Here is a 70877-nt window from a genome sequence, read left to right as displayed (position 1 = left end):
ACCCCTTTTTGACCCCGTCATGACAAGTTAGTGTTAGGGTTATAACAGTGTCATGTCACTCTTATGTAGATACCTTCAAGTAAAGTGTTACCCTTTTTTTTCTCTCTCTCTCATGTCATACTGTGTTGATAGTGGTATTATGAGAGAGGTTTAAAACAGAAGTGGCAGAGTGTGTAACAGCTCTGCTGAGTTACCGGGTTTGAAGTGCCTTTCAAACAAACATCAGCAAAATAAAGCTTTGAGAATGAAATGTTATCCCATTACTCCCCAATACACGATTTCAGTTGCTCAATAGTATGGGGTATTCTTAGTCATGCTTTTTATTCCATTGCACCTAATTTGACAAATCTGGACTGCTGACAGGCCATTTTAGCACATGGCAGTAGACTCTTCCTCTATGGATACTATTTAAATATGTGCAGAATTCATTTTGCCATTGTTTTCCTGAAATATGCAAGGTCTTCCCTGGAATAGATATTGCCTGGATGGCAGTATATGTTGCTCAAAACCTGTATACCGGTACATCTTTCAGAATTGATGCCCATGTTGTAGGCACTATGCTCCTCCACACCATCATAGATGTTGGGTTTGGAACTGAGCACTAAAACAAGTTGGATAGGTTGGATAGGCCCTCTCCTCTTTAGCCCAGATGAGTCCATGATTTCCAAAGAGAATGGCAAATTTTGATTGGTCTACCCACAGGACCTTTTTCCATGTTACTTCAGTCCATTTTAAACAAGCTCAGGCCCAGATAAGACGGTGGTATTTTCTGTATCGTGTTTCAATACAATTTTGGCTGAATTGAGTATCAAACTGTGCACATAGACAATGGTTATCAGAGGTTGTCCTGACCCCATACAATGACAGGTGTGGAAACAGGTCTGGTGTTGATGCAGTGCCATCTGAGGTCCAAAAGACCAAGACCATCCAATTTGTTTTTCAGCTCCTTCCCTTGTTTGCAAAGATTTCTTAACCTGGCAATAGCCAGATGAATTTCGCTCCGCCTAGCTCCACTCATCCATCTGGAACCGATCCATTGAAGTGCTGCTTCAGAAGGCTGGGCCTAATCAAAAAATGCTTGCATATGATTGAATAAGCCACTTGTCCGTCATCTATTGACGTGCTACTTCAACCACTCACATCGAAGCCAACCCGTGACGCTAATAACAGACTCACAGTCGCTTCTACGCTATGTCACATCTATGAAACTCCCGCCCTGCGTACTGATTGTCTAAACAATAAAGTTGGTTGGAGAAATCACTCTCAATGGAAGAGGTCCCAGATGGATGTGAGTGAAGCTAGGCGGAGCTAAGCGGAACGACATTCATCTGGCTAGGGTCAGGTTAAAGATTTCTCTGGATTCTCTGAATGTTTTAATAATATTATGTCCTGTAGACGATGAACCCCTCAAATACTTCACCATTTCATTTTAATAAGAAGTATTAAAATGACATTGTTTTATCATTTGTGCACACAGGTTTACACAGAGTGATGAAAACCCTACATCTTTACTTCTAAGAGACCCTGACTCTTTGGGATGCTCTTTTTCATACCCAATCATGTTGCCAGTTACCCTAATTAGTTGAGAAACATTCCTCCTTTTGTTTTCTTTATCATTACACACCTTTTCCAGCATTTTGTTATCCCTGCCCCAACTTTTTTTAAAACATGTTCCTGGTATCAAATTCATGAAATACTCAAATTTGTCATTTTCAACATTTGATATGTTGTCTGTGTCCTTTTTGCAAGTTTAAGAGATTTGCAGATTATTACATTCTGCTCAACATGTACTTAGTTGTTTAAGCGCTTCTGTGTTGTGGTTTGTATAATATTGTTTTATTTTCATTAGGGTGTTGATTCATTTGACATTATTGTTTATTATTGATATTCTCCATAGCCTTATGTCATTGTTTTTATATTATTGATTGAATGGACATTATTGTTTTATTGTTGCTTTTCCCCTCATTTTCATTGCTTATTTTATTAGGCTATTGATTGAATTGATATTGTTGTTTATTATTACTATTCTCCTTATTATATTTGACCAACATTCTAATCTGTTCCCTGTTCAATTTTAAATATTATGTTGTTTTGTATTTGTGTGTCGCTTTGGACAAAGGCGTCTGCCAAATCCATAACCATAACATATTTTTGTAATATTTCTGGCCATTTACATCCCTAAGTATTACAACTTTTGGACCTACATACCATCTTGACAAAATGTAAATAAAGTCATTCTCAGATTTGAAATTGTTTTATTATTATTATTATTATTATTATTATTATTATTATTAATAATAATAATAATAATAATAATAATAATAATAATAATAATAATAATATATTTTATTTGTAATGCATTTACATTTTCAAGAAACCTCCAAGTGCTAAAAGTTTGCACAGAAGCCTGAGAGAGAGAGAGAGCAGAGTGATCACAGAAAAAGCCCAGTGCTTTTGAGATCAGTGTTATGTAGAAACACTATTTTGGTGATATTTGTATGTTTCCTTCCATTCCATGTAAATTGTTGTTTCAATACCCATATGCCCATGAAAGTGTATGGAACATTTATGTATTTTACATATCAGAATAACATTGTATTTTTTATTTTTTTTATTTTACAAAGCAAACAAAGTCACACATGTTCAAATTTAACTACAAACCGTCACTTTCATACTGGCAAAAGCAGTTCAATGAGTAAACATCTAATCCTATCCCTAGGCCACTGGTTGCTGAGCTCAAATGAATGTGTACAGTATTGCTAATAACTAGTAATAATGTATTTGCAAAGCACACATGTAAACTGCTGCAAAATCATTGGAGCTATGCATATGTCTTAAGCATGGATTTAGGACATCCTTTGATTTCAGTCTGATGATTTGTACTGTGCAAAATCACTTTAAATTTAGTCCAACTCGTCACACAGAAATATTTCTACTGTAATAGTACTGTAAATGAATAGTTACTTTGTACTGCAGTACTGAAACGCTCTGTAAGAGCCCCAGTCCAGTCAACCAACACTTTGACATCTCAACAGAACTTTCTTTTAACAAACAAAAAGCCTTAAAAGCATGCAGATTGTCTCTATGTTTTGTGTGATGATGTCATCATGATGTCATGACCATGGCTAGAAAAGTTTTGGATAAGTGGACTCTACAGACTGTTCACATGTCTTTATTTTCCAGGGCTCTCCAAATGAATATCCTGTCACCTTGCGGTCGAAGTTGGGCACTTCTGATGGCCCGACTGTCAGGCCGTTATATCTGCAGGTCTGTTGGGGCGGCTCGTCTGCTGCTGGTGCTGCTGCTGGCCACTGATGTGCGGCGGGCCGGAGACAACATTCTAGGGCTCCCCCTCGATTCCGAGCTCGTCTCCTCGATGGAGTCAGGTGTGCAGGGCCGGCTGGGTCTCTTGGACTTGGAGCCCGAGCGGGACCGAACGACGGTGTAGGGTGCGCTGCCGTTGGCACCGGCACGACCCTTGGCACTCCCGTACGAGTCCGCCTCCGAGGTGTTGCCCTCGACCACCGTGGAGCAGTGCCAGGGTGCGGTGACCTTCCAGGGCTTCTTGACCGCACTCACCGGCAGCGTGGGGCACGAGGAGTGCGTGGAGTCCCTGGGCAGGACGGGCGAGTCAGGGCTGCTCTCCGACTCCCGCTCCTCGTCATGCGGTGGGAGGTGTGCCTGCTCCTCCGCCTCGTCCGGCTTGGGTGGAGTGACCGAGTTGCTCGGCCCTGAGCTGCTGGTGTTGTTGGAGTTGCTGTTGTATTCCGTGGGGCTGTGCGCCGACTCTTTGAGGGCGTCCACCCCACCTTTAGGCGGCCCGTCCCCCTGAACCGGTACGAAGGCAGAGGAGGGGTTGATGAGAGGGGGGTAGGCTGGACCGTCAGGCGGCTTCTCCATGAGCAGATTGTAGCCGCTCGGTGCAGAGGGCAACGTGGCCTTTCGCCCGGTGGTCATGCCCATTTGGGGGACCACCGAATCCTTCTTGCACTTGCTGGGGTAGTAGCTGTCTTCCAGGTCGTCCCTCAGGTGTGGGTAGATGTCCAGGATGCCCTTCTTGAGTGTCTTGTAGCCCAGGTGCATGATCTCCAGGATGTTGAGGAAGAGTGAGATGAAGGCGATGCACTGCATGAACACCATGAAGACGCTCTTCTCGGTGGGCCGCGACACGAAGCAGTCCACGGCATTAGGGCACGGCTCGCGCTCGCACTTGAAGAGCGGGTCCAGCTGGAAGCCGTAGAGCATGTACTGGCCCGTGATGAAGCCCACCTCCACAGCGGAGCGCGTGATGATGTGCGCCACGTAGGTGCGCAGCAGCGAGCCGCGCAGCGGCGCCTTGTTCAGCTTGCCCTGGTCCAGCTGCCGCATCTCGCGCTCGATCTTCCGCCGCACCTCCGCCTGCTCCGCGTCCACCTCCTCCAGCTCGCGGCGGAGCGCAATCTTCTTGCGCTGGCGCTCCTTCTCCAGCGCCCGCAGCCGGTAGAGCGCGTGGCCCATGTAGACGAGGGAGGGCGACGAGACGAAGATGACCTGCAGCACCCAGTAGCGGATGAGCGAGATGGGGAAGGCCAGGTCATAGCAGACGTTGCGGCAACCGGGTTGCTCCGTGTTGCAGATGAAGTCGGACTGCTCGTCGTTCCACACGTCCTCGGCCGCCACGCCCAGCACCAGCATGCGGAAGATGAAGAGGATGGTCAGCCAGATCTTCCCCACCATGGTGGAGTGGATGTGGACCTCCTCCAAGATCCCACCAAGGAAGTTCCAGTCCCCCATCTTCACACGCGCATCTTTGTGACTGTCCAGGAAAGAGATACATGGGTTAGAAGGAGTTTAGTTTTACATTTACATTGATATGTATTCACAGCAGGCTTGTGCAAAATTCCAGAATTGAATTGAAACTGGCACTTAAATTCCAATTCAATTCTTGAATTTCACTGAGGTAGCAAACAGGAAGCAGAATTGCAATTCGAATTGTGCACAACCCTGATTCACAGCACTCAAGCTACAGTGCTTTAGAGGAGACCTACAGTAACAGTTAACAGAATACTACCTTACATACAATACAAAATAACCACAGGATCATAGGATAGTGCAGACATTTAAGTAGAACCAGATAATGTATTGGAGAGAGGTACAAACAAGAAGTGCATAAGTGCAATCTAGACATGTTGATAGAACTCTTAGGAGAGGAGGTATTCTCGGAAGAGTTGGCTTTTTTTTTTAAGATATTAGATTAAAGACATTTGGTGACAGAGTAAGTGAGTTGGTTACAATAATGGCCGACTGGGCTAGTCGACCTCTTATTTAGCCTCATTAGCCTTGCCAACAACAGAGACTGTACCTTTAAATAGACTAATGATGCTGATGCATGTTGTTATATAAACCCTTGAAAGAGAGAACAATGAGCAGTACCTAATGCCTGCAGAAAACAATGATTAATTACATTTTATTTCAAACAAATTGTACCTCTATGACACGCATCAGCCATCTTGTTCATTTCATTTATCTAACTTTAAATGGCACATAGGACTGTCAAGCTAACTATTACATTATGCATATTACAATTATTTAGTATTGCCTATGACTGAAAGTAATAAGTAAAATTGATATTAGATTTTAAAAAACAGTTGCTGTATATTTGGAGATAGTGAAATGGCATTCAATTCAAATGGCAATCTATTAGACTTCAAATAGCCTACAGTAAACTAAGCATGTTGAAATTCTTTTTCATTTGATTTCAACTTAACTTTAATCAAATAGGCTATAGCCTACACATTGTTTGTGCTACTACTCATTATTCACTAGGTTACATTTTAATATTGCAACAAACATTTGAATTAGGCTACTAATTAAGAAACAAAAAGTAGGAAGCTATATAATCTTACCTTCAGCCAGAAAAAACGTATGTAAAACGCAACATAGTGCGGATTAAATCCCAGAATTTCACATTGTTAAACACTTGGCTTGTTAGCTCATGAGTAGAGCATCCACACACATAACAAGTTACATCCCCTTGTATCAGCAACTCCCTTTTATTGCACCCATTAGCCTCTCTTGTCATCCAAAAAAAAGTTGTTAGCCTCACTGACGATACACCATGTCAGGGATTGATCAATGCACCAGTAGTTGCCAGTTACCTTGCAGCAGTATGGACAGACTGCCGGTGATTTAAATCCCCTCGGGTCATGCAGGCGCGACGAGGCCGCCAAAATGCTTAAAAATCGTTGGTGCTCTGCACATCTGTCCCGGCGCATTACCTGAACTTTTTTGACCCCCCCTCGTTCGGTACTGCTGGCAGCAGGATGGTTTTCCACAACTGGGCAGCTCAGTGTGCGTGGGGGTGGGGACATCGGTGTTGGCATGTAGTCCGCAATCAATAAGGACAGCCACTACGGCTGAAATGAGCGCATGAGTTAACATGCACCATCTAATTGATCCAGCGTCCTCTTTGTAGCCGTGCTGTTCAGTTTTAGCCACTGATACCATATGTGCTCTTTCCCATGTTCGTGCATTTGTTACAGTTAGTAGTATATGTTCAAGATTAATTGTATGCAGTTGAATTCACGTTTGGCTATTTCCCCTGAAGGGCATGGGATGGCGTGCACAGAGTTTGATTATCAATTATCACCTCAAATGTGAGATGTATGTGCCTCCATCTTCTATAACAACTGACAACCAAAACAATGATTATCCAAACTCAGAGTAAAAATGTAACTGCATTGTCTCCCACCAATGATTTAAGCTTCAAGTTGCAGTCTCTTTAAGTTATAGGCCTCTAATAATTTATACATTTTACATGTGCAGAGTATGGAGCTTGGCTGATCACATAACAAGGTTTTTGGTAGAGATGAACATACTCGACCATGGTGCTTTTACTAATCAATGTTTTTTGTGATGTAATCAATTGGTCATGTCCGATTTCATACTCTGCTAGTTCCCAACTGAATGTAATTAAAATGGTGTCCAAGTTGTGGCAAAATTTTATTCCATTTACAAGAAATCAATGGCGCCCACTTGTTTCACTTGCTAAATGTGTGGGTAGATCCCAATCAGCTTGGTACTATTTGAGGGCATTTTAGGATAGTCCAAAATTGTCTTTTGTTGTGTGGTTTCCTACAATACTGTTCTTCACTGTCAAACTTTTAGCAGTTTCAGATTCATCAGTACAAAAAACGTTTGTTTTTAATAATTATCCTGAGTAGATGAACATAAAACAATGTAATTAAATATTTATGACTCAGCACACTAATTAAAGAGAACTGGACCACAATGCATTTGAATGTCCATCAGAGTATTTCTGTTTTGCAAGAGGTGAATTAATCAGTCCTGTGGAGCAAAGAGTATAGCTCTGTTATGTTTCATACACATGGTCAGACCAGTCTCTGTGCTGAACAAAAAAAACTGTTCAGAGCCATCCTTTTTAATAAAACATCTGAGGGGTATATGAGGGGTTCAGAGCTTGATCCTCACGAAAGGTTGTTGATACCTGAGCTCAGGAGCCTATAGACACTGCATTCCTGAAGCAGTGATGTTGCTATCATCATGCTGTGATGATTGGCTATGTGAGGAGTGTGTGCAGCAAAGTCAGGGCTGTGTAGGGGGTCTCACACACATAATGGACATACAGCCAGGGTAATGTGGGGACAAGATTACTAAATTCAGCAGAAAAGCTGAATGGGTTACAATCAAGGACAGCAACTTTACAAAAATGACTACCAGGCAGCAGCATACTTCCATCAACTTAAATCACGGGATCACAGATTCAGGTTTGATGACATGCAATAAAAGCAATATTCCTCTCTTATTATACAAGCATACTGCTGGACCATGTGGACAATAAAAATAATAATAATAATAATAAACAATCTGCTTATGTCCATTGTTTGTTGGTTGGCTATCAAAATTATGCAAAAAATGACTTTCTCATGAAACTTTGGAGTGAGGTGTAGCACAGGCCAAGGAAACCCCTGTTACATTTTGGAGCAGTTCTGACTCTCCGAGTACCTGCACAATTAGTTTAGATTTTCCAACAACAACTTTTTGTATTTAATGTTGCAAGATGCATCATTAGCCTTGAATCTTAACTCTCCAAGTGTTCTAATGTAATGTAACCTACTGATTTCCCTCATCACTGATTCCCCCGGGGACACAAATCCACACATACCGAACATCTCACACTTTCCATTCAGTGCTTCCAGTAGCTACCTACATACTGGGTATGTAAACATAGAGGTCATGGTTTATGACCAGACAGCATTCATAAACGGAAAGCAATGCGCTGTGTATGCCCTACCTGTACCGTAAGTCCTTCTAAATAAAAGCTATTACCAAAAATTAAATGAGATACCAACAGCGGTTCACAATGTTGTCCAAAAAATCCAGCCATTCAAGCTAGACCCTGGCAACTCCCTTGTGGACGAGGTATAGACCCTTTCAAGAGAGTTCCATTATCAGCATCATAGTTGGCCCCACAAGGCTTCCATTTTAACATTACATATGTTATCTTAATGCAGAGGAAGTAGATTGGGAACCAAATAGAATGTTCAAGCATTGTTTTTGTTTTTATTGTTGAAAGGGTCTATAAAGCTGAAACAAGGGGGTGCAGCTGGAGTTCACTGAAGCAAAATGCCCCTGCATCAGACCACTCTTCACCACCTCACGCCAATGGCTCCTCAGGGCTGTATGCGTGACGTCCCCAGACTGCAGGCCACGGTCAGCGTCCCCCAGGAGGCAGCAACTTCTGCAGCAGACCTGGCTGTTGTCGAGATTATGTTTACACCCAGTCACAAATACATTATATCATCATCATCATCATTATTATTATTGACTGGCATGCCGTTTTCAGGTTGTCCATCCATGCATTATGGCACAGGGTTTTTGCAATATCTCCCAGGTGAAAGGTCAGGGTCTCGTGGTCCGAGATGGTTCCTCATCTACAGTAATTTCTCAACTATTAGTCGTGGCTTACATTGATTTTGCAAAATTTCTTCAGCTATGAGGTTAATACACAGGGCAGTAAATATAGTATTAATATGGTATTAATATGGTTTAACTCGCATAAAACACTGTCCTCCTGCAGCTTACACAATGTGGCTAATACACAGGAAATTACGTTGATAAGCTGCTAATAAGTTTACAGATACAGCATGTAGTAGCCTGCTAGTGTATCTTAAGGAAGTTATGTCAATAATATCAAAATATTCACACAGTTTTTCCACAATATTTTAACAGTGTATGCTTATTGTCTATTTTGGACCTGTTCAGAACCACCTTGTAATGGTACCCTGAATTAAATAATGCTTAAAATCAATCAGTTAAAAAATTATTAAACCCTTCAGAACCAATATATGCTCAACTCCATGCTAAAGTGCAGTGACTCATGATTGGGTCACCAGAGAGAGCCAACATCTCACTATCACCATATTTTGAAATAGTTGCCTGCAGCTCAGTAGTATAATGACACACTGAAAAGCCATAGCATTTAAATCCTCTTTTTTTAGCTGTGCAGTAAGACACGGGTAGTAGTCGGACCCCTGCTGTGCGCTGGGATGTCCCCATCGATGACCCCCTGGTGGAGGTAGGTCGAACAAATCAGAGCCTTTTGATACGGATTTGGTCATGCACATTGACCCATCATTTCAATTGCAGGTTATAAATAGCTCCATGTTGGGCGTGAGGGGGAGCTTTTTTGGGATCCATTGACCAGCCCTCACACATCACACAAATGGACCAAAGCTGAATTTTTTTTTTGCCCTTTGGTTGTTCCAGTTGCTTATTGGTTTAAAAATGCTGTTATTGATCCTGTCTGGTGTGGATGGCATGAAATGATGGTCTCATGGTGAACGGTACGAGTCCCCACATGCCCTGCCCAGACCATTGTATGCTGATGTAATCAGATCAGGTGTTTTGAAATGCCCCGCAGTTTCAGCAGTTCAACTTTTTGCATATTTAGAGTGCAACATACTCTGAAGTTAAGTTTTTATGGATATTATTTGATAATGGACTAAATTAGATGCTATCTCTTATAGACCCACAGCCAGACAAACAGTGTATGTATGAGATTGTGAGTTTTATGATGTTGGCTATGGACTACATTAACTGTGAGCAATAGGTGAAATAAGTTGATGCATTCAATGTATAAAAGAATTTTGTATTTCAAAGGAATTTCCAAGCATCATTCCGGAACTCTGTTAGACATCGAACACATAGCGACAACTCACTGTTTCTTCATTCAAATCTCACGCACAGCCACTCTGCCTGTTACAGAGTTTGTCTTTAATTATAACATCATGATGAAAATTAATTAATGTTGTGCAGCCACTCGAAATGAAGGTCAAGTCCTTACATTTGTTTATTAGTCCTATTTAGTGTGTTTAAGCTCATGCATTTTAGTGCATTCCAAATTATTGCTGTCTTTGACCCGTATGCCTGGAACCAAGGTTTCTGCTTCTTTAAAATTGGCCCAAAGCGGTGACCTTTTAGGGTACTATGAAGCTCATTTGTGAGCTGATTTGGATAGAAGTGCTTGGCAAATGAATGAATGTAAATGCCAGATTATTTAGCATTGGGCTGAGGAACTACTTTCCACATGAGTAGGTCATATTTGAGCAACCAAAGGGAAGCAACTGTAAAATTCAGTGAATATTGATGATTCAGACTGGACCTGTTCCCTTAGTTGCTCTAATCATAAAACTCATATATCAAACCCCTTTAAATGAATGCAATTATAATCAATTTGATATTTTGTTTATTTGCTATGATTTCATTTGTTTCCTTAGAAAATGCATTGGCATTTAAAAACAAACACTACTTTACATGTGCTTTTGTTTTCAGATAATTATTGTGAAATGGCTGAAACCACTCACATTTGCTTTGACAAAAATGAAATCTTACCAAATATAAATATACTTACAAAGCCCCACTAGATGGCACTGCAATGCATGTACACACAGAGACAGACAGACATGCAGACAGAGTGAGTGAGTGCATAATCAAATAGTTAAGTTATAGTCCTGTAGGAAGTTCCTACTGGAAATTTGTTCTCTGCATTTAAGCATCCGGGGGTAGCACACATACACACCCGGAGCTGTGGTCAGCCCTTAATCCAGCGCTCGGGGAGCAGTTGGGGGTTAGGTGCCTTGCACCTCATCTGTGGATGTGGGAGAGCGCTGTTCAATCACTCCCCCCTCCTACATTTTTCCTATCAGTCAGGGATCGAACCAGCCACTCTTCGGTCACTCGGATTCCCTATCAATAGGCCTTGGCCGGAATGTTCCACAAAAACTGGAAAGCTGGTAGCTCCAAGAGTATGATCAATAGATTTTCTGAAAGCTCGCGTTTATTAATTAGAAACAGAAACAAACAGTAGCTAGCGCTATGACACACAGCCCTGCCAGGACACGGACACACACACACACACACACACACAAACACAAAATTACCCAACCATAACCCATTAATGGATTACACTTCATTAACCCTGCAGGAACACAAGTTACATAATAAAAACAAACTGGCTCAGATAGGTAGAAATAATGTATTTAAATGTTATTCAGTGAATGAAAAGGTCACATGCATTGGAATGTAAACAAAGGAAAACAACCTGAAACAAACAATACGAAAATGCACTACAAATTTCAAACTAAACCTGGATTGATGTCCATTTAACAAAACATGTTTTCCTGCTGATTACAGGGAAATCTTACATGATGAAGAGCAGCATGACACAGATGAGTGATACCCTGAGTGACTGCCATGGCCTGCCCTCTAGTGCCCAAAAGCTTACAACACAAAGCAGATGGACCTGGGGTGGTCATACAACATTATACATATTTTTGTTTACCAATAGATAATAAAAAAATTACTGCATTAAAGCTTTTCTGTGATTAACAAAGAATAACCCTTCTGGACCACCTGCAGTGCCATCATTAGGACTGGAAGCTTTACGCAAATTAAATGTGAAGCCTTTGCGGCCGTCACGGCGCCATCAACTGGGCTGGCATATGCACTACAGCACATTTAGCCGCTTTCACCTCTTGTGTGTTTTTTCTTTACCGCTATCATTAAAGGTGTGAAAGCGGTAAGAAAAAATACACCCATTTGTTTCGTACAGACGTTCTCTTACTTCAACATTTCCAAATATGCCACTAAACTACTTGGCAAAAGTTCACTGGTGTGTGGGAACCAAGATACCAACTAAGGCTTGCATGGGACCTGAATCACTGCCAGAGCATCAGACAATGTAGATAAAGGATACAGCAACAATAACACAAGTATGATGCACTTCACCGGTGATTACAGCTGACTGATACCACTTCCTGTTTGGGAGGAAGTGACTACAATGTGCTAGGCCTACGAATCATCACCACGTGAAGTATGTTTTTCAGAACCTGACCTATATCAGGACAAACAGACCAACAGATAAAAAGAGCTATGGAAAAAAAACAATCTTACAAAAGCTTGACAAATGCTCCCATTCTTTTAAGAAAGGAGTCAATATATGTTGCCGTTTTAAAAAGAACAACCATATAGTATAGTAGTATGTAAATAATATAGCGTATAAGTATTGCATCTTATCAAACTTAATATGAAATAGCCATATCGTACAAATTGTTTTACATACAGAGTATTTTTTGTATTGAATCATTATGCAATCTGTGTGAATCTGAATTGCTTGAAAAGCTTTTCAGCAGACTTGCTGTTTTTAAAAAAAAAAAAAACATAGAATACTTGGCCTACAACAACGCTCAAATCTTTGAAATATCACAAGCACCATCTAGCTCCTTAGACAGTTTAACCATTTTTAAATATAAGGCCAAATACAAACAAACAAACACTACAATTCAAATAATCATGTTGTCCTCATGCCGGAAACAGAAAGATATTGAAAAGTACAGCAAACACGAGACAAACTATGTATCCCACAATGCACAGCCAGAAACGTGGGTCCTTCAGGAGCTTCTGGTTATAGCTGCTGAAGAAGACGTAACCGATGGTCATTCCGGCCACTCCTCCAGCGATGTGAGCCACAAAGGAAACCTACGAGCAGGCACAGAGACAAGTCACCCTCAGAAACTGTGTAACGTATAGATAATTGAACTATAATACATTGCATTATGGCATTGAGGCATTAAGGTCGAAATTGGCATTCAGATGCCAGTGCTTTGGGTTTTCAAAGATTTGTTCAGCTTGATCTATTAGCTAGCAAGCACCCAACTTCACCTTCAAGGGGACAGCAGCATGTCTACATTGTTAAAACAAAACAAAACAAAAAATACAGACTCTTGTACTGTAGTGTCACACAACCCATTGTAACTGGCCAGCTTTGAAAAGCAGGGCTTTCCAGTATTCGTTTTCATGGACGGACACCTGCTCCATGAATAGTATGGTCTTGCTCCAGCTAATAGAAACTATCTAGAAGTGTGGTAATGTAGAGACTGTGGAAAGGGGGAGTATTAGGGGGTAGTATTGTCTCAGGATTGTCTCATAGTATTGGGGGGCAGCCGTGGCCTACTGGTTAGGGCTTCGGGTTTGTAACCGAAGGGTTGCCGGTTCGATCCCCAACCAGTAGGAAAAATGTTGGTGGGGACAGTGGTTGAGCACTGCTCTCCTATGCCCACATCCACAGCTGAAGTGCCCTCAAGGCTCAAGCAAGGCACTTAACCCCTCACTGCTCCCCGAGCACCGCTGTAGCAGGCAGCTCACTGCTCCGGGTTAGTGTGTGCTTCACCTCACTGTGTTCACTGTGTGCTGTGTGTGTTTCCCTAATTCACGGACTGGGATAAATGCAGAGAACAAATTTCCCTCACAGGATCAAAAGAGTATACTATACTGGATTGTCTGAAAAAATAGTGTAACTAAAGTGTATGTGGACCCCTTCCCCCACCCCCGTCTCTTTCCAGCCATAGCTAGGCATATGGCATGATTAAACTGGCCCATAGCCCCTCCCACGGTCTCCACATTACCATACTTTTAGATGCTTTCTGTTAGCTGGAACAAGACCAGACCGGTTCAGAAGTGTGACCTGATCAAGTTTCAGTTTATACAACTTAGGGGAATTCTGGAAAGGCCTGCTTTTCAAAGCTTGCCAGTTTCAATGGGTCTGTGACAGTCCAGTGCAACAAAACAACCCTCTCACACGAGGACACAAGGGAATATACAGTAGTTTGTGGTTATTACCTTCATACCAACTTCATCACTCAGAAATCTTCTGTAGAGTGCAAACCCAACATCTGTTCCCACTGGAAAAGAAGAGGAAATGCTACATGAGCAAACAATGGTCAAGTGTACACTGCCATGGATAGATATCAAGGACATCTAGCCTTGGATGTGTTTGGAAGGAAGAGTACAGGAAAGAGATTTCAATCAAACAGACCGATGGCTGACCGTGCTTTGATTATACATACCAATGAGCAAGATGAGCACTATACGAAATATTCCTAAAAGAGGCATCATCTCTTTATAATTCTGCAAGGGAATAGAGAGAAAATTTTTATGGGAAGGAAGAATAACAGTGTTATAGTTACAGATGGGATTTGCATTCTGAAACGTCATGCATTTCAATTTTTTTACAGGAACATAATGTATAATGTTATAGGTGAACCAAAAGCAAACCACTACCTAGTGAAAATAGTGAGTGAAATGACTTGCTACAATAAATCTACTTGCTGTGGATAATCACTAACATACATACTTTTGGATTTCTACAGACATGAGAAAGAAGAACAAGATTGTTCTATCCTGAAACCATGTGTTTCACTAAACCACAAAGGACTTGGTGTTTTCTCTTGGAGCTTCTGTCAAGAATAAATGAATGAATGAAGAATGAATACTATCTCGCTAAATATGTCATTGCCTTGAAGGAAGCTGGCCTGAAAATGTCTGTGACCTTTTGTTACTAATTGTTTACTCAGCAGCTAACTACTACACCATTGGGACATGACTATGGGGCATGTTTCAACTGATACTGGGGGAAAATGCCTCTGCACACAATTGGATAAACCTTACCAATCAGAGCAACAAAATATGTGAATCCCATAGGGAGAACAGCCAACACATTCTTCTTTCTTGACTAATGCTTTAATCACTGTTTAAAAATCTAGCGTCTAGCTTCTCCAGTGACAACATTTTACTTGTAAACAAAATCAAGTGAAGCACACTCAGGTGATGTGAATGGTAAGGCACATCATCTGTCCATCATCATATAAAGCCCGCCCAGACGATTTGATTGGTGTGCACAGCTCTCAGACAGGGCTTCTCAATGGAGCAAGTCTGACTGGATTTTGTAGGCAGGGTTAAATACAGGGTTGGCTTCCAGGCTAGCCATTCTACACATCAAAACAATGTGGTTCAGTGAACAAATTTCAGCAAAGTCAGGAGGAGCTAGGCTCAAACTCGCAAACTTTGTTGTAGAACAACTCCTATACATCCTGAGCCACCATTACCCCAACAAGACATACAGGACAAGGCACTCACCACCACTGCATTCATAAAGTAGCCACCCATGAGGGCGTAGACACCTCCAGATGCCCCGACCAGTGCACTCGAAGGGTCAAAGATAGAGCTGGCCAGAGATCCTGAGAAAAACACAGTTCAGTCTGAGAAGCAATCTACAACTCGACACACAGAGGGCTTCACAGTGACCCGCCACGTTAAACAGACTTTACACAAAACAGACTTATCTCTTGTTTTCTCTTTTTGGCACTGCCGTCATCTGGCCTTAAAATCAAACTTAAGTTCAACATTTCACCCTATATCCTCCTGTGATAGCAGAGTGAATATTCCTTGAACCCTGCCTTTGATTATCAGACTACAGGGACAAGTGTGACGGTTCTCAGCCTACCAGCAAGTACTCCGGCCAGGTAGACCATGCCAACTTCGAAGCCTTTGTGTACCAGCTCCAGAGGGATGCCCAGTAAAAGCTGCATGATCAGGTTACCCATGATGTGCTGCACCCTGTTGGGGTGGATAGGGGATGTGGAGAGACAGGATAGGTTAGGTCAGATGGTGGGAAAAGAATCGAAATCCTCTCAGCTGAAATTCACATCAGCTGTTTCAACATCCCATGCTAGCCTATTTATTTAACTAAAGCACAGATGTGGACATGGGCAAACATGACTAACGCCCAAGCTCCTCTGAAGTTATTTCCATTCACTGTATGGAGACAGTAGAAGTAGAAAAATGGTCAACCGCACTGCGCTCCACCCCAGTGGATGAGGGCCAAGCACAGAAGACACACAGGTTTGGGGTGGGTGGCAGGCAGAGACAAGTACCAAGTCCAAGTACCAGTAACTCACAGTTACTCCCTTACCTTATTTAGTAGTAACTTTTACTGCAATAGTCACTAGGCTATGTAATGTTCTGGTAATATGACACTACCACAATTTGGGTGACAGTCTGAGAGACGTGGAGAGATTACTACAAAACTCACAAAAATAAGAGAATTAACTTTGATTCATGTTGTATGTCATTATTTATGTCAAAGTAGGCATCGATCGAGTGCATTGGGCTGTGTGGGTGATACACAGGGCAACATATTGAGCAATTTTGCCGGTAATGTTATTGACCAATGTTGTTTGAGCAGCACTGTGTGTGCCTATTACCATGCACTTTAGCATGCTCCACCGCCACTGAACTTCCTACATAAGCATTACAATTCATTCTAAAACTGATAGTTCCGGTCCTTGATTGTGATTGGCTGTATCACATTCGATGCCGTTGTAAAATGCAGCATAACATACACCTTGACCGCATTTTGTTCTATATTACTGCGCTACCATAACTTGATACAAAAGTTAAAGTAGCTGCGTCTCGACGTTGCTTGGCAACCATTTAGATAGAGGAAATATATTTCTTGGCGGAAGATTGATTATCTACGGCCTCTCGGGGCTTATTGCTTAATTATAACACAATGCCAACAACTTTGGATATGTAAAATGGTATATACCTTCTCGTTCAAGCTAGTTCATAACACCCACACAGTTTACACAACAAGGCAGATAGTGCCGCTAAAGGGTGCATACAGATCACCATGGAGTTCAAGCACACCCAAATGCAGTTCAAAAAATACATGCTGCATGCGGTTAGGTTAATTATCACAACATCTATTCAAACTGTGGCTTAACTGCATTATTTCATCTGAATCTAGTTAAACAGCTAGCATTATTTTTACAGAAATACAGTACAATGGTCAAACACACACTTTGGTTAAATAGTTAGACATTATTTTACCAACATCTGGTCAAACAGAACATGTGTAACATTTTGTGTGAATCAGTTATATTATAAGGATCCTCCTACAGTAGCTTCTGCTATTCTAACCCCAGACAAACATACTATAAGCTGTTGAATATCTGTAGCACATAGGAGACTTACTCACCCTGCATGGACAAACATATAGGAGATAAACCGCCAGGCCTGTTCCCGCAGATCCGGCCTGTACGACAGCGGACTGTTCCAGATGCCTTCGCCCAGGGTCACCCACTGCTTCTGCGGCTTCCACACTGCATAGTAGATAAACACCGCCAGCTGACCAGGGGGGTCAGAAACAGGGGATTCATCAAGAGTCTGTATGTAACTGAAACACCTTAGTCGTCCATCATACAGGAAAACCCTGTGAGTTTTGATCAAGTAGGGCTTTATCTGAATATGTGGTGCTGAGGCCATAAGGGCCATGTTCAAATATTGACACAGAAAACTACTCAAGTAAAAAAGTGACAAAAAGTCAGTAAATATTACATGTAAGGTCAGCGTTAGTAGTGCTTTCCTTCCTGGCTCCCCAGTCAGAGGGAGGAAGGGATGGTGGGAATACAAACGAGACATTCATGGCACATGCTTGGCCAGTTTCATGCTTTCTTTGACTGGTGGACTGGTTCTGTTGAGCTGAATCTGGGCATTCAGACTGGCACACTGTACCACCACAAACGGACCCACAGCAAGGTGGCGAAGTGAAATCATGGACAAGTGTTCCTCAGTTATGCTACTCTCTTTGCTAGTCCTACATCACACTGGCAAAACTATCTTGGTTTTGGATGAGTAACAGGGACCATAAGACCAAGATGTCTCTGGCAACATGGGACGCAAACTGGCATTTATCTGTACTGATGCAAATAAACAAGAACAAAAACATCCCTGAAATGAAAGTCATATCAAGTTGCAGGTGTCATATAGTTGTCTGTGAGAAGCTGCATTATAAATACCCACTCTTTCCCTTTAAAATTAGCACCTATAAACTATGCCACAAATCCTGATGAGGGTTGTTTGTCATAGAAATTGCTGTATATTTGTAAGGTAAGAATCTATCAATCCTCCTACATGGTGTAGCTCAAAAGCAGGTCTGATTCATAAAGTAAGGTGTGATCCAACTGATACTCCCTACCTCTACAAGGCTGATAGAAATTATAAAGATGGGTGGGGGGCAACAGTTGGCTCGTTCCATGTATGTGCTGCGCAGGTCTTCTGGAAGCATCCATCTAGACACAGAGGTCTGAAACTTTCCACAGCAGCCGATACCATCAACCTCATCAGCACTTTCACCTCTCTTTCGGACCCTTTGCCCTTGCTGGTAAGATAGAGGGTCCTTCTCTTCAATCTCAATAGTCTCCATGATTCTGTGGACACAGTAAAATTATGTTGAAAAGGTCAACATTGCCGTTGAATTGTGGTAAGCTGCTATTCTATCGACATTCAACTGTAAGGAAAGTAGAGGTGGCAGCCAAAGCCATATAGTATTTTGCCCTCGTAAAATCATTCGTTAAGCATCAAAGAGATGCTAAATATAGCTTTCCTTAGAGATTAAGGGACTGACTCGCGCCCAAAATCTCTTCACTGGAATGCGCATGATGATGGGCTACCCCAACAATTTTAAAACCTATGACGTCTTCTTGTTTTACACTAATGGAGGTGCGCCCCTTTCTTCTTTCACTATTTTTTTTTTCAAGTAGGCTAACTTTAGTTACTGCCCCCAATGCACAAGTTTGCTTGTTCTGTATATATGCGCTTTTTTCAATAACCGGCAACCCTCATTAGACAGTAGAATAGGCTAATGAAAAAAAAAAAAAAAAAGTTACTTACCAAATAGATTTCCTTTTTGTCTTGTAGGCTACAGCCAAATAGGCTACGGGCAGCAGCTTATAGGCTACGTTCACTTGCACCTTAGGCTCAACTCAGAAATACCACATCAAACTTCAGCCAAAGTTCCTGACGCGCGTGGCTATGTGGAGTATGAACCAGGAACTGTCTGTAGCTTTCATAAATATTTACAATAAAACGACACCAAGGGACAATTTCATTCCAAAACCTGTGAATAGGCTACCGTGATATTAACATGACCTACGATAGCCTAACTCTGGCCAAAAGCTGCCTTTCCTGCTTGGGGAATTTCCTTTGCAGTGAGAAAATGCTCTGAGCATCCCACACACAAACAGACGCCACACGTCCCCTTAATTTCAATAAACACACCACAAGTAACGTCTTCACTCGACGTCAAATTCTGGCAGCCATTAAGCCTAAACCTGCATTTCCGCACCTTTCTCACCTGAGATCGCTGACGTCACTAAAGGTAAAACGTAGGAGAGTAGGCTATGGACCCTTTCAAGAGAGTTACATTATCAGCATCATAGTTGGCCCCACAAGACTTCCTTTTTAACATTCCATATGTTATCTTAATGCAGAGGAAGTAGATTGGGGCCCAAATAGAACGTTCAAGCATTGTTTTTGTTTACCTTGTTGAAAGGGTCTATAGCCTACGACAGCTCATCTGATTTACTCAGTCTATGGCAGCTGGATTTAAAAGTCAATGTGGTGGGTCTACCAGACACAGGAACATTGAAGTAACAAAAATATGAACACCTTACAAGGGTTAATTTGTAAACTTAAATGAAGATCTAAGTAGAAAAAATAAGCCATAAGCTTTTTTTTTTAAAGCAGAATTTAGAGTTTTATTTTAGGTATACAATCAACACGTGAACTGCTTTGTTTATTGATTAGCAAAGACTGTGAGGCACCCTTAACAGTTTTTTTTTACCTTAACATAACGTTTCCAAAATCATGATTGACATAACCTCATAACATTACCGACCTAGCAACTTTATAGTTTCGGGTAGGAAACTACTTTTTTCTAACAGCAGAGGGCATCACTTCATAACTAAAGCGATCATATTAACACTGTTCCGATTTACACATTCCCTGTAGGCCTACCATCAATATGGCATTTTTTAGCAGATTGCCTCAAGATCTTATAATATCCTTCACAAAAGGCTTTTGAACACATATACTTTATTGTGACTACTTTCTTTGAATTTTGAGTGATTTATTCAACTTTTTTTGTTTACGCTCAAAAAATGACCGCCATAGGAAATGAATGGGAAAGAGTATAATTTTCATCCAGGAAATGAAAGACATCTCCTTACACACTCCTACAACTTACCACCAATGTTTCCACACACATGCATGCATGCACACACAGAAGCACACACACGCACACACAAACAGGAACACATACACCCACTCAGTTCATGTTGTCATGTTGCCACTTGTGCGTGTGAACCATCAATGTTCGCACACATATGCATTCACGCACATACAGAAACACACCCACCACACTTTTAAGAGGGGTCTAAAGACATATCTGTTCAACATGCACTTAGTTCATTAAGCACTTTTTATGCGTTATGGTTTGTATAGTATTGTTTTATTTTCATTAGGCTGTTGATTAATTTGACATGGTTGTTTATTATTTCTAGTCTCATTATTGAATTTCTTACTTTATTGATCCCCAAGGGGAAATTCAAGCAAGTATCTATCTTATAGTCTGACCAACATCTTAATTTGTTCCGTTAAATTTGAATTATTATATTGTTTTGTATTTGTATGTCGCTTTGGACAAAAGCGTATCCATAACCATAACCTGACACACCCACCGAATAAGCGAAAACTACCTCAAAAGCCTGTTGCATATTGTTGTGACCAAACAGGCCATTTAATTAAGAAACCACGGTAAAACGGTTTGACTTCTAAATTGCCCTTGTAGACATAACCAATGGGAACGGCAGACCTATTTGGAGCAGTCTAAAAAAAATAAAGTGGCATGTTATGTGAACTCTAGGCTTCTTTAGCATTCCATCATGATGGCATAATGCTTATTAATACATGTAGGCTACAGAAGCCTACCTGGCTGCGATGGCACCACTCAGACTAATAGACAGATGTCACGTGTTCCAGTGCACTCATTTCAACGGATGTTTATCATATCACATTCCACCAGTATTCTATAGCAGTAACTACCGTTTCAGTTCTTTAGCTCCTGTAGCCTTGAACTGTGTGTGACTAACTGATTTACTGCCAAGGAAATGACTGCCTAGCAGCAAAATAATAGAGCGACTGCAGAGTGACCGATAAAGGCAGAGAAAAATATATGCCATGGGGTCTCCTGTTTTATGGCCTGATACTAAATTTCTACAATGTACCTAATTCCTTCAGTGACCAAATCAGTTTGCACATAAATGTGCAACATCAATAAACTGAAGAACCTTAAACCAAATTTTTCATGAAAAACTGCTAAGCGATCACACAAAGTAACAGCTAAAAAGCAGCAGTAGTAATTTTAGTAATCGTTCAGGTGTTTTCTAGCATTGAAATGGTCCTGCTTTACCAAAAGTTTAAATTTCTACATTGTATTTAACTTTATTCAAAAACATAACAGTCAACACAAAATACACAGCACAACCAAAATTAAACTGCAGAAACTTTATTTGTCAAAAAGGAAAAAAAAAGAAGAGAAATCCACATCCTCAGGTAAAGACTTGAAAGAAAGAAAAATGGATGGATAGAGAGGGGTGGTGAGGTGGAGAGAAAGGCAGGGTTTGGTTAAAGCAGCTGCAGCAAGTCAGTGGTTGGTATACAGAACCACCACATCGGCCAAGCATTTCTACAGCGCGACAGACACAGACCTGATTCACTTTGGGGGGGGGCTGGAAGAGAAGGATTATCAAAATTTGAAAATTTACATTTCTTTAAACTTTCAAAGGGGTTTGTTGTCGGGCCAAAAGTTCTGACAAAAGTCCTCTAGGGATTTAAAATAATAATAAAAAAAAAAAAAAGTGGATTAACAATGGCACCCAAGAATTTTAAAATGAAAATGAAAATAAAAAATAAAAGAGGAAAGGAAAAGCAGCTGGTATTACAGCCACTGTGTTATCGAAGGACAGACTGGTACCAAGTGAGGAGATTCTTCAAGAGACATCTACAAGATATAAGAGACAAGACATAAAAATATTAACCATAGTGAACTTGGGAATTACTAGATGAAAATGTATAACATGAATGAAGACCTGACCTGCACTGAAATTCTACAAAAAAAACCCCATAAACAATACTATATGAACTTATTTGAATTCCCAGGACATTCACGGCATCTCTTCACAGCTACGCTAATTGTTCTGTATTGCTCAGGGCTCTGATGGCCATCCTAGTGTGTTCTTATTTGTACTCACAGCTGGCGGGCCGGGCGCCGTATTTTCGCATGATCTGGTCTTGCGTGAATTTCACAAAGGATTCATATTGTTCTGTAACGGTGAGGGTAAAAAGCGTTCAAATGATCAAAAGGTGGGAACAAGCATTTCAATTATATCTACAGTGAAGACAAACACAATGTTCATTTTGACTCCATATTAGTCGTGAGGGCAAGCTTTATATACTGTATAACAAATTTGTGACATCCTACAGAGGGAGGGAGGGCCCTCTACTGGTTGTAACACAATATTGCACAGGCCTATTTCCTGTGGCTGCAAAAGCCATTTAGCAGGGGGAGGAAATGTCTGCCATTCTACCTGCATTTACATGACGAAGGCCCCATAAAGTCTCCACTACACAGCACTCACAATCACCACAAACACACAGTTGAGTTCTCAATAGAGTGAAGGTGAAGGAGAGAAAATGGCTTCCCTATTGGCCACCATTTCAGCTTGTTTTAGGAGTGAGATTCTGTTCTCCCAGTCCTAAAGGATGCCTGATATGTCTGTGAAAGCCATCTACATACTTGACAGAGGAACTTACTGACAGAGGATATTGTGATTAGATTTAATTTGATTGTGATTCAAAATTTCATTTTATTCAGATTTAATAATCCATTTGGCAAGATTATTACGGAATACAAACTGTGAAGACCACTAAAGAGGCACACAAAGGCCAGTGTGTAGTCTATATTAAATGCTCTCCAATTGATACACACATGGGTATAGTTGCTTTAACAGCGGGAGAAAAACGTTCCTGAACATTTCCTCCATGCGTTTGTAGTTAAACGAGAGCAACAGCTGATGGAGGGCACTGGTAGACTGCCTTTAAACATTGAAACGAGTTTTAAGGGAGCCTGGGAGAACAACTTCAAATGTTAACCTTCAGGACTTTCACCTTAAAAGATGCAGAAAGTGGTTTCAGAAACATCAAGTAATGGTGGTGTATTTTCCATTACAACCTGTGCATGTGGGTGTTCCTGTTCCTGGCCTGGAGGCTACTCACCTGCGAGTTTTGTGTTGAGAACCTTTTCGTACTCTTCACGGATCTTCTCCTCGTGGTCCTTTAGCAGGCGCTCACACAGGAAGCCCACCTGTCGCAGCGTGAATGACGGCTGATCTTTCTTCACAGACGAGGCACCTAGACAACACACAAACAACAGTAAATGAACCAAATCCACTTCATGAGCCCCTTACACAGACATTCATTAGTCATCGCTAAGGTGTTTGGTAGAAGCTTTTGTCCAAAGCGACTTTTAAAACAAGCAACCCTGTGTCCCAACGTCACCTGCTTATATACACACATACAGAAACAGAGTGCAGGGCCGTTGGGTCCACAGAGTCCTTGCCATAAATAGATGTACACAGAGAGGCGATTTATTGCCTGCTTTTTGTCATCTCGTGCTGCAGCAACAGCAGAAGCAGCAGCCGCTCAACTCGTCTGCTGCAATGAGGCAGGTCAGATTCCAGCCATGAATCTGCCCCTCCAAGATCCCCCCAGCAGCTGCCGCCGCCCAGTGCTACAGGCCAGGGAGCCAAGGGCTGTGTGTGTGTGTGTGTGTGTGTGTGTGTGGTGGTGGGGGCACACGAAGCCTGCTCAGGACAGGAATGTGTGTGTGCCTGCATGTGTGAGGGTGAGAGTGTGTGCCTGTGTGTATAGTAAGAGAACTGGTTGTCTCTTAAGAGGGATTTCTTTCGTGGGGTGGAGTCATACATGTAGATGATTAAGGCCCACAATTGCACATAATCCGAGCTGAAATCTCCAGAGTTTATTTATCCTCAGTGAACATGACACTTGACCACCCTAAGCTCAAGTTGCTAGTTCTAAGCAGCCAGGCAGCTACAGCGCTACACTAAAAACCACAAAAGAGCACGGTCATATTAACCAGAATATATGGGCACACACACAAACACGCTAGTTTGAAAATGCCCTTTGATGGAATATTAATTTAAGTCTACCCATGTTCATGCAAATAATTTTGGTATCTTGGTTGGTTGCTCTAACAACTTGGAAATGTGGCAAAAAGCATGGTTTGCACTTCAGGAGCGAAGATGCGATTAATTTATGTATTCAAATCATAGAGTAGAATGTCAGGGAATTAATCAATGGGCAAAAGCATTGTAATAGTGACATCCTTAAATGGATGTGAAGAACCCAAAGAAGCAGGTTTTGCGTGCATTGCTGACAAATCAGCAATCGGTGGAATCCCCTAAAAGCAAAACAGCGACTCTGATCCAGTCAGTTTCACCTATTTTACTATCATGGATGAAATTCTAGGACAGAGATTGTTGACGCCATAATGCCGCAGCTACTACTACTGCAAGTCACTGGTTCATATGGAATATGTTGATTAACATTTTGCTGCGCATGTTACATTATATTGCTTTAACCAGAATGGACCTTAAAAGGTGCTCTAAGCGATGTTACACAGTTTCTAAGCCAAAACATGTTTTGTCACATACAGCAAACATCTCCTTATGATACGCTAGCTGCCTGTCCCCTGAGAACACTGAAAAAAAAAAAAATGCCTCTAGACGGCCCAGGCTCTAAAAACGGTCCCGGCAGTTTTTGTTGCCGTTTTTGGAGCATGGGCCGTCTAGAGACTGCATTTTTTACAGTGTATACAGTGTATTCAGGTGACAGGCAGCTAGCAGATTGTGAGATGTTGGTTTAAAACGGTAACCAAATAACTAAGACTCGTGAAGTTTCCAAAGTGGCGCGGTACCTGCCATAATTCAGCCGCCAATGCAAAAATCTACTCGTCACTGGCGCTAAAAATCTGTAGTTGAGCCAGTCCAGCTGGCTGGCCGACTCACCTGGGGGAGAGCTGGGAGGCAAGAGCGCAGGGTTGGGGCTCTGGCCTTCACTGGAGCTGCAGGCTTCGCTTTGGTTGAAGGCCCCCTCCAGCTGCCGTCGCCTCTGGTAGCGGCTATACTCCTGCCGAATGTTCTGGAAGATCTGCTCTGTTTGGGGAAATGGAGACAAAGGAGGACATCGGATGGGTGAGAAAACAACAAGAAATTAGAATAAGTACTTTAACAGATTGACTGCACAGATTAAATGCAGATCATAGTTTCTCTTATCTGTCAGTGCTCATGACAGGAGGTCAAAGTGCGAGGCCTACTTCATTTGGAGAACTATGCCACTGTTGAGTTCCGTTTTATTGCAGTTGCTGAGCCTTGGCATAAAGCAAGCGATGGACTCAAACACACTGTATCAGCCTACAGGGCACTTCCTGTCTTCAGCTGAGACTGTGTGACTGAGGCGAGCGAAGCAAAGACGACGCTCTGCTTTCCATTTCCTCTACAAGACATGCCTGCCACCATGACGCAATTCAGTCTTTTGGCCTACAAACACTAGGCTCAACACTGCACACTTAAGACTAAACACCTTGTGGTCCTGTGGATCAACTGTACAGAGCAACCGGTAGAGCGAGCCAAACCGTCACCCAACTTCTCATTCAAGACATTTCAGCCATTTTCTGTGACTTTAAGGGCCTAATATAATTTCCACAACCCTTCACATCACATACAAAGTTACACACCTGGGTCTTAATTAAAAATAACATGCATTTGTATACGGCTTGATAAACAACCATAGTTTTTGGGGGGGATTTTTAAGCCTTTAATGTGATAGGACAGTGGAGAGTGACAGGAAGCAAATGGGAGAGATGGGATGGGATCGGGAAATGACCTGGGTCGGACTCGGACCCGGGTGTCCGTGGTCACGTGGATATAAAGAGCCGAAGTCACGCCCCTTCCCTTAGCCACCATGGGACCCATCTTTCAAAAAATGATGAACGGCAGTCAATGGCAAAAGAGAAATTATTTTCTGGTCCTGATCGACTTGTGCCTTGAATTACCCATATGATGTTTGTCAATTTTAAAGACAATTTTTCATGTAAAGACATTTGCAGTTTGTTTCGTAACTATTGAATTACAACATTGTGAAAGATCGTAATTCCAACGACTACAAACCCATCATTCGCGCTAGTGACGTTAGCCCATTCACAGCCACACCGGATTGTACAAGCATACCAGCAACAGGTCTTACTTGAGCTTCCCTTGCCAATGAAAATACCATGAGTCAGAGGATTAAACACATTTCAGGTAAGTTGTATTAGTCCATAGACTGTACATAAACTACTGTTAAGTGACATAGCTGGCAGCAAGATGAAACCGTCAACTAGCATAACAGCTAGTCGTATCGTTCCATTACGTTGGTGACTTACATCGTTCGAGACGAGTCTGTATACGAGTTCTGAATACACCTACTCAGAGCGCCCCTTTGTGTGCCTGCTTCTTTACCAACATAAGCATATTGCATTATTTTTACTGATGATTACTTTGAATCATCATTTTGGTAACAAGTCCCGACTCCTGAGCTTGCGAGATTAAACCAAACATTCGCACTTTCGTTCTTCAGTGGCGAGTGCGGACTTGGTCCAGATGAGTAAACAGGAGTTGGTTTTATTCAACAAGCTGCACCGTTCGACATCACATTGGGAGTTTTGAATGGCTCACTGAATCACATGTTTCCAGACCTGGGCAGCCCATAAGAACATGCGAGATAAAATAAAATAAAATGTTCATGACATGGGATCTTTAAGATGGATACAAGCCAGAACCACATTAAGCAAGGCAACCCAATCAGGCCTTCACACATTATTCTTTAGGCTATGACATGTGGCATGTAGTATCAGCCTCAATATTTCAATTAATTCTTATGCATTTATTGTTTAGGCACAAAAAGGGATTGTGCGTGTGTGTGTGTTTGTGGGGAGGGTCAAAGAGGTGTAGAGAGACAGAAAGAAACTAACGAGACCGAGATGCAGCGAAACAGCTGTGCACGCACACAGCTGTGACCATAGCCAGTCTTCAACTCCACCCCCTCTTTCGATTCGACCCCTTTTTTTCCCCCCCTCAACCTTTTCAAAATAAACATGTTTTGTGGTTTCAGGGGTAAATCCTGCCTCTGAATCAGTGGGGTTTAAAGATAGCTTGATAAGACATCCGAGGGGAATGAAAATGAAAAGTAGGTCACCAGAACGAACCTGGGGTTTAGGGACCCGAGCAGAAAGCGAAGCAAGTAATGGAATGGGTGGGGGTGGGGTCTTATTCCAGGACTGGAGAAGCCAGCTCCACACGGGGGCCTCTATCTGAAGGTGCCGGGGCACATTTATCTTGGGTGGGAACACTTCAAGAGGGAGGCCCTCACTCCCCACGCCACTGATGGTGGGTGACTAGCAGGAAACATGCATGGGGTGGGGGAGCACCTGGTGGGCTCAGATGTCATATTGCGCAAGGAAGGGCCTTTAAATGACAGTCGGCTGAATGCATCTAGAGAGCAGCTGTGGCCGGGTACCATAATTCTGTTGTCAAAACAAAAGCAAAAGGAAAGGAAGAGACGGTATATTCTGCCAAGCAAACAAAGATTCAGACAAACCTATTTTTTGAACGATCAAAGGACTCAAGCTGAAGTCATCCACATTGTAACAAAGACATCGGCCATTTCAGAACTAGGTCTTAATACTGTACAAATGCATGAGTGTATATCAAGCACACAAAAGGAGCTAATTTATTAGCACAGGCTCCGTGCCTTAAGGATGTGCAGGCTTGGCGAGAGCCACTTGAATGACAGGCCTTCCCCTGCTGCTAAACACCCCCCCACGCCAAGTCACTGGACTTCAATCCGGGGGTGTCGCCTGGCAACAGTGTCCTTGCAGTGGCAAAACCAAGTGATCAGAGATATTTGCTGAAGACAGAAAGTGGAATAAGAAAAAGGGGGACAGTTCTAGACAGGCCTGCAGACGAGACCAACCGATTAAGCAAACAGATGATGGTATGAAAGGAAGCAGAGAGAACGAAACAAACACATACCTACATACACACACACGTGCAGAGGCGACCAATTTGGCTTGAGGGGGTGGAGGGTGGGGTCACAAAGGCAGCCTGGCTCATTTCACCCTTCAGTGCTGATGTATACGGCCAGGACTTAGGGCTCCTAAGCTCACAGGAAGCCCATTGCCCAGAAGGTCAACCCAAGTCCTCTCTCTCACACACACACACACACACACACACACACACACACACACACTACTCATAAAAAGTTAGGGATATCTGGCTTTCGGCTGAAATTTAATGTTTAAGTACAGAAAGTACTGAAACATTGAACTGTTGGACATGCGCATTCAAAAGTTTATACACCGATTCTAAAATCGTGATTCAGAAAGAAGAGTAGAGCGTGAGCGTGAGCCAGGACCAAAAGGGAAGTGGGCTGGGAATCTGGGTTGGGGCTCAGAAGCGGCAGAGATGGGACATGACTTGAGAATTAAATAACACAAAAGGCGTCCCTGGGCTGTTGGCTTTGTGTGGCATGCTGCTGTTGTCAGCACTCTGGCAATGAAGCCATTCAGGATATGAATGACTTGAACAACAACAAAAAAAAGCAGCACAGATCTTGTATCAACACGAAATTTTAGGAGACTGAATTCACAGTGAAAGCTTGCCGAGGGCCCATTTATCAAGCTGTACCTTAAAAGGGCTGATCCCTAGGCAAACTTGCCACGTCTGATGCTTCAACGACAACAGTACAACTCCACACAACAGCCACTGACGCTTCACCAGCTTAATTGACAAACGTTGCAAAGAGAGAAAGGTCTAGTGCTCAAAGCTCTGCAGAAGTTAGAACTCCACAGCATTCACAGCTCATGAATAGGGAGGTACAAAGAAAAGACACAAATCAAGTGTCTGACATGGAGAGGAGAGATAAAAGGAAATAAACCCAGGTCTGCTTGTTGACATCACACCGCTAGGCCAAGAGAGACGTACAAGTGCTTCAAAACATTATTCCCCTGGCCTGTCTGCTTTGCTCAGCTGTTCTTAGAAGCACTCTCAGTAGAGAAACCTGCTTTATCAACAGGTACACATGCGTCAGAGGCTTGATTGGGTGAGGGAATAGCAAGTGTTGCATTCCCTGGTTGTTGCTGAGGCCACACAACACAAAATCCCCCAGGCAAGGGGGGTGGGTGGGGGTGATGAGATTGAGTAACTGCCACAGGCATGTGGAGGTGTGGGAAGGAGACTAGGTGTGACCCAACACATGAGCCGCAAGGCAGCTCTGGCAATGCTGGCTTTGGCTGGGTGAGTGGAGAGGGGCTTGCATTACGGAGTCTAGTCACGCTGCAGCAAGAAGGCTGGAGCCAGTTTTGACAGTCCAGTCATGATAATGATAGTGTCAGTTAGGCTACCGAGTCTATTTCTCCATCAACTCCCTGGGGGTTGTGGGTTTGAAGGAACTTGCAGAAACACTGCCGTTCTCTATGGGACACAGTCGGCAGTGTGCACGTCGGTGACCAAACTTGGCCAAAACTGCAGAATTACTGTCGAGAGAATGAATGATGAAGTGTCCGTCTGCCGAACAGCAGGATAGGGCTGCCTACTCCCCAGGAAGAGCTTGAGATTATTCAAGTTTTAGAGTGAAAGCAGGGGAGGTTTGTTACCTCTTTCATCAGAGACAACAAAGCTGGCAAGAACAGCTTTCCTTCCGTCATAGCAGCTAATGCCACTGTCGACACCTCCAAGTGTGACAAATCTCGCATCGCAAGTTTTCCGCATCTTCGCTTGTCCAATCACATTCCCACTCAATTTAACACTAGCTTCTTCTGTTCATTCAGTGTGGAAAATAAAGGATGGTAGTCTCACTGATTTGGGCATCTCTGCACCTCATCTACAAGTCTAAAAATCACAGCTTTTGTTCTGCAGCATTATCATTTTGTTTCCAAATCCTATATAAACCTACTCATGTATTTTCCCCACAACACCGGAAGGGGCAAACAAGACTGCCAAAAGAAACATCAGAACTATGTCCCGTTTTACTTTCACTTGGCAACACTTGCCGTTACCACACAGTGCGTGCCCAGGGGTTGGCAGTCTTATGGGGCAGGTTGTAACAGACCCAAGCTCAATTCAAAACGAGTCATTCTCCACCCACCGCACCAATCAAGACAGGGACTTCCCAATTCTTGCTGCTTGCTGAAATGTGGCAACAATGTTAGGCAAAGCACAGAGCTTACAAGATTTGGGCTAAGAGTTAGCATTCCAAGGGGCTGGAAATCCCAGAAACCCCGAAAGTGAGAAGACCACCAAGGATGTAGGTGAGGGTGAAAATTTCCTTCAGGATTCATGAAGTCTTTAGTCAGGGTGCACGAAATAGAAAATGGGAAGTGACAAGGAAGTAAAAGGAGAAGCACGCAGTGCCTAGAACAGTGCGGTAAATGTGATTTGGGTGTGTGGGGGCGCTGTGGAGGAGGGGCCGTCATTAATACACTCGCCAGAGATGAGGATAGGCGAACTGCTAAAACAAAAGCTGATTGTATTACTGGTGGCCCTCTCTACACACAAAAAAAAAAAAAAACATGGCCACACTCACTTATAAGATTTCTTTGAGTCATTGAAATGCCACACATGTCAGAGAGAGCAGGGGTGACACACAGGCACACACAACTCAAGAGAAAGCAATGGAATCTTTAGATGAAATGAGGCAGTGAATGGAAGCGTCAAAATGGAAAGCATGCTCTGGGACTGGCATTTGGCATAAGGCGTGAAGAACAGTAAGGATTATAGACTACTAAAATCAGGCAAAAGGCTGGAGTTTCAGAAAAGCTTAAATCTTACATTTTAACCCGTCTACCTCCATTCAGATAGGCTGCAGGATTGTTGAGTGAGGGTTAGTTGTAATTAGGATTCATGTAGAGCACGGATTAGTTGCCGTCAAATAGCTCAACCTCTCCGGGAACGGCGCATAATGCGCTTCGCTGGATCCCATGAGAGATAGCCAGGTAATTATCTCTGGTAGCCGTGCCTCACACCAAACCCATTCAAATCCGACAGAGGGAAGCTTTTCAAATGGGTGGGCTGCAGCAGCACGAACAGAAAGGGAGCACAACAATGCCTTTCCGAGCAGGGGAAAACGAGAAGGTACAAAACCCCCAGTCCTTTCCCACACCAGACAATGCAACAGGGCACACGGGTGGGGGAATAAAGGGTTGTGATTTCCCTTTGCTTGGTCAATGGCCGTTTGCCTTCCTAACTTAAACTGAATTTAAAATGCTTTTCGTCAATTGGGGAAAAAAAAAACAAAAAAAAAAAAAAAAAAATCACGAGAAATATACAGATTCTCATTTGATATAAATTATTGGCAAACTCGCGCTTATGGGACCACTAATGGAATAATGACTAGTTGGACACAAGCAAGCCCTCGAACTGCATGATATAAATATAACGTTCACTCGAATATGTCAAACTTCTGCCATTTCACTGACACCTTCAATCCTAAACTTGACAAAAGTGTAAGATGAAACAGTCGTTCTCTTACTTGGCAAGTAGACTGCCAAATTGTCTAGCCAAGAAAAGCTATACACGCTAGCTGGACAATGACAAATGACACCGATTTGAGCTAAGACGACGTGAATTTAAAGAACATTTGATTGGCGAGGCAAATGGAGTTGGCAAACACACAACATGATGTAGCTGCTTTTTGGTAATCCCAAAACAAAAACTAGCCTCTCCACAATCATGAAATGTGGTTCAAAGAGTAGCCTAGAATTTTAAATGCGACACACGCCGGCATGAGGAGGAGTCTACACCCAACCCCCATCGATAAAGCAGACACAGCGGCTAACATGTTGTGATACAACCAATATTAGCTAGCGACTCGGTCCCTTACATTCCATCAGATCAGAGACAAAGGATCATCCAATTCTCAGAAACCTAGACCAAAACAAATGACATTGACAAGATGTGCCGTAACTATTCAACACCCTGGCGTGACCCTCCTTATTGATCATACCTTAATGGCGACTGAAGCATTAGCTGGCTAACCAGCAGCTAGCTAGATACCAACAATCCACATGACAATGTTATCTTTCCATAAACATTGTGCGTTATGCCTGTTCGCAGAGGTGCCGATTGCTTGCGTTTGTAAGCTTGTCGATATTAACGTAACTGAGGTTGGCATAACGATTAACGTTAAGTCTTCAGGGCGTTATCTGCATCTTGCTAATCGTTTTAAGTTAACATTCACGTTAACGTTAATGTCTAGCTGACTGGATAGCAAGCAACGCTGACCTGTCGAAATCAAAGCAACTCACGTTAACCTTAATCCAGCCCTGATTAATGATGGTAAATCGCGTAGCAGCTATATTACCTAGTGTTGCAAAGTAGAGCTAATGTTATTTTGCTATCTTCTATACAACCTCGTTTGATTGTATGTCGGTTTGCCATTGTTAGACAATGGCGTTAAATGTTATCAAGGCAGCTAGTTTTAACTTATATGTAACGTTAAGTTTATGTTACCGTTAGCACATTTGGAAGGAGCGGCACCCAAGCACACATCTAATGGCTAATGTAAAAAGGTATCGTTAACATTAGTTCAGCCAGCCAGCGAGCTAAACTTAACGTTACCTTTCCAACAGATTAACGACAATGCACAGAAATTGGTCAAATCAATGCCCGTATCCAGGGGTTGTATGTTATCGCTAACGCAAATTAAGGTTGGCTGGCGTGGATAACGTTCACGTTATCGTTCGTTAGAGGATCACTTCACAACACACATAAACTGTACGTTATTTCAAAGAAACACTTTTAGCATGCTTTACTACGTTAACGTTCCATTGCCTTGTTCTTGTTAGCCAACTGGTCTACATTAGCGACCGACCCCCTACTTCCTCTTGCTCGTGCTAACGTTAACCTAGCGTAATAGCTAAAGCTAGCGTTAGCTCCACTCCACCCAGCCCCCTCCCCCATATCGGCTAATGTTGGTTAAAATTCTATTAAAACATCTTACCAGGAGTAAGCCTCTGTTCTCCTCCCATGGTCTGCGGTGACATAGAAAGCGACGGACTGTCTGTTGACGGCCGAAGATTGCATCTTTGAGGAGACGGAGTGCCAGGGGTCCCCGGTAATGGACTGCACCTTCTTCGTTTAGGAGACTGAGGACTGAGCAGGGCCTCAAACTCCATGGAACGTTTTAACGTTGCTCCACACGCCATGGTTGCTAAAAATGAAGTTAGAACGACAAGGAACTTGTAAAGATATCCAGCGATGTACAAAGAATGTCCAGGAGGTAAAATAATTGATTGCTAGTCCAAATTTCACCGACGTTTCCCCTGAACAACCACCCTTGACGCCGGGTTGGTTTGCCAACTGCCAAAGCTTCTATCAAAATCCCGACGTCACAATGGGAGACTGTACCATTATACCATTGAGGGGAATCCCGCATACATTTATTTAACCGCACTATTCATTCATTGGTATAATTACTCACAACGGCTCGATAACCTTCACAAATACTGTATGTGAACGTAGCATGAATTGATAGAAGCAAGTATGTAAGAAAAATCCCTACGTTCTAATTATCTAACTATTTTATGTCCCCTACAATGTTGACAGAATCTTTTAAATCTAGCTAACTCAAACTAGTTACAAGTTAGCTGGTTGTTGTATTTACTCAAATGAGCAGATCAATTAATTAGCTGGTTAGCATCAAACCACAGAGATTAGGCAACTATGTATCTTTATATGTTAATTATATATAAAGGAGAATTTCATTCTGTGTCTAATAGGAGCGACCTCTAAAACAGTATACCGTTTTTGTTGTTTATTATCAAAATCCATGGACGACAGTCTGTCATGATCTTTATTTAGCCTACTTCCACGTATTTCAACACATTTCACATCAGTTTATAACATTTACCTTCCGATTCGCTCTGTTCCTCCATTGTCACTAGCCATTTGTAAAATTTCAACTGATTACTGTATTAGGCAACATATTTAATTTATATGACTAGGCTATATTTCCACTGTTCGCACTGAAATATTTCTTTAACAACTTACTGTTATGATGTGTGTGTGTATCCAAAACATTGTCATTGCCATTGTGACAGTACTCAGGGGTCAAAGGTGAAATGATGCTGTATGCTGACAGATGCTTTTGTCAAAAGCAATTACATAAAGATAACTTTAACATTAAAATGAACAGCTTCTGGTAAAATCAAATAGCATAAAAATACTAATATTCTTAATAGATTAAATCGAATTTAACAGAAAAATAACATTAACATTAACCATAACCATTTACAAACTGTGACACTCTAAGGGGAAAAAGGACTGTCTTTGGACTGTTTCTAGACGGTTTTTGAAGATCATTTGAATTTAATTCTGGCTGCCATATTAAGCCATGAAGAGTAACCAACAGATTAATTAAGATTAAATTGGACAGATTAAAGACCAGATACGTTGTTGCATTCTGAATCATCTGTAATGGTCTCACTACGCAAGCAGGTAGGCAAGCTAACAATACATTGCAATAGTCAAGTTTGGATAGAACCAAGGCCTGCACAGGATGTTGTATGACATATTGTGTTAGATAAGGTCAGATCTTCTGATCATTGTATAGGATAATAAACCATCACTTGACTTGGTGACTGAGTGCTCAGAGAAATTTATTCGGTCATTGATTGTGACACCCAAGTTATGTATTGTTTTAGCAGGAGTCAGTGAAGATGAGCCACACATGGTTCTGATTTATTGGGGAATAGATGGGAATACCAAAATATCATTTTTGGAGAGATTGAATTAAAGGTGTCAATCTTTCATCCAGACTGAAGTATCCCACACAAAAATCCATGCAGAAATAGTGGTCAGATGGGAAAGACAGGTAAAGTTGAGAATTTTCCACTAACATTGATATGTAAATCTGTGGAGGCAAAATATACTGCTAAAAAAAAATAAGTAAAAACTTCAATCATACACGGGATCAGTACTCTGACACTGTTTGGTTCTGAGCACAAGTAAAACTTTTGAGGCGAGTGTTTTATTTTGCAAGAACTGTCAGACATTCTGTGAATAGTTTGAGAATGGAGAAAAGGGTGGAAGGTTTCATGGTTTTAACATTTTAACAATTGTGGAAAACTGTAAGTGTTCCCTTAATTTTTTTGAGCAGTGTATTTCACCTAGAAGTGGTGTAAATGGAGAAACAGAGTAGTAACACAAGTACTTAAATTCATGAGGTAGCCTCCACCTGAGGTTACCTTTCCATACCTTTCCTTAAGACACACTGACCGTCCTTAGAGGTAGGAGGACAACCAATTAAACAAACCATTGCAAGGATGCAAACCAATTAAGAAGCAAAGGGCCTTCTCCCTGTGGACAGTGAAGTACTGTAGTTGACGGTGGTGGTAGAGATTTGAGAAGAGACTTGAAAGTAGAAAATATCAAAGTGGTGCAGAAAAGTTTTGATGCAGACCAAATACAAACCTTAGGCAGTAGCCATGTGTTACCATGTCAATTGCTTCTTCTTATAAATGTGTTCCATAAGGAGCCAAATGGCATCATATCTGTAAAACGTAGTTTGAAGTGACATGTCTGATAAGTAGTTGTATAGGCTATTAGCCTACTATTCTTTTAAAGGGACACCAGGCAAGCCTGATGCTTTTTCTCTACAAAACTCCCCCTCGCTCGGTCTGAAGCTCTTTTCCTTTTCTTTGCATCTTCCGTCAAGGGTTTTCGCTGCTTCTTTGCCGGCTCTGCCATTATACACATGTTTGCAACAAACGCTAGCGTTTCGTTAGCCTGCCTCTGTGCTGTAAACTGATCCTGCTTCGGTCGCCGGGTAGGATACACCGAACTTGCAAGTGGGATATTCTTCCTACAGGCAGTAGGGGCGGGCGAGAGAGTCTTCATTCGCCCTGTAATGAGTCATTTAACCATATACCGACTTACAAAGATGAGTAATTAACACAAAAACGTTGCCTGTTGTCCCTTTAATAAAGAGCACAAATCCAGGTCAGTCTCGACACTTGTTTACAAGTTTGCATTTTAACAGTGTCTAATTATTATTTTTTCAGTAGAATCATATCTAGTATAACCAGCTGGACTTACACCTGAGACTAACAACCCATTATTTCTATTGACAGACACAATAATTTATGCCAGTGGTTCTGAAACTTTTTGTCAGGCGACACCCCCAAAAAACATGGGCCAAGTCTTGCGACCCCCCTTCTCTCTAACCGGCGGAATTTGGTTTCAAAATGTTGCGAGATGGGCATTGGAAGTAGAGGCAGAAAATGTCTTCTCTCATAGGCAGGCTATGTCATCACCAAAGGCATTATGTCAATGGCAGCCTTTGATTAAAAACCTTTAGAAAATGTTTTTAATCCAGACCGCAAATCTTATCACGACCCCTCCATTATTTTTGGCGACCCCCAGTTTAAGAACCACTGAAATAGACCACGCTGTCCATTTTTTCTTTTCTTATGTTATTGTCATCCATAGAATCCAGTACTGCCGTGCCAAGAGCTTCTCGTTGGACATAATAGTATTCGATCGTTCTATGTAGTCACACCTATGTACCATAAAACAGCCTATATACAGAAAAGCTTTGCAGTTAAAGCCTTACAGACAACCTTGAAAAATACTTCTTTCACACACACACAAAGATCACTATACACACATTGTGACACACAATCTAGAAAGGGAAAGGTCAGTTTTAAAACAGTGCCATAGGTCAGAGGGGTGTATGGTTTTCCTTGTAAATCAAATGAAGCCCTAACCTCAGGCTTCAATGAAAACTCTTGCAGGGTGGACTGATCTAGAAAGGACATTGGCATTTAGTGACATCTGCACATTTCAAACACACACTGAAATCTAAAAATACACATACATTTTTTTGTTATACAATATACAGTGTTTCCCATACATTGACTTATTTGTGGCGGCCCACCACAATAGCAACACTGACCACCACACAATGATTTTCTATGTTTTACTACTTAAACTGGATGAAATACTTTCATTGTACAGCTATGTGCACCTTTGCATTGCCTCTCCTTGTGTCTCTGTCCCTCAACTATAACTATATGTAACCCCTTCTTAACGGGTGTGTGCACAGGCACTATTACAATACATAAACAATTAATTAAATGGCGCAAACAGGATCCTGAAGGTCTCAGCGGTGGAATGGTGAGCTGGCTGAGATTCCTGAATACCAGTAGGCTAACAATTACAGACAATAAATTCAATTGAATAGCGCGGTGCCTCCACTGTAAAAATACTACACTTACCATTATAGCTCGTGGTATAGTGTATTCCTACAGAATTTAAATAATCAATGTGAAAATAATAAGACTAGTGGTGAAGGTAGTTAAATGAATTGCCAATACACCCTGGATATAAAGAAATATAATAATTAAATATTTATTTGATAATAGCCACGTCGTGGACGTGACAACCCAAAAGCTGACAAATGTCAGGGAGCGAACAATTCACTCAAGGGGAAAACCGAACGTTAACGAATGGTAACGTTAAAGGTTAAGCTAAACAGAGACCAGTGTGGAAGACAATACAATATACACAAGTCAAGTTAAATCACAAGAATATACCAATCACAACAGTATTATTAATCATCTATAATCAAATAAAACCCCAACCCCCCAAGCGCTGGCCGTTGGAGCTCGGTGGTGCACAGGACGGCAGCTCTCTGAGCTGCAGGCAGGACAGCAACCGCTGAACGGCTCTCCAACTCGCCGGTGATCCAAGCAGAGACGAGAACGTGTGTGTGTGTCAGTGTAAGTGCAGTTGACGTTAATCACGACCGATCACTCAGAACCGGGAGATTCCGCTCAGTCCTGACACAGAGGAATCGGAGGCAGCTATGTCCCAGCTAGCCGAGGATGCGACTCCGGTGGAGGATATTGCTGCAGTCAGCCTGCAGTGCACACCTCAACAGCAGCAGCGGGTAGTTGGCGGTTGGCACTCCGGTGGGCTCAGCACTTAAAAGAGCTAACTTAAAAGAGAAGGGGTAAGCAAGTACAAAGCAAGTACAATGCGCTGATGTTACGGAGTAAGTGGGCCTATGAACTTGTCCAATGGTCTCCACAAACTACAGGCAGCAAAGTATCCTCTCTCTCTCCAGTGCAAACCCGGACCGTGACTGACGAGCCTTCTCTCTGAGGAGATGGAACCTTCACATTCCCCGCGATTTCGCGGGCATAAACAAATAACAAATAATCATTGGCTGCTTAAACAATTCAAATAAAAGCAAAACAAACAAAGACATTTGATTGGTTCACACACAGAATGTAGTAAATCACAGAAGCAAGTAAATTACAAAGCATTCTGGTACATGGAGTAAATTCATACAGTAACAAAAGGGTAGTACAAGGTTACTAAGCATACTGAAAAACGTCAATTTTGCAGGTGCTTACATATATATATATATAACTATATATACTCTTTTGATCCCGTGAGGGAAATTTGGTCTCTGAATTTATCCCAATCCGTGAATTAGTGAAACACACTCAGCACACAGTGAACACACAGTGAGGTGAAGCACACACACTAATCCCAGCGCAGTGAGCTGCCTGCAACAACAGCGGCGCTCGGGGAGCAGTGAGGGGTTAGGTGCCTTGCTCAAGGGCACTTCAGCTGCGCCTACTGGTCGGGGTTCGAACCCCCGGGGTTCAATTCTGTGGGAAACATTGATATATAATAGTCAGTATGGAATTATTTGATTACACTGATAGAGACATGAAAGGCATTTGAATGGGATGTGATAGTGTCAAGACACTGCATAATAATGAATAAAGTCTGATGCTAAACATTGTTGTGAGAGGCATGGTGTGTTATTATATCTTACATTTCCTGTATTAATATAACAAATGATAAATAGAATGTTTTACAATAAGCTGTAACAGCTTTCTTAAATATAATTAACAATCTATCTATCTTGAGAGGTCATACTGCTACAATCTCACAACTTAAAGTTCCCCTGAACAATTTTTTTCAGTTGTTTGTTAACAAAATCAATATTTCCCATTCATAAATGTGGCCCCATTCATGTTTAGTTACGACCACCACCAAATCGAAGCATACCTATAGGCTTAGAAATCCTGATCTCCATACCCTCCTCCCCATTTCAGGAGAATGTCGTGACAGTATGACCCTCCAGTCGGGAGAAAATCAACATTAATGAAGGTGTACACCAAGTTTGTTTTGTACTCCAGCTTCTGTCTGGCGTGGAACCGAGGCGTTCAAACGTCAGTCATACGTCAGTGACACACTCCTGTGCAGGCGGGAACTGAACCAAAGCCCGTCTCTGACTGAACTCCACTTTGCCCTCATAGACATTAACTAGGACAACCCATCTTGCTACGCATTAATTATCTTTGCCTCAGTCTTTGGCGTCTGCATGCATAGAAAAAACATTAGCTTGGATTCATCTGCAGAATTTCCCTACATTCAACAATGTAAGTTACGAACCCATTTTCTACAAGTCATATGTCTTCCTAACATTCCGACATTGAAATCGTATTTTCCAACTAAATAAATAAAGAGAAAAATAACTTTGTGATCTGTCACTGTCTCACTTGTTCTCTAGTTTCTAGACCCAGAGACAGTTGACAAACTAACTTAACATAGTTTTGCTAGAACTAGTAGACTACCACAATGTTGCTGAACGTGTGTTATTTCAGGTTAGTTTGCAACAATATGCAAGTTTAACCAAAGTCCTTAGCTGCTACCTAGCTAGTGAACATAACCATTTCCATTCACACGTTAGCTAGCTCGGTTAACAGGCAAAATTAAACTATTTATTCCTTGTGTTTCATTGGCATCACACACAAGCAATGGCAATAAATTAGTACACAAAATTATATTAATATGTTGTTATAGAAGTATAGTATAAGTATATATACTCTTTTGATCCCGTGAGGGAAATTTGGTCTCTGCATTTATCTGTGAATTAGTGAAACACACTCAGCACACTGTGAACACACAGTGAGGAGAAGCACACACACTAATCCCAGCGCAGTGAGCTGCCTGCAACAACAGCGGCGCTCGGGGAGCAGTGAGGGGTTAGGTGCCGTGCCTACTGGTCGGGGTTCAAACCGGCAACCCTCCGGTTACAAGTCCGAAGCGCTAACCAGTAGGCCACGACTGCCCCAATTGTTATTGCTTATTCAGAGAGTTTATGTTATGACGTGCCTAGGAGTAGTAACTAGTGCCAGTTTTGATGTGTGACGGTTACCGTAGTTGTAAACGAGGCAGCGCTTGAGACGTTAGTTGTTATATAACTCCTAACCACTAGATGGGAGAATTTCTTACACAGTAGGGCTTTAAAGCAGCACTAAAGAAGATTTGCTCTCTGGGTCCCCCTACAATTAAAGGTGCTGTAAGCGATGTTGGGTAAGGTCACTTCTGTTGACGTTCAAACAAAACAGAGAGCTAGCTCGCTACTCCCTCCCCCTCCCTCGTGTGCAATTGAAACTTTCCTAAACGTGCATCTCGTCGGTGATTGGCGGGAACAGTTTGTTATGTTTTTATGGTCTAGGCTGAACCAAGTTCTTTTTGTTGCCGTTTTTGGAGTCTGGGCTGTCCACAGAGACCGCATTTTCTTTTACAGTGTATTCAGGGCACAGGCAGATGTTTGCTGTATGTGACAAAAATGTTTTAGCTTAGAAACAGCGTAATATCGCTTAGAGCACCTTTAAGAAGCGCAATAATAAATTAACTAAATGTGCGTCTTTGCTATAAACTATAACGTCCAATACAATATAGAAAGAATGCACTAACAGCAGTCTGTAGAAACAGAGATCCATATTCTTGTAAGTAGCCTATCTATTTGAACTCTACAGTCTTTAGCATAGCAGCTCATTTTGATTTCTGAGGGGGCCGGCACTGTATCTACCTGAACAGCAGTTCACCCTATTAAGAGTTTTATGATTTTGATGGAACATAATTTTAAGGTAAAAAAAACTCTTTAGGGGGCCTTTCAGAGGTGCTCTATGTGTACTTACCTTGTAAAAGTTCTTGATAATGTGTCAAAAACAAATCATGAACTCCTTGTATAGTCTGTGAAGTGAAATATACCTTTGATTGACTACTTGACCTCAGTATTTATTGTATCTACTATAATGTGCCTTTTGTCTTACTGAAAACAGATTGCTATAATTAAAACAAACAAAAACACACACACACACACACACACACACACACACACACACACACACACACACACACACACACACATCAAAAGCCATTAGAAAAAAAAAATTCCTCACATTAATATGAACCTTATTGCTCAGCTGTGTTGTGCTGTCTCTGGTCTACCTCTTTACACACAGACACAGTATACCTGCCCATTCTTTCCTCATTGTCCACACTTGAGCTACAGTTGCTCCTCTCTTCCCTGTACTGATCATCTGCGCCACTTCTGGACCTCCATGACCCACAGAGCCGCCCTAACATCCGACACAGCTCCCCTCTCAAGTCCCTGCAGCGCAGTGCGTACAACAGGGGGTTGACAGAGGAGTTCACCAGACAGAGGGTGCTGCAGAAGGCGAACGCCCTCTGCTGGTCGGGGCGCAGGTTCACGGACACATCGGCGAGCATGAAGGAGAGAGCCGGCAGCCAGCAGCCCACCATGATCACCAGGATGAGACCCAGCGTCCGCGCCAGGTGGATGTCCATCCGCAGGCGCGCCTGCCCTTGCAAGCCAGTGACCGACGCCTCATGTTGGTGGGCTTTCCACAGGATCAAAGTGTAGGACACGATGATGAGCAGGAGAACCACCAGGATGAAGCTGACCCAGCAGGCCAGGTAGCGGTGGTCCACATAGGGGAAGAGGTTGGAGCAGGGAGGGCTAAGCTTAGTCGGGCACCTCCAACCCATCAGTGGTAAGAAGGAGATGACGGCAGTGACAGTCCACAGAGCCAGTAGCCCCAGCAATGCTCGCTGTCGCGTCATCAGCACCTTGTAAATGGGCCCCTGGTAGATGCAGAGGTAGCGGTCCAGTGCCGTGAGGAGCAGGCTGCCCACGGAGCCTGTGAAGGACATGGTCACACCCCCGAGCTTGAAAAGGTAGGCAGCTGGAGTGTCGTGCCGACAGAAGAGGTGGAAGTCGAGAAAGCTGATGGTGAAGAAGCAACTGGCGAAGGCGTCGGCCAGTGCCAGGCTGGCGATGAACAGGTAGGAGGGCCGTCGGCGTAGTGTGGCACTGGAGCAGATTATGCCTAGCACCAGGATGTTCTCCAGAAGAGTGATGGGACCAGTCAGGAAGAGGATGGAGCCGATGGCCATCCGCTCTGTCTGGTTGAGCACATAGTACCTCTCCAGTGATCCATTGCCTGAGGCAATGTGTGATTGAAAAGGCGGATGTCAAAAAAAGTTCAAATCACACGTTATTTCACAACTTGTGAAAGTATTATTTCACATAATACTAATAACACATAATACATAATACTAAAAACACATAATACATAAAACTAACTAGACAAAATATGACTGCCGCCCAGACCTGCACATTCTTTTCCGCAAAAATAAATCTCCATCTCCATCTCCCACAACCCCTACTCTTATGGGGTGTGTGTGTGTTTATGTGAGTGTGTGCGTGTGTGTGTGCCTGCATGTGTGTGTTTTTATGTGTGTGTGCATGTGGGTGTGTTTGTGCATGCATGCGTGTACGTGTTTGTGTTTATGTGTGTGTGTGTGTGCTTGTGTGCAGGCCTGTGTGTGTGTGGTTTGTGTGTGCGTGCGAGTCTGTGCGTGCATGTCTACTGTGTGTGTATGTGTGTGTGTGTTTATGCATGTGTTTGTGGCCACACTGATGGTGTCAGCTTTAAACAACACGCATGTCTATCTTCTTTGGAACAGAGTAAGCAATTGCTTTTAAAACCTTTGTTTACAAGAAAGATGTGTTTGCTGTACTTCTGAAAAGATTCAGAGTTTAATGTACCAATTTAAATTTAATTTTGTTGCTTGGAGAGTGGAGGTGAACTGTATGCAAGGTCCCAAATCAATTCTCTTTTGAGAATCATCTGATGTCAGCCAGACAAATGTTTCCATGGTCAAGACATGGATTTATGCACTTGTCAGTACAATGACAGTTCTTCTCCACATCGGCCTTTGAAGCATTTCAATTCCAGTTGAGTGTGTGCAATGTTGTGAGGGTTCATATGGCAACAAATGATGTTTTTGTTCCAGACACACTGGACTAAATGAAATTAATATATTTACCTACAGGCGCCGCGGGGGAGCAGTCATTAAGCCATGATGATGTGACCTCCAATGAATTTTCTGTGGTATCCTATAGTATCGGAATAGAATTGCATTGCTTAGTTATAGCATAAATAGCTGAATGCAACCATTTCTAATTGTTTATCTGTATACTGCTGCAGATGAAAAGAGAGCCAGATAGCAAAAAATCGCTATAAATAAATGTCCAAGAATCCATGTAGCATTTTCAAATAAATTCAAACAAACATTTTTATTATTATTATTTGTATTATTACTTTTAACATTGAGTTGGAAGCTCAGATATGGTAAACGTGCATTTCCTCATTTTTACCCCACTTTGATTGAAAAGTGTTTCAGTGACCAAAAAAAAAGCATTGACCTTCAGCTCAGCCTCCATTGCCACATGAAGATTTAGCAAAATCAGAGTGGCCATATCATCTTTGGTTTTGAATCTGCATTGCTTTTAGGAATCAATAAAGGTGAGTCACGCCACTCGGTTCCTGAAGTGTGCTTTTAGCAGATGTGAGCTGACGAAACATTCATAGATGGCTGATGGAAGCTCCTCAGGGGCCTCAGTGGTGTTAGGTTGATGGATACCTAAGAGTATTTTAGACATAGTTCAAAGGCATGGCTTTTAGCAGGATTGCTCCAGGTCTGTCGGTGTCAACCTTCCATCAGTCGAGAATAGGCTGGTGGACAGTGAAAAATTATCGGGTCAGTGAAAAATTATCATTAAAGACTGTCACAGTCTAAAGGCTTTCCCCTGGTGGACAAATGCAGAAGCATTTCAAAATGACGAACGTGAGTCAAATTCCAGGTTCATTCAAAGCACAGGGGAGACTCACATATTGCTGTTGAGGAATTGCAGGAAGGTATGCACCTCTTTAAAAGCAGTCTATATTGCTTTTTTAAAGAAGGGGCAACGTGAAGGCATTATACTAAGTTAGGTGGATGGATGGATAGAGACAGATGCAGTTGCATTCAAAAATATCAACACACAATAACACAGTGACAGCACTGAAGTGATAGTTTGGTCATGAGAACCACTGTGAGCTGTGACCATGATATAGATATATGCACCAGTGGAGGTACAAATGCAAGGTGCAAGAACAATATTGTAAATTATACAAGTTAATAGATAAAAGATAAGATATATCTCCAACGAATATATATATATATATATATATATATATATATACGTTCTCAGGGCATTCCGCGCATCACTCTCACGTCCATAACGCCAACACAATGCCATATTATTTAGTTGCCGTTATGGACGTGACAGTTTTGCGCGGAATTGCTCCTCATTTAATTCACATTGTATCAAAACCCAAGAATGTTTCATTCTATTGTTGACTTTGGATTAAACGTGTTTGCTAAATAAAATGTAAATATTGGAAAAAAATGCTTTGTAACACAATTTTGCACGTCATCTTCCCCTGTTCCTTTTTTGTCATCTTCACTGTTGCAGCTGCACTTCCATTTAGTCGGCTACAACTGCATTTCATAACCAGGAAGACCTTTTATGCAACTCTGAACAACGAAACTGAACAACTGTAAATGTTCTATAAGACAGAGAGGATGATAATCTATAAAAATGCAAACTTTGTTGTACTACAGGAAATGGAATCTTATAAAAAAGACACTGTGGTTAGATCAGGCTGACAGCAGTTTTTAGAGGGAGTCCTCTCTCTGGTTTCATCACAGGAAACCAAATCATTATGTTTGCATGCAGTGAAGAAGCACACAAATATTTTCCCTATTTACAAATAAACAAAACAATAATGTCAATATCATCAATCCAAACCATTTACATGATCATTATACAAATAGAGAAGAAGCAATAATGCATCAGTTATTAATACAACTTACCATGACTGAGATGGCTTCACTTTTGTTCGTGTTTGACTTGTAATATTTCTGTTAAATAAGGAACTGACTTACACAATCAATATCCAGCTCATAAATTGACAGCAGTACACTGCTCTGACTGCAAGGCAACTCCACGCCCCAGTTACTATCGACATCATGAGAGTGGAGAGGAGGAGACAGATGAGGGGAGGAGTGATGGCACAGAAAAAGAGTACAAAATGGCCTCTCTATAAGCAGCAATCCCCCTCTCTTTTCTGTAGATAAACCATTACATTAACACACTCCTTCATATAGTTACATCTCAACCTGGAGAAATACACATCCAAAAGCCCCCTAAACTTTTTCAAACCTCCTTATATTCTCCAAGCAAAATGGCTAAAAATGAAAGTGGCCAAATACCTTTTCACCTTTCAAATACCTTTCAAATACCTTCTTTCTTTTTCTTTAGGCTACACTTTCTCTCAGCTTCTGATGAAACCCAGTCAACCTCTTCTGATGAAACCCACAGATCAATGCTTTTCTCTTTTTGTTGCCTACAGAGACAGCAGTGGCCTAATTCATCCAACACACATATCACTCTTCCAAGGCTTTGCCCCATGAGAATGGATGTTGCCAAAGAGAGGGAGCACTACATGAAAACGCCCGCCTCCCTTGCCCCCCTGGCCTGATTTTCAGGTCCATTTGTTCATCTGCTCAGCAACTGGTGTGAAAAGTAGGAGTGTCTGTGGTCCTCCAATGTTACCAATTCTAAACGTACAGAGCAGGGGTCTCCAACCTTTTTGGGAATGAGGGCTACCTGAAGGATCCAAAATCATAGGGCTACTTATTTAAATAGAAGTATATAAGTATATCACACAGATCAGTATAATATACTGTATATACTATATATACTGACAGATCAGTATAATACGTTAGACTATGAACAAAGAATACACGATTAGTAGGCTATGAGATAATGGGAAACCTTGCTGCTGTCATTTATCCCTCTCGGTTTGCCTGTCTGTCATCACTATCCCAACAGAGAATGCACTTTTCAGTAGAGCCACCGAGTCACGACGTTGCCTAGCGTGTATCTTGTTTTGACAGATATCCCATTTACCGAGATCACAGCTTTTGTTGTGTCTAGACCAGCAGCAGCACATAGAGCCATATGACAATGTCACTGTACTCAAATTTAAACAGTTTCTGAGAATGATGTGCGTGACCTGTCAGGAAGCGAATGTAGCCTACTTTCTGCTACGTGCAAACCAAAAGCATACATAATATACGTGACATTGGTCAGACAGTCAGCCAGAGTAAGATGCAGGGACCACAAGATCCGTACACTTCATGGGGCAACAGGCTATCTGCAAACCAAAAGCATATGTGACATTGGTCAGTCAGCCAGCCAGAGTAGGTAGGGGACCAGTTACACCAGTGGTTCTCTTTTAGTCGAACTACTCGGCGTTAACCAATGGGAATACATTCCACGATCACGTGATCGCACTTAAGTCCTCTTACAGGTCCTGCTAAGGTTCTGTTGGCGCAAAACGGCTCGGCTATAATAAGCCGCCACGGCCAACAACAATCACTCTTTCATTCTTCAGCGACGTCGCTAGGAAGTTCCCACAAGAAAATCGGTCTTGCGAGCAGGAGGGAAGCGAATAGGGAGGAGTAGACGGAACGTGGGAAAAAAGCAGGTTATCGGCTTCAGCCTTTCTGGAGGAGGAAGACGACTGCCGCCGACACTCTCTTTTTTTCTATACCTCTCTATTTTCTCGCTTTTCTGTTTGAGTCGGTGGCCGCCTAGATGTGGAGGTGTGTTCGGAGCTGCGGGATGTGGATCCCCGCTCTGGACCCACACCCGGTCTGTATAAGCTGCCTGGGCGTCGACCATTCCCGGACAGCGTTGGCGGTCCCCAAATCCTGCCCGCACTGCAAGAGGTTGGGTCCGAAAGCTGTCATATAACGGGCGCGTGTGCTCGAAGAAATGGCAGTCAACGGCTCCCTCCCAGCTTGCCCCTGGAGATGCGCTTGCGCTCGAAGGCTCGAAAAGGGGCAGGGAGCGGTCCGCTTCACACCCAGCCCCCACTGACTAGCCCCAGGCGAGCTGACTGTTAGGGCGTTCACGGGAGGTTGGCGAGCCGTTCCCCAAGCGCGCCAGAGTTCTCCAAAGTGACAGTTCATGTGCAGTTGCACTATTGTATCCACAAGCACTTGTTAATTAAAAAAAAAAACGTAAAAAAAAAAAGAAAACCATCAATCAATAATCATCATGAGGCACGGCCACGCCAGTGTGCCTGCCGCGGCGCTACGGCCTGCACCCGACACACAGCCGGCCCTAGGCTTGGTGGCTCCGGACGTGGATGCCCCGCCTGGAGTGAGTCGGCCTGGGTTAAACCCGCAGCCGCCGTGTCTGGCGAACCACATTGCGGAGTGGCGGAAGTGCACAAACTCCCAATGGGTTCTCCATACGCTGGAGCACGGGTACGAGCTACAGTTCGCCCATGCTCTGCCTGTCTTCACGGGCGTCAGGCGGACAAGGGTCTTGCACATGCTCGCCCCGGCACTCTGCAGGGAGATCCGGGAGCTAGCGGCCAAGCAGACCATACGCTCCCGGTGCTGCGGGGCCAGTGGATGGAAGGGGTGTACAGTCAGTATTTTTCAGTTCCCACGAAGGATGACAACCTTCAGCCCATTCTGGACCTCCTGCCACTGAACGCATATTTATCAAAGATTCCGTTCAAGATGCTGACCCTGCAGCGCATTGTTCAGAGCGTGCAGCAGGGGGATTGGATTGTCACGATAGACTTGAAAGATGCATATTTTCATGTTCCGATTCATCCTCGGCACAGAAAATACCTGCGCTTTGCGTTCGAGGACGAGGTGTGGGAGTTTTCAGTCTTAAGGCTGTGGTAGTGTCCTGCGTCACATTTCTTCTAAAAAGCCTTTCAAACGTGTCAATGACGTCATTCATTAGCACAATGCTAGAGTGTTGTGGGTAACAACGACCCAACCTGTAAGAAATCAAAAGGACATAAGTACTCGTTCATTCAACTTTTGACCTATAACCCATGTTGAAGTTATACAAACTACAATCAAATCTGAGATTTGTCAACGACAATCAGGTGAAAGAGACAAATTTAGCCGTCTAGCTCCATTGACTCCCATTCATTCTGCACTCATGGCGATCGCCCCCAGTGGAACTCTGGTGGAACTGCAACCAAACTTCGGTACAATTAATACGGAGTGGCCAGGCTCTCCGTAGACGGGCTCTGCTAATATACACGAATCTGGCGAAACTACCGGAAGTAAGCGAGTGACATTACTGAGCTGTTGCTGGGTAGCGTTGCACCAGTCAAAGATTCTAGAGCGCTAGTAGCAGGGAAAGGAGTCCAAAGCGAGTGTGTGTGTATCTGTGTCAAAGAGTGCATCAGGGCAAATAGGTAAGTAGGAAACTCTACCAGGCCCAACTGAATCGTAAAATTTATTTGACAAGAATGGATTATTTTTTTCGAACGTACGCCCCGCTATCATATACGGTGTAGCTACTTCCATTGATTACAGTGGAAGCTAATTGTTGCAGCAGACACAACGCGAACGGAACGCTTCAGTTACGTGCCTGGTGTAGCTTATAAATGAGATAAAGTCACCAAGGGGCAGAGGGGATACCAAAATGTAGCCAATAAATAGCCCCGAATCAGAACAGAACCCCGAATGATTGCCTGCGTCTTGGTCGGGAGATTGGGCACATTACAAGATCATGTAGCCTATCGTAGCCCTCTCTGACATGCTAGACTTTTGTATCATCGCTATGGTAACCATAACCAAACAAGTCTTCTTCTGCATTGGTTTGCTGCGTTTTAGGTGTTCAGATTCTATGTGTTCCTCCTACTGGAGGGGCATGTTTACAGCAGTTCCGTTTCACACATGTGCAGTCTACGTGTCAACATGACGTGCGGTCTTAACTTTCGGTTGACTCAAAAACGCGACGCATACCGTAAAAATGACGCAATTCTCGTCACGCACTCACCAGTGCCGCGTGCGCGGCGTACCATAGGCCTTGCTTTGGGCTAGCGCCCCGCACCTTCACCAAGGTCGTTCAGGAAGCGTTGGCCCCTCTCAGGAGGCGAGGTATTCGCATATTGAATTGGCCATCTCGAGCGACTGGGTTTCCAGGTGAATTGGGCAAAGAGCAGACTCACGCCCACGCAGGCAAACCCCTACCTGGGACTCGAGCTCGATGCGGTGGGCATGACAGTGAAATTCATTCCCCTAACAACCAGGACAACGGATTCCGGCAAAAATGTAAGATCCCATCCGGAAAGGGTATATAAATTGTCTTTGTACCGAAAATGTCAAAATACAGTCACTTTAAGTGGTTTAAATAGTGTTTTAATAATGCTGCGTGTACATAACTGCATGAAGTAGTTGGTGGAATTTTGAAGTAGCGACGAGAATTCTCAGTCTAACCGTTCATGTGCCGTTTAAAGGGTGGAAATAGACAACCCACCAGGCCAGCACTAACCTCGGAGCGCAGTAAACAAAATCGGATATTTAAGGCAGTAAAAGCTCCGGTAAGAACCAAACCAGATTTTGTTCAAATCTACACACCTATGGCTACTGAAAAATGTAAGGTTAATTTATCAAATGTTATTTTGAAGTATTAAAAAACATTGTTGTTTTAGAATTTTCGAAAGAAATGGGTGATAATTGAAGGTGTTACGATACCGTATGGGTGCTTAAAGGAAAATTCTGTTTTTTAGCACTTTAAGGCTCTTTTCTGGTTTGTTTTGGATGAACTAGAGTGGTGGACACCGACATTTTGACGATTGGTCCTGTCTCGACTTTTCTGACTATTTTTGAATCGTCTTTGACTGCTCAGGGTGGCTGCCAACAGGCATACATGTCCTAAAACAACCCTTAACGTTAAATTTCAAAACTGTGCAACTCACCGAGTGGAACATTTTCCTTTAAGTTACTCTGGTTAAACAGCAGGCTTAAAAGGTGAGAACCGTACCCTAGGACCCAGGTTACACTATCACACCCCTCTGAGGCAAAAGAGGGCTACATGGTTTTCTACAAATGCACCAACAATCAAATTGGCCTCCATCACTCAACCAATGCTGTAAACGGTAACATTATTTTACCTAGGTCCTAGGCTATTGATATAACTTGTATAAGATTAACATACCTGCAGTAAAAACCAAGCATGTCCGATAAACATTCTCAGATTTATTTCGGCTTCAAGAAGAAATGGGAATTACATTTCATGTGAAAATCATCCTACCCTTATTAGACATTCTCCGCGGTAAACTACAGTGTTGTCCTTGTAGAAAGCATCAATTGTTTTTCCAACCCACTTTAGATTAACTTCCAACAAAGTTACGTTTTGCTGCTGCACCATCTGGTGGACCAATGTAACGCCAATATTGAAAATGCAGCCTAAATGATGATGAATATTCGGTTTTCCTTTAATCCTACTGAATTTGTAATTATGTATCTGCGGTTATAATTCCCGATACCGATAGTATGTGCGTGCCTGTGTGTGTGTGTGCATGTGTGTGTATGTGTGTGTGCATACATGTGTGTGTGTGTGTGTGTGTACAGTGTGTGGATGCGTGTGTCTGCCCATGGATGTGAGTATGTGTGCATGTGTATGTGTATGTGAGTGTCTGTGTTGATGTATGTATGTGTATTTACGAGAAAGAGTGCGTGTGAGACAATATCCTCTTCCAGCAACCTTTTCCTCAACACCACCATCTACAGGCCAATGAGTATTTGAGAATGTTTTTAGACCCCCCCCCCCCCCCCCCCATGAATGAAATTCTACGAAACTTGGCATACCCCCAGAGAATGTCAGGTTAATCATGCACATAAAATTTGGTGCAGTTCTGAACATCTTAACTGAAGATAGGGGCGATTAAAGCAGAATGATATTGCATTTTCATTTTTTACCGGGGGATGCAAATCACAAATGAGTAATTATGGGCTAGGTTGATGTGGGCCCTTGAGACCAACATAGCATAAAAAATTCTTCATCCTCAGTGCCCTGGTTCAATAGTTATTTAGGAAAAAAGGCATTTTTTGAAAATGTGAAAATTTTCCATAAAAGTCTAGTGGGGTTACATACCCACCAAATTTCATGTGCCCCGGTGTTTCGGTGTCCCGGGTATCGCTGACCAAAAATTCAGGAAGTAGATGACGGGGGGGAAAAAATCCCTTGACAATCCCTATATGACCGCTTTGTTAGCTATAGTTAGATCAAGTTGGACAGCGAACTGATTGTCTTAAAGGAGCCACACCACTTTTATGACACTATGGCATATGAATGCTGTTCTGCCAATTTTGAGTTCTGTCAAACAGAAGTAAGTTTAGAGAAAAATTCAGCACATTTTAATCGTATCGCATAATGCCGAAAACCGGGACCATTTAGGTTTCTATAATCATTATATCACATTTTATACCGTATCTATAGTGGCTGGTAAAAAGAGTTGAGTGGCTTTTTTTCGGGGGGGTTTCAGACCAAACCTACCCCCTTGGTTGTACTACAGGAAATGGAATCTTATAAAGAGACACACTGTGGTTAGATCAGGCTGACAGTAGGGAGTCCTCACTCTGGTTTCATCACAGGAAGCCAACCAAGTCTTTTTGCAAGTCTTTTTGGAAACCAGACTGAAACTTTTCTACCTGTTGGCTATTTTAAGAAGGTGCACTGCGGGTGCTAGGCGTCCCACAGACTAGCTGGTGAAGAGCCCTGTGAGCATTTCTCGGAACCCTGTAAAAAAAGAAGAAAAAAAACCCCTCTGCAGTCCATATTTATGAACAGTGAAAATGTTAAAAGTATGCTTTTACGGATTGTGGGAGATCAATAACATTCTCATCAAAATATGTTCATGAAAACTGTAGAAACATTAATATCCTACAATGATTTGAATCCTAGCTTATTGTTTGCAGGTGATTTTACTTTTACTGCAAGAGGTCTGTTTTTGTGTGCTGCAATACAACTGGCCTGTGATAAGTGACAACAGTGCACTTTGAATTTTGTGTATTTTGAAGGAGAGGGGCTCAGGTGAAAAAAGGGCAAGTCCCATATTTTTAAAAAGAAAAAGTGCATTAAAACACATGGGTAATACAGTAGCAAATCTCTGACGTACTGATTAATCAAAATACCCTCACAGTCATGCAAATGTTTAATACTCAAAAGACTTCTAAATTAATCTGTTCACAGAGACACAAATGTGGCTATTACACATTCCCCTCTTTCACATACAAGGGAAGGCTGTCTGTATCATGCATTGATGAAGATCTATTGGAAAAAAACAAACTAGAATGAATAGGCCTAGAATTCGCCTTATTCACCCGGCGGCCACAGCGAGGCTACAGGGTACACTTGCCATAACACCTCAGTCCAGCAGATGGTGGTAATGCTCTCTGTTTGCAAAGTGGCAAAAAAAAGCTTGCTGGCCTGTTCTTCTTCTTCTTCAGTGAGTTTTTTTGGCAGTTTGCAAACCGAGTCAATTACCACCACCATCTGCTGGACTTAGGTGAAATGGCAAGTGTACCCTGTAGCCTCGTTCTGGGCGCCGGGTGAATAAGGCAAATAAATAGCCTACAAGGAGCCTACAATCAAAATTACGCAGTACTGTTTAAAACATTTTCCCCCATGTGGGCTACTGGTCAGTTTTAAGATTTTAGTTTAGGCTACTAGCGTATGTTCATTGGTGGGCTTTGCAAAGCCCACCAGAGGCTGCACTTTTTGCCCCAGCTGAGGAAGTTTGGTGTAGCTAGGGATGCAATGCTACAGTGGAAAGTGTGCTTGTCTTCTCCATCACTGTCTGGTATGGGAACACCACCTCTTCAGAGAGGAAGCAGTTGGAGAAGGTGGTGCATTCTGCATCCAAAATCATAGGACATGTCATCCCATCTGTAGCCTCTATCTATGCCACACAGATTAGCCATAAAGCCCAGAAAGTACTAGGTGACCCCTCCCACCCTGCCAGGTACCTTTTCCAACTACTGCCCTCTGGTAGAAGAGTCCAAAGTCTCAGGGGTAGAACATCTCGTTTCTGCAACAGTACTTACCCTGCCACTATTAGGCTCCTTAATGCTCAGTCACCTTGCAGAGCAAATCTGTACTAAATTACCTCTTTCATATGCACCTTATAGACTGCACAAGACACTTTATGGGAAGGTTTTTTTTTACTGCTTTTTACTGGTTTGAATGCTTGTCTATGTGATTGTCTTTCATGCTCTGTATGTGTCTTTCATGTTCTGTATGTTCCTGTGTTTGTCCTGTGTATTGTCTTGTATTTTTTAACTGGAATGGCACCAAGACAAATTCCAATCAACTTTGTTGACATGGCAATAAATTATTGAACTTGAACTTGAACTTGATGTCTTTTTTCACATAATGGATATGTTGTGTTGTATGTTTTGTTTTGTTTTACAGGCTACCCCTGTTTGCTCTCGATCATCCTCCGTAAAAGTGGTGAGGATGGAAGGACATTACGCTTACGTGACATTAATCAGACAGTCAGACAGAAACGGAGAGGCGGTGGGGACCAGTAACCAGGGGCTTTGTGCAGCAGTGTAAAGATCAGAATTCAAGATTCAAGTTTAATTGATCACATTTAAAGGCGCTCTAAGCGATGCATGGTCACTTCTGTTGACGTTCAAACAAAACAGAAAGCTAGCTCGCTACTTTCTTCCCCTCCCTCCCGTACAATTGAAACTCTCCTAAATGCGCATCTCATCGGTGATTTGCTGGAACAGTTTGTTATGTTTTTTATGGGCAAGGTTTGCCCAAGTTGTTTTGTGGCCGTTTTGGGTTGAGCATGGGTTGTCCACAGAGATCGCGTTTTATTACAGTGTATTCAGGCCTCACCAGCTAGCGGATGGTGAGGTGATGTTTCCTGTAAGTGACAAAAAATGTTTTAGCCTAAAAAAACGTATGACATCGCTTAGAGCACCTTTAATGTCTTCCTTATAAGTTTCTTGTGATGGATATGCTATTATAGCTTAAATCTAAAATCATGCAACTAATGTAGGCTAGTAGCCTAGAAATCTAGACGCACCCTAGCGGCAGGGTAGACTAGCAACTCTCTGTTGGCTTGCGAGCTGGGAAAATTAAACTTCGATCAGGCCAATCACATCGTGTATAGAGTCGGTGGGCGGGCCTAACATAATGATGACAGAGTTGCTACGGTTCTGCATGAATTCCCTGCTACTTGAAAACAAAGAAGATGGATGCATGCTGCTGGTGAACAGTGCTTTTTTTAAGTTGGCAAAAGTTTGATCAACTAGCCAATTAGCTCCGCTGGTGGGAAAATGCATGGGACTCATGAGTTGTATTGGAAATTTGAAAAGTAAGAGGAAATTTGAAAGACAACCATTTATCCCGCCCCTCGGATTGAGCACTGCCAATGGTGAGTTCCCAGACCCTACATCTTGATGTGGGTCTGGCTCGTCAGGCTAGTAGGCTAGGCGTACTATAACCAGAACAAATAGGCTACTATTTTTAATAGCATCTATTTAAACTTTGAATACAGTTTCAACACAGAATCAAACAGATTTCTAATTAATAAAGGTAGGCTATGTTCAGACTTAGCTTCTTTTTCATGTTCCCATTACCATGTTAATCTGGGAAATAGGACCCTGGGAGCATAGGTCCTCGGGAACATAGGACCCTGGGACAGGAATGAATCCTATGGGAGCTACAACTCCCGATCCGAGGTGCTGTGTTTGGGGGACATTCTCTATCGGTCGATCACTCAACACCACCACCACAATGGGAACCTACAACCACGCCTCTCTGGGTTGCACAGCGGCACAGCAGGCTAAACCCCAGCACAGGCCGGTTAAAGCAATTCAACGTGCACTCGGCATAGTGCCTCGACACGGGGCAAAAAAAAACAGAAAGGTAGCCTCTGGCGCCATCTGCCAGTCAGTGGGCACCAGGGCAGGTAGTTCAATAATCTGAGATCTAAATCCCGAAGTAAAAAGTTTGGGCTGATATAGCCTAATGGATTTGGGTGCAGTGTCACTTTAGTGTCACCCCTTGTGAACTGCAAGCATGTTGAGTTAACAGACAGGGCTGTAAGGCTGCCTATGCGTTTGAACGATGCTAGAGCAAGTAGCAGCACAGTCTTTAGCAACAGCATTTTCAGGTTAACACTGGCCATATAAATGGCTCAGCGGAGCTTGTAGTACAAGAGAAAGGTCCCATAGTGGAACTGATGACCGGCGTAATCGCCTGGCACCTTTGATATAGCGGGCTGCCAACGGGTGAGCACTAGGTATCACACCAGACTAGCCCACGACAGGCGGAGATATCTGCCAGATATACTTTAAGTGTAGAGAAGGATCGGCCCTGCTCAAACATATGTTGTAGGAAGGTCAGAATCACTTCAATCGAACATGTTGATAGGTCATGGTTATGCTCTCTGTACTAGGAGGCAAAAATAAGCCACTTTAGAGTAGGCCTATAGAGTGACCTAGTGGAGGGCACTCTAGAACTCTGTATAGTCTCTGTATAGAGTCAGGAGATGTTGCCGTTCGGTGGCCAGGCTACCAGCTGTCAATGCTCTGGAGGATGCCACACTGTTCCTCTCGCCTGCGAAAGCAAGTCCTTGTGCAGGGGGAGTGGCCACGATTCTCTGTGTAATAGAGAAATCTAGTCTGCAAACCAAAGTCGGCCACCGGGAGGCTACCAGGATTACTGAGTGCTTCTCCATCCTCCGTTCAGCACAGGCTGGAGGAGAGTGATGGGGGGGAAAGCGTAAAGCAGCAACTGGGGCCAAGTGTGTGCCATCGCGTCCACCTCTAGCATCGAAGTAGCAGCCGTAAAGCCTAGAGTGCGAGGTGGGTGGAGGGTCCGGCCACAGGATACTCAGGGCTTTAGCTGCTGGGTCTACCAGTGTGCGCAGTTCTGAAGAGAGCAGCGTGAGCTTCCTCCAAAGTGGACGTGTCAAAGTTTGCTCCGTCACCGAAGCTGTCTGCATCAGACGTGTGGAGATGCTGTACCACAATCTTAATCAACAGTCAAGAAATATGAAATGTAATTTGTGATCAAAATGTAAAGTTTTCACATTGGGTCTTCAGGCACACACAGATACAGAACCAGAGGAATAAAAATGTTTTTGTATTATCCTATGATAATCCTGTGTGAGTCTGATATAGGATTTTCTTTTTTTTTTCATATTGATATAGCCACACAATCTGACATATATAATCTTATTTGCAATGCCATGCCATCTATAGAACTGAATTTATAAAAGAATAGAAGTAATGCAGTCATGTTGTATACTTTGAACATATCTGAAAGTGTACAAGAGACCATACTATTACCACCAATGGCAGGTATTATTTTGAACCAGATGTACCGCAGAGCGGTACAAAATATGACCGCCGCCCAGTCCAGCACATTTTTTCCACAAAAATAAATCACGCTGAAAGGCCTATATGATTCTAACTGTCTCACTAAATTGCATTATCCACACTCAATTCTCACTGGTATCTGCTAGACAACAAGTACCAAAACATGATTAGTTCATAGATTTCACATGTAAAATTCATTTTATACAACCCCACCTCCATCTTGCCTGTTCATAATTCTGAGAAATTCTTGATTGTTTGTGTTATGTTTATGTTATGTGTGTGGGTGTGTGTGTGTGTGTGTGTGTGTGTGTGTGTGTGTGTGTGTGTGTGTGTGCTGCTTGTGTGTGTGCCTGCGATGTGCCTGTGCATGCAAGCGCACATATGTCTACTGTGTAAGTATGTGTCATAATGATGATTACTGTGAATGTATTTGTGTGTGTGTGTGTATCTGTTTGTGCACGTGTGTGCACATGAAATGGATTAACATGACCCCTGGAGGCAAACATACTGAAAAAAATGGTCATCCTAGGCCCTACAGTTCTCAAGATATTCACAGAGAACTGTGTTTGCCCTACCCTCCTTTCGGGGGGTCCAGTCCAGCCGGGGGGCTACAGATCAAAACGAAAAAATGACGGTTCCATGCTATCCATGTGGGGGTACATGCCCACCAAGTTTTGTGTACCCGGTCTTTCAGTGTCCCGAATCCTTGTTGGTGTACGCCACTAAATGTACACATAAATTATTTTATTGTAAGGCCCCCATGAACGAAAGTACACAAAACTTGGCATGCATTTGAGGGTGTCATAATGATCCTACACTTTTAATTTCGTGCAGTTTTGACCTTGTCAGCCAGAGATATTGTGATGAAAACACCTAATTTTTTTGCTTTTTAATTTTTAACTAGGTGGCGCTATACATGAAATAAGTGGTAATGGGATGGGGTTGACATGCCCCCTTAAGACCAACATACAAAAAAAGGTGGACCTCCTAGGCCCTACGGTTCTCGAGATATTCACAGAAAACTGTCTCCGGCCACCTACAGGCCAGTTGGTGTATAGTAACATAAATTAATTTATTGTGTGCCCCCCATGAACGGAATTCCACAAAACTTGGCGTGCATACAGAGGGTGTCATAATGATCCTACACTTCCAATTTCGTGCAGTTTTGACTATGTTAGGTCACAGATACCTTCAATTACAACACCTCATTTTTACTTTTGTGTTTAACTAGGTGGCGCTTATACATGAAATGAGTGGTTATGGAATGGGTTGACATGGCCCCTTGAGATCAACATACAAAAAAAAAAAAAATGGTCCTCCTAAACCCCTACGGTTTTCGAGATATTCACAGAAAACTGTGTCTGCCCTACCCTCCTTTCGGGGGGTCCAGTCCAGCGGGGGGGGCTACAGATCAAAACGAAAAACGATGGTTCCATGCTATCCATGTGGGGTACCATGCCCACCAAGTTTCGTGTACCCCGGTCTTTCAGTGTCCCGGGAATCATTGACGGAAATTTGGGCATGCGAAAAAGAAAAACCTAGGAGGTCCACTTTTTTATGTATGTTGGTCTTAAGGGGCATGTCAACCCATCCCATTACCACTTATTTCATGTATACGCCACCTAGTTAAAAAAATTAAAAAAGCAAAAAAAATTAGGTGTTTTCATCACAATATCTCTGGCTGACAAGGTCAAAACTGCACGAAATTAAAAGTGTAGGATCATTATGACACCCTCCAAATGCATGCCAAGTTTTGTGTACTTTCGCTCATGGGGGCCTTACAATAAAATAATTTATGTGTACATTTAGTGACGCATACACCAACAAGGATTCCGGGACACTGAAAGACCGGGTACACAAAACTTGGTGGGCATGTACCCCACATGGATAGCATGGAACCGTCATTTTTCGTTTTTTGATCTGTAGCCCCCGCTGGACTGGACCCCGGAAAAGGGTAGTAGGGCAGACACAGTTCTCTGTGAATATCTTGAGAACTGTAGGGCCTAGGATGACCAATTTTTTCCCGTGATGTTTGCCTCCAGGGGTCATGTTAACCCATTCCATGTGCACACATGTGCATAAACAGATACACACGCACACACATACATTTACAGTAATCATGCATTATGACACATACTCACACAGTAGACATATGTACGCATGCATGCACATGCACAAACACACACACGCGCAGGCAAACACACAAGCACGCATTACATACACACACACACACACACCCACACACATAAACATAAACTTGTACATGCACACATGCACACAATTCAAGAATTTTTCCCGTCATCTACTTCCTGAATTTTTGGTCATTGATACCCGGGACATGAAATTTGGTGGGTATGTAGCCCCACTAGACTTTTACGGAAAATTTTAATTTCGTCCCCGGGGACCATTCATTGATTTCTACACGTTAATAGCCGTGGCCTACTGGTTAGCGCTTCGGACTTGTAACCGGAGGGTTGCCGGTTCAAACCCCGACCAGTAGGCACGGCTGAAGTACCCTTGAGCAAAGCACCTAACCCCTCACTGCTCCCCGAGTGCCGCTGTTGTTGCAGGCAGCTCACTGCGCCGGGATTAGTGTGTGCTTCACCTCACTGTGTGTTCACTGTGTGCCGAGTGTGTTTCACTAATTCATGGATTGGGATAAATGCAGAGACCAAATTTCCCTCACAGGATCAAATGAATATATACTTATACTTAAAATAGAACTTTGATTCTGACACTTCTGCAGAAAGCCCATGAGTGTTAGCATTTGATACCATGTTTATATGGTCCTTTCAACTTGACAACCACCCTAGGACTTATGGGTCCCTTCTAACTAAAAAAGAAATAGGTTGTCAGCTTGTACTCAAACATGTCCACAAAAGTCTTAATAGAAGTCCTTTTCAGAATTGTCCCCCTGACTATGGTTTGTGTCGCCTGTAGGATCGTTTTGGTTTACAATGGCCACCATGTGAATAAGAGGGGTGAGGTTTAGCACTTGGCTGCATGGTGTGCCAACAATCTGCTGTTGAACACCCAGAAGATCAAAGAAATTACAGAGAGTTCATGGGCCATGCATACAGATCCATGTACAGTATATCAATGTTACTGCCTGTCACAGAGCATGTGTCAAGTAAGCTTCAAATTGCTTGTTATGTTTTACTTGTACTTTGCACTTTGTATTTTCCTGTGCTTACCTGTTAATTATAGCTTCTGTTTAGGCTGGATTTCATTGGCGTAAGGTAAAGTTGTATGTTACTTATTTGGTAAACATTAAACATAGGCATATGCCTGATTTAAAATAAACGTATGTCTTTATAATTTGCATAAACAAACCTCATGGATCTTTCAACATCAGACAAGCTTAATTTATTGTTTTCAGGTTGAAGTCCTTGGAATATTGGACTCTACTATTTAATTTAGTCTCCTGTGTGGTATTCACAACACTCTCTGAAAGGGGTCAATTGTGGATTGCCTCCTTCATGGTGTATGACTGAGGGGAGCTGTCCTTGCAACCTATTTTCCAAACATAGTTCCCTCGAGCCTATGGGAAACAACCCTGGCAGCCAATCAAGAGGTGTGTGTGTGTGTGTGCGTGTACTCTCAATCCATATAAGGATCTAGGACACTTTGATAAGCAAAAGATTATGTAACCTCATTTCAGCCAGGCGTAATAATCTATGGACCTATGAATGCACCATGTGACCTTACCTGAAAAGTCACAGGTGCAAAACAATTGCAACATTTTAAACTTTGTACCCTATCAACATTTTATAAACCTTCACCTTGATACCCTTTTCTTTAAATGCCTGAACTCAAATGATCACAATGAGAATTTTGTAGTGTAGTTAGACAGTTGTGAGAATTTGGAAGCAGATTCTGTGGGTGCAAAGGTCCCTGGCAAACATGATTTTCAAACTTCTGCAGCCAATCCATTGCAGGTTGGTGCTGGATACTGACATCTACTGGAAACAGAAAGTTTCATCGCTTCGCACAATGTCCCATAGTTTAGCCAACCAGTAACATTTTCGGAACATCGTTTTAATACTGATATCATCTACCAAATAATATTCATAGTATATGGCCATGTCAAGAACTGATAAACACAGCTGTGGTTCCAACTAGCTGCAATGCACCATGCTTGTGGTGGGTTGCACCAGCCCACAAAATGCAGAAAAAAAGCTTTGCACAGCATTGCCAACTAAACACATGGTAAGCCTTTTAACAGTAGGGCCTATCTTTGCTGTTCTTGGCAAAAGGTTTTTGCATGCCTTTCAGTACATTGCTATAGTTTCCAACTTAAACTTCTTATACCACTTCCACCCACCTGACTGAGATTATTGCTTTTATAAATGTATGTCTGACAACTATCTTGATAAATAATACCTAGCCTATAAGTTGATTTACGCATATTAAGGCTATCACTGAGTAATTTATTCTTGAGTCCAACATTTTTTAAATGCCACAATTAACACACATTCAGGCATAGGCCTACCTGCAAGTACCCATTCCCCATATGTCACCCTCTTTCCACTATCCCTTTTTTAAACAATCAAATAGACACCTAGTTAGATAAAAAAAAAAACTAACTGTTTCACTTTCACCAGACCTGTTTCACTTTTCATTTAAAAAGACAAATCTATAGTCTGTGACACATTTGAAGACCTCACTTAATCCCTGATAATTTCACACCATAGTAAAGTGTTGATGGGGGAGGAGATTTGGTCATTTGTTATTGGGCCACTCCTGTCAGCAGGAAACCATTTGCCCAGACTTGTTTAGATGAGAGTGTTACTTTTGAGGTGTAACCTAGGCTGTAGCCTGAGGGAGATACCGTAAACTTTTAAAACAGGAACTGTTTTTCAACGCTCACAGGATGTTTGGTTTGATTCCAGTAACAGGCCTACATTCATAGCCGAGCCGTCTTCGTTATTTTGTAGCCTAGGCTACATAAGAATCAGGCTACCAGCACAGTGGTGTTGGGGAGAATGCTCTGAGATTAAGAAGGTCTTTAACATCACCAGAGCAACAACAAAAAAAGGACTGTGGCAAAAAATAAACTTTTAAAAAGTATTTAAAACAACCAAACCAATCCAATCATCCACCTCCTAGGCAATTTTAATGCTGAGGAAATTGGTCAGTTGGCTGCCAGTAAGATTGGCCTAAGGCCGAAATCTCATAACAAAATGTATCTGATAGTCTAGTCCAGTCTTTAAAATAGCCTGTCGGTTGGCCATTTTTGTTGTTAAAACTTGATCTAACTTTTGTAATTTTGCTATTTGAGTTGATCTGTTTTCCTGTCAAAGAACAATGTTGTAGCCTACTGGGAGCGTGTGCGTATTGAAATGTATTTCAACATATTTAGAAAACTCCTATTTAATCAGACTAATAATTCGGAACCCACAGTCGGCCAAACACTTAAGGAGGTATTTCAATTTCTGGAATTTCCTTGCACTAGAAAAATAGGAACGGAAAAATGCCCTTCCCCCCACAAAAGTGACGTCAACAGTTAGGCAGCTGGCAACAGGCGTTGTTCCGTTTCTTTCTCTTCCCTGATTGGTCTATCGCTGCATGTACTATTGAATGATTGGTTCAAAACGAACAAGAGCGAGCTACATAGGTTTGATTAGGATGCCATTTTGTTGCAATTCAGACGGAGAGACGGAGAAGGAAGTGTAGGAGACGAACCATCTCGCTGCAAATCGTTCGTGGGTTTCAACTTGTTGACATATCGTTAACATTTTCTTCGCCCAGAGCAGTTAAGCAGCGGGTCGTGAACTTTTTTGACGAAAGGCTTTCACCATCAAAGCCTGAGGAAGTCGGTAAGATTCTTTTCAATATTCTTAGTTTCGTTCGATGTTATGGACGCCATGTTGAGTTGAGTTCTTTATTTTGGTCCGTAGCCAGAAAATGAGACCTATTTTCTTATACACTTTAGAAAAAATCTGGTTTGTTCCTTTATAGTAGGCCCTACGCTGTTATCTGCTGCAGAATCATTATCCTTTGCTATCATTGATATCGGTTTATCTGTCGAACATCTATTGTTTTCTTGCCTAGCATATTCATAGGTGCAGTCGTCGAATCCGATTAACGTTAGCGTGTAGCTAAGCCTTTTACGTAATCACAGCAAAACAGTTTACATTAAAGCTACTCATTTTTAACACACATTCTTCTACTTTTTTCTTCACACATTCTTCTACGTTTTTTTTTTTTTACCATTTGCATGTTGAGTCCGTTGGTTTCATGATATCCTTGGGTTGGTCAGTCGAAAAAACCGTAAACGGGGTGACGTCAACTGTTGACTAAATTTTAAGTTTTAGTTTAGTTTTTTTGTCTGTACGTTGACGACTCATTTTCAGTTAATTGTGTAAGTCATTGACAACCAAATATCGTTATTTCTTGCAGTTTGCCGACTTCTGAGAGCACCGTGCGCCGAGGTGAATTGATGTTCAGCTCGGTAACACGACAGTACACCGCTCATTGGCACATGAAAACGTCAGATCTTGCTGGACATAAATGTGCAGCGAGAAGTAGATTTAGTACTACTTCGAGGACCTGGAGCCCGGTTGGTGAAGAGAAGTTAAGAAGCGAAATTATCCACGTACTCAATTTTTTGACAACAAAGAGGTAAGGCTGAACCAGCAAACAAGAACAAGTGGGGGATGGTAGACGGGGCTGTTCCGTGACGCGACTGGCTGGTTAGCACGTAGCCTAGACGTTTCTTTGTTGTCGACCTACTGCAGAAGCAGAGGCTAACGTTACAAGGTTCAATAGGGCAGTGGTACTTGCACACCTGACCGAGTAAGCCTGTTTTTTTATTAGTCTGTCGACGATTGTGCTTTTAGTCTTGACACGATACAGATCAAATGGCTTTTGTTGTTTTTATCTGATCATGTCGTCTCAGCGTTTTGTGTCAAGGGCAACATTCAGTGCCATGGCGATCAACTAACGTTAATTGCATTTCACATAGAAAATGTCAACACTAAAAAATAAAGGCAAACAATAATATTGTTTGAAAACAAAAATAATGTTTTAACGAATTACGAAATGTCCCTTTCCCCCACATCAAATTTCAGGTGACAGAGTGTGAAAATGGGAGGTGGCGAGAGATACAACATTCCAGTTTCCCACCCGGAGCGCCCTGTGCCTAAGAAGAACCACCAGCTCGGCCGGGGCAAGCAGAGGAGCCGTGATCAGAATGGTGTGCCTATGGTTACACCTACCGGCTCTCCAGGTGGGCCCCACCACCATGGCCACCGCAGGGTGGAGAAGGGCACTGGCTATCCCTGGTCTCCCGAAACGCGGCAGGCCGCGTCGGCAGAGAAGAAGAAGAATGCCACTGTCCGATTTGCCACCACCCACAACCAGAACTTGGAGGGCGCCATGTCCCACCTGAACTCTTTGCTGGCGTTTCAGTGCAACCAGAACTACGCCGGGCCCAAGTTCAGTGAGCCGCCCTCCCCCAGTGTTCTGCCCAAGCCCCCTAGCCACTGGATGTCCCTTCCCATGGGCTCCTGTGACGGGCGTGAGATGATGGCCTTCCAGCTGAAGAGCCTCCTCAAGGTTCAGGCCTAGGCGGACCTCTAAACCCCCACTCAGATACCAATCTTGGGGTTCCTTTTGGCTCCCGTATCTCTCTTGCAACACAGCAGCACTGTAATGCATTTTTAGACTTATTTTTAGACCGAAGGTATTGCAGGATGAGTGGCAGTTCTACAGATTTGCCTCTGTGAGCTGTCACTTGCCCTTTTAATTTTTTTTTTAAGCTAGCCCAAACTGAGGTATTATAGCGTTGCAGTCTTACAAGAGAGGGCTCGGAATACCTAAATGGGACCTGTTTTTGTGATGAACGATGAACTGGATATCCTTCTTTGTTTGCTCTATTTTTTGTTTTGTTCTTTTTACGTTGGCCGTTAGATGTTTTCATTCTCAATCATTTCCCCCCATCCTTCCTGTTTGGGAAGCCTAGTGCACAAACGATCACTCCTTAGTCTATATCCATGGAAGTCCACTTCCCTTCCCATGCCCCCTCCACCCTCTAGCTTGTTAGTTGAACTTGAGGCGTTTGCTTTTGGTCTATCGTTAGACCTCTTGGTGCTAAAGCACATCAGCGTTTTTAGTTTCATTCTAGTAAAAGCACCCCAAATTCTGCATTTTCATTTCAACTCTTGCTGATGCTGGGAAGTTAAAGCCACTTGGTTCTGCAGGGAGACGTGAGCTCAGTGCGTGTGTGGAGAGATGCAGCTTTAGTCAGTGCAAGTCACATGTGAACACAGCCTCAAAGCAACTTTTAAGATGGGACAGTGGCACAACGACCTTGTACTGTGCCAACAACTCCTGTATTTTACTGTTTTGTTTTTCTGTATTGTACAGCGCTGTGCGCTCTGCACTACGGGAGTTGGAACTGTACAAGGTCTGCAACAGCTTACACAGTAGCCAATTTTCTTTTGTCCATTTCTGTTGTGCGGTAGTTGTGTGCCGTAGTAGTTCTTCCTCATTCTTATTTTGGGTAAACCAAAGCAGTTACATTAATTCCAACTTTACCCCCCCCCCTCTGCAAAATGGGTGTGGTCACAAGTGCCATATAGACCACAACCTGGCGGCTCACCTTGGGAACTGCTCTGCTCCCGTGTCCTTCCTTTATTGAAATGCAATCAGTGTGGTTACCTCCTGTCTTATCCTCCTCCTCCAGCAGCTTCTGAATCTCCACAGCAGGCCATGCGGAAGAGGGCAGTGGTATCAGTTATATTGATTCCACTGCCCTGTTGGCTTTCCCCCTTTCCTTTCTTCCCCCCTTTTTCTTTAGTGGAGGCTTTGAAGCTGAAGCAGTGGGGCAGGGCAAGTTGGTGGGTGTTTAGAGTGCAGAACCTGGCACAAGAGGGCTTGAGCCAGAGGGTTTGGGTTATGTTTACATGTAGAGTACTAAAGGTCACACTGGTGACTGGCGAGCAATATCCCAAGGAATTACACACTGCCCCATCCCTTTCAAAAATGATGTTGCACTGCTGTTGTATACTGTGTCTTAGAAGTTACAGGCCCAGGCTGCCGATGGCAGTGGGTACGAAATCTGCTGTCTCTTAAAGTGTGTGCGTGTGCATGTGTGTGTGCGCGTGTGTGTGAGCGTGTGTTTTCGTGAGGCAAACTTTTGGATGAGGTCATCCATCTCTTTGCAGAACGGGAAAAGTTTAATGGCCATCTTAAAGATGACAAAACGAAGCAATTAGACATCGTAATATGTTATAGTAAAAGAGCCATGTAAATAATGAAATGTATAAAACTGTAGCATATGTACATTTATGCAGGATCATTTTAACCTGCTGATAAAGTATTTTTTAGTAATAACACTGAATGTAAGGGTCACGTGAAGGCCGTGACTCAGTTTAAGAAATGCTGAAGAATATTTTTGTTAAAAAAAAGTAAAAAGAAAATACTTGCCTATAGCACGTGTCAATACCCCTGCACTGTCATGTTGCCAGTGATCTTGCACATGTTTTTATTTCTTTTTTAATTTTCTATAATGAACAGTGTAGGGAGAATGATGAGCTTTAAGTTTAAGCCTTGTTTAAAAAAAATTGACCATTGAAAGAGATTGTTACATGTATGTCTTTTTTACATCTTTTTTTTTTTCCTCCCTGATTTAAGTTCCATGTTTAAGTCATTTAGTTGAATATCATTGCTAGCTGTCAATTGTGTAGGCTTTGAAATGTATCAAAAGTTATGATCTCCTAATGACATTTCCACCATATGCCTTGTTTTCTCAATCAATGTGTATGACTGAACAGACTTGGATATCAGCCATTCTTCCGCTGGCTGGTAACTACCTCTGGTCTTTTTTTTTTTTTGGTTTGAAATATATATTTTTATACTTTGGCCTTTGATCCCCTTATCCCCAAAACCTTGTTCATACATGTAATAATCTCTTTATTCCAAATTTACAACTATAACAGTGTCCTGTTACCAATTGGCTTTGAATTTTGTCCCACTTGATGTCATGTCACCATATGAATTAAATTGCCCAACTGAATTTGATCTAAAAAAAAAAAAAAAAAAAAAAAACGAAATAAAAGAAAGCACTATTTTAAATTTGGTTCCATCTGGAAAAAAAAGAAAAGTTTAATAAAACCCATTCCCTTTCCCCCCTAAACTGTTGTCTGTGTGTTCCATGGTTGCTTTCACTTTCTAAGGTAGGCATTAGCATTACATTTACTGTATTCTCCACACCACATAGCTTCACACATTAGCTTTGACTGACCAAAACCTAATGCTTTTGGCTTTGCAAGCAGGTTAGTGGTGTAATGCTTTCTTCTACTGTTTCTTGGGTGGTGTGGTAATTATGCTTGATTTGACTATCTGTAACGTTAAGCTCCAGTAACGGCTTGCTTGACTGAGGAAGGTGCTCCAAGAGCACACAGGAGTTAAAGCGCTTGTGATGCCCATTCCATTACTGGTAAGATGTCATTCAAATAATTTTACCTCCTATAAGGCCGGGCAACAGTTTTTACAATCTTCCCAAAAAAGTAAAGTAGAAATAATTCTTTGACCTGCGGATCATAAACCCTATATTTTACTGAAAATAGTGGAAAGACAACATATCAATTGTTGATAACGATCCAATCACAGGATTGTTCTCTGCTTTGCCTCCGTATATATTTTAAATGAGTAAAGGCAGATGGAGCATCAAACTGTCTTCACGGACAATGGTTATCGAAAGTTCTCCAGAACCCATACAAAGATTTTTGTTACAAAAATAGGTCTGATTTTAATGCAGTACCATTTGAGGCACCGAAGATCATTGGTATCCCTGTTCCTTGATTACAAAGATTACTTGATTCTATGCATATTTTATGTACTAGGCTAGCTGATAAGTCCCCAAATTATTCGCCATTTCATGTTGAGCATTATTCTTATTCAGCATTATTTGTTCACGCAGTGATACATAGGCTACCTCTGCATCTTCTGAGAGACTGCCTCTCTGGGATGCTTTTTTTAAATACCCAGTCATGGTCACAGTTAACCTAGTTGTGAAATGTCTTTCTTTCCCCTTTAGCATTACACAACTCTCCCAGCCGCCTTTTGTCCCAATCCCAACTTTTTTGAGGTGTTGCTAGCATCAAGCTAAAAATGAGCGTATATTTTCCATCAAATTGGTCAGTTTAAAAATGTATACTGTATATTGTCTCTTATTTGCAAGCTGCAACTAAATCTGGGTTTACAAGATTTGCACATGATCACGTTGTTTTACCTACCTACAAAAACAATACTTGCCTGTCACAAAACAGTAGTGCAATGTCATCCCCACCATTAATGAAAAAACATTTCACTTACCCCAATAAATTACTTGCATAATTATTTCCAAATATGTTTGTGAACATATAAAAGTTCACATTTTTTTCTTTTATAAGCAGTGCTGCTAATTGTACTTTTGTATGGGAGCTTCATCCACACCAAATCTGCAGTTACAATCTCCTATTGTGTGTTTTGTCCATGTTAATGTGAAGACTACCAAATCAGATTTAGAAAAAAAAATCTCTTTATTGACATATGAAACAAAGTAAGAAACATAGATGGAACAAACTTCACTCTAGTACAACTTTCCCAAAAATATATATCGTTCCTGACAGGTCAACACATGGTACAAGTAGGCATAACAAAATGAAAGTGACAAAAAAAAAAAAAAAAAAAAAAAGTCAGCATCAGGAAGAAGTTTTTAAATGTGACCTCAAGCTTGACATGTTTTGCAAAATGAGGAAGAGCCAATACCTATGGTGTGTAGAACTATGTACCTTACAAAACCTTACAAAGAATCAACCACCAAATGGCCACATCATACGTTACTGGCTTCAGCACAAACTTTAGTTTCCATTTATAATACAAAAGACTGACCCAGACTTTAATGTTTTCTGTAGACCTGGAAGAAAAAGGTTTTCTTAGCTTTAAAGATTTTACTCAGATTTTCTTAATGTACCAAATGTTACAGTCTCCGATTAATCAAAGAGACAATTAAAATCTTCTTTAAAAAAAAAAAAAAAAAATGTGGTCATGACACCGTTTCAAAAAGCGTCAAAATATAATGTCTCTTTTTGCAAACCTGTTCTCTCATAAGTAGTAAACTCATGATCTTGTCTTAACTAAAGATGTATAGTGCCTGGCATCACTCCATACAGTATCTGAATATTATACATATGATGTAATAAGTGATATTGGTTGTAAGAAAATGGTCAAATAGAGGTGTCCCAGGTCGGGTGGGGAGGGATGCTGGGGCGTCTTAGTGTCCCCCAGATTTGCGTCCAGCCCAGGAACGGGAACGGGATCTGGAGCGAGACACGGAGCGCGAGCAGGAACGGGACGGTGAGCGCACATGGGACTCCTTCTGAGAGTCGCGGGATCCAGAGGTCTGGCGGAAGTTGTCCACGGCGGGGCTCGGGGACTTGGAGGGCGAGTGGGAGCGGCGGCCCTTGGCCTTAAACCTGTCGGGGGAAGGCGAGTGGGACGGCGAGCGGCTGCGAGAGGCGGCGCCCCCACGGTGTGCTCGGTGGTGCTCACGCTGGGGAGGCCTGTACCTGTGGAGAGCCAATCAAAAGGCAGTACTGAATGAGAACAAGAGAGTTATACAATACACATGCTGGAGCAACAAGGTAAGAATTACACAGAATCCAAACAGAGTGGGGAAGTCAGCCAGAAGCGTGTTGTTTTTTTGTGTTAGCATTTCAACATCCAGTTACCAAGAAGAAGAAAAAACTATGAGAAAATGAATGGGGTTTTAAATAGGGTTTTAAATAGGGTGAGAAAATAAGGTGTGGGTTTGTAAAAGGCATCTGTATGACACATTTGCCAGTGAACACCAGACTACTAAGTGTCTCTTAGCCAAATGAGTCACTAGGCAAGCAGAAACGAATCATACCTGGCATACTTCCTCACAACAATCACGCAATGAACATAACATATCCATTACAGAATTGCATAGTATAAATCAGGACCTGTATTCACAAAGAATCTTGAGGCTAAAAGTAGCTCCTAGCTGGCAGATTTAAGAGAAACTCCTACAAATAAGGGGCGTGTCAGTCTTAAATGTAGGACTCCTATTTTTTTTTGTAACAAGTAGTAGTAATAATTCACAAGCTTCAAACAGACTTAATGAGACACAAATAGGACAGAACAGCTAAACAGCACATTTCTATGGCTCACATTTATTGCCGCCGCCCCCCCCGCCACCCTAGTGAACAGAGGGCCATTCAAACATCTGACACTCACAAAGAAAAGGGTTGACAAGTCAACAGCTCAACCGAGCTGACACCTTACTGTGAAGAGGGGTGTGAAACATCTGGCCACTCTGATGTTAAAGGTCTCCACAAATCATCAGACCCTTTGACTAACATCCAATGATATAGCTGTGAGCCCTCAGAAGAGAGAGAGAGGGGTGTGTGTGTGTGTGAAAAACGCTTTACTGACCATGGCAAGCCTACCTGTCATTCTCATGGCTTCGGCTGCGTCTGCGCCTTCCATATGATCGTGAGCTGCAAAGGGAAAAAACACAGAGTGAAATCCCACTGTGGTTGACTACAAACACTCTGAGTGAGTAACAGGAAGAGAGTGGGAGAGACAGATGGGGTGGAACCAGGAAATGATCACTACTCAGATTCAAACCCCTGAGCACTTGAACCCAAATGTGATACGGCTGCTGTAGCTGCTTGCGCCACAGCCCCCCCCCCCCCCCAATGTGAATGTGCTAATTCCTAGCTTAAGCTGTGGTCGTTCTGACATGAAGACGTTGTGTGATGTTCTTACTCTCTGGGGCTCTCCCCTCGGGAAGGGGCGGGCCTGGCGCCAGACGACGGGCCGAGCGGGCGACGCTAAGTAGCTGCGACTCTGCGGGGCGCTTCACGCCTGCTGTCGCGATCATTGTCGTCATAGCGCGAGAAGCTACGTGGGGAGTGCCGCTCCTTTGACTTCATCTGGCCAGGGGCTGCAGGGAAATTACGACATTAGACAAGGAAGATATTATGTTTACATTCATTCATTTGGCAGACACTTTTTAACCAAAGCAACTTCAAATGTCAATTATATGGATTG

At 42.6% G+C, this 70877-nt stretch overlaps 6 protein-coding genes across 10 annotated transcripts in view; 1 reads left to right on the top strand and 5 right to left on the bottom strand.

Moving 5' to 3' along the window:
• Positions 1-2363: 2363 nt before the first annotated feature.
• On the bottom strand, positions 2364-5970 carry gja9a (gap junction protein alpha 9a). The gene is made up of 2 exons (XM_048260922.1): positions 5886-5970; positions 2364-4795 (listed from the first exon to the last, which is right to left on the bottom strand). Exon 2 carries the CDS (start codon positions 4771-4773, stop codon positions 3256-3258), a length of 1518 nt encoding a protein of 505 aa, XP_048116879.1. The 5' UTR covers positions 4774-4795; positions 5886-5970; the 3' UTR covers positions 2364-3255.
• Positions 5971-11522: 5552 nt separating this feature from the next.
• On the bottom strand, positions 11523-19632 carry rhbdl2 (rhomboid, veinlet-like 2 (Drosophila)). 2 transcript variants are annotated; one of them, XM_048261866.1, is made up of 8 exons: positions 19072-19632; positions 18377-18608; positions 17378-17526; positions 15842-15954; positions 15475-15575; positions 14406-14466; positions 14179-14240; positions 11523-13038 (listed from the first exon to the last, which is right to left on the bottom strand). In XM_048261866.1, the coding sequence occupies exons 2-8, from the start codon at positions 18602-18604 to the stop codon at positions 12862-12864; spliced, it is 891 nt and encodes a 296-aa protein (XP_048117823.1). In that variant the 5' UTR covers positions 18605-18608; positions 19072-19632; the 3' UTR covers positions 11523-12861. The 2 variants fall into 2 exon arrangements, with proteins under 2 accessions (XP_048117823.1, XP_048117824.1); XM_048261867.1 differs by lacking the exon at positions 19072-19632 and having other exon boundaries at positions 18377-19049.
• A 2097-nt stretch (positions 19633-21729) lies between these two features.
• Positions 21730-34390, bottom strand: akirin1 (akirin 1). The gene is made up of 6 exons (XM_048261316.1): positions 34264-34390; positions 33355-33564; positions 25326-25472; positions 23515-23649; positions 22491-22562; positions 21730-22240 (listed from the first exon to the last, which is right to left on the bottom strand). Exons 1-6 carry the CDS (start codon positions 34286-34288, stop codon positions 22230-22232), a joined length of 600 nt encoding a protein of 199 aa, XP_048117273.1. The 5' UTR covers positions 34289-34390; the 3' UTR covers positions 21730-22229.
• Positions 34391-40993: 6603 nt separating this feature from the next.
• On the bottom strand, positions 40994-45518 carry cnr2 (cannabinoid receptor 2). Of its 4 annotated transcripts, none has more exons than XM_048261334.1 (4): positions 45453-45501; positions 43960-44269; positions 43581-43650; positions 40994-42691 (listed from the first exon to the last, which is right to left on the bottom strand). In XM_048261334.1, exons 2-4 carry the CDS (start codon positions 44011-44013, stop codon positions 41640-41642), a joined length of 1176 nt encoding a protein of 391 aa, XP_048117291.1. In that variant the 5' UTR covers positions 44014-44269; positions 45453-45501; the 3' UTR covers positions 40994-41639. The 4 variants fall into 4 exon arrangements, with proteins under 4 accessions (XP_048117291.1, XP_048117294.1, XP_048117293.1 ...); XM_048261337.1 differs by having other exon boundaries at positions 43585-43650; XM_048261336.1 differs by lacking the exon at positions 43960-44269 and having other exon boundaries at positions 45453-45518.
• A 16932-nt stretch (positions 45519-62450) lies between these two features.
• On the top strand, positions 62451-64840 carry pnrc2 (proline-rich nuclear receptor coactivator 2). Its single transcript, XM_048261660.1, has 3 exons — positions 62451-62629; positions 63213-63434; positions 63884-64840. Exon 3 carries the CDS (start codon positions 63900-63902, stop codon positions 64380-64382), a length of 483 nt encoding a protein of 160 aa, XP_048117617.1. The 5' UTR covers positions 62451-62629; positions 63213-63434; positions 63884-63899; the 3' UTR covers positions 64383-64840.
• Positions 64841-68319: 3479 nt separating this feature from the next.
• Positions 68320-70877, bottom strand: part of srsf10a (serine and arginine rich splicing factor 10a) — a 5465-nt gene continuing 2907 nt past the window's right edge. The window contains exons 4-7 of the mRNA XM_048261913.1: positions 70670-70770; positions 70593-70603; positions 70271-70321; positions 68320-69367 (exon numbers count right to left, since the gene is read on the bottom strand). Coding sequence (XP_048117870.1) covers positions 69073-69367; positions 70271-70321; positions 70593-70603; positions 70670-70770 — 458 coding nt within the window. The 3' untranslated portion in view covers positions 68320-69072. The remainder of the gene's footprint in view (positions 69368-70270; positions 70322-70592; positions 70604-70669; positions 70771-70877) is intronic.

Source organism: Alosa alosa, chromosome 13 (genome assembly GCF_017589495.1).
Source record: "Alosa alosa isolate M-15738 ecotype Scorff River chromosome 13, AALO_Geno_1.1, whole genome shotgun sequence".
Lineage (NCBI taxonomy): Eukaryota > Metazoa > Chordata > Actinopteri > Clupeiformes > Clupeidae > Alosa > Alosa alosa.
This window is presented reverse-complemented; position numbering and strand designations above follow the sequence as displayed.

Excerpts from the sequence above, each read along its gene's own strand:
- gja9a (XM_048260922.1), bottom strand. The coding sequence starts at position 4,773 with ATGGGGGACTGGAACTTCCTTGGTGGGATCTTGGAGGAGGTCCACATC.
- pnrc2 (XM_048261660.1), top strand. The coding sequence starts at position 63,900 with ATGGGAGGTGGCGAGAGATACAACATTCCAGTTTCCCACCCGGAGCGC.
- rhbdl2 (XM_048261866.1), bottom strand. The coding sequence starts at position 18,604 with ATGGAGACTATTGAGATTGAAGAGAAGGACCCTCTATCTTACCAGCAA. Across the intron at positions 15,576-15,841 it reads CCTGGCCGGAGTACTTGCTG|GATCTCTGGCCAGCTCTATC; the intron begins GTAGGCTGAGAA and ends TGTTTTTCTCAG. Across the intron at positions 13,039-14,178 it reads GTGATGAAGTTGGTATGAAG|GTTTCCTTTGTGGCTCACAT; the intron begins GTAATAACCACA and ends GCCTGCTCGTAG.
- cnr2 (XM_048261334.1), bottom strand. The coding sequence starts at position 44,013 with ATGGCCACTCTGATTTTGCTAAATCTTCATGTGGCAATGGAGGCTGAG. Across the intron at positions 43,651-43,959 it reads CAATGGAGGCTGAGCTGAAG|GATACCACAGAAAATTCATT; the intron begins GTCAATGCTTTT and ends CCGATACTATAG. Across the intron at positions 42,692-43,580 it reads CTCCCCCGCGGCGCCTGTAG|GCAATGGATCACTGGAGAGG; the intron begins GTAAATATATTA and ends ACATTGCCTCAG.
- akirin1 (XM_048261316.1), bottom strand. The coding sequence starts at position 34,288 with ATGGAGGAACAGAGCGAATCGGAAG. Across the intron at positions 23,650-25,325 it reads GCCTCCCAGCTCTCCCCCAG|GTGCCTCGTCTGTGAAGAAA; the intron begins GTGAGTCGGCCA and ends TGTGTTGTCTAG. Across the intron at positions 22,563-23,514 it reads TCTCAACACAAAACTCGCAG|AACAATATGAATCCTTTGTG; the intron begins GTGAGTAGCCTC and ends TCACCGTTACAG.